The sequence below is a fragment of the Panicum virgatum genome, chromosome 1N (assembly GCF_016808335.1).
Source record: "Panicum virgatum strain AP13 chromosome 1N, P.virgatum_v5, whole genome shotgun sequence".
NCBI lineage: Eukaryota > Viridiplantae > Streptophyta > Magnoliopsida > Poales > Poaceae > Panicum > Panicum virgatum.
The window spans coordinates 47,767,250-47,828,197 of NC_053145.1; the positions used below are offsets into that span (position 1 = coordinate 47,767,250).

At 45.6% G+C, this 60,948-nt stretch overlaps 6 protein-coding genes and 1 long non-coding RNA gene across 9 annotated transcripts; 6 read left to right on the forward strand and 1 right to left on the reverse strand.

Moving 5' to 3' along the window:
* Window positions 1–8,477: 8,477 nt before the first annotated feature.
* On the forward strand, window positions 8,478–12,036 carry LOC120656248. Of its 2 annotated transcripts, none has more exons than XR_005667851.1 (4): window positions 8,478–9,195; window positions 9,291–9,357; window positions 10,046–11,143; window positions 11,330–12,036. It is a non-coding gene; the product is annotated as an uncharacterized LOC120656248 (long non-coding RNA). The 2 variants fall into 2 exon arrangements; XR_005667850.1 differs by having other exon boundaries at window positions 8,491–9,195; window positions 10,046–10,131; window positions 11,058–12,036.
* A 414-nt stretch (window positions 12,037–12,450) lies between these two features.
* LOC120656245 (ras-related protein Rab-2-B-like) lies at window positions 12,451–15,662 on the forward strand. The gene is made up of 6 exons (XM_039934282.1): window positions 12,451–12,767; window positions 12,964–13,103; window positions 13,846–13,928; window positions 14,007–14,211; window positions 14,301–14,369; window positions 15,308–15,662. The coding sequence occupies exons 1-6, from the start codon at window positions 12,722–12,724 to the stop codon at window positions 15,395–15,397; spliced, it is 633 nt and encodes a 210-aa protein (XP_039790216.1). The 5' UTR covers window positions 12,451–12,721; the 3' UTR covers window positions 15,398–15,662.
* Window positions 15,663–15,916: 254 nt separating this feature from the next.
* Window positions 15,917–18,865, reverse strand: LOC120656246 (small nuclear ribonucleoprotein SmD1a). The gene is made up of 4 exons (XM_039934283.1): window positions 18,706–18,865; window positions 18,512–18,588; window positions 16,357–16,548; window positions 15,917–16,270 (listed from the first exon to the last, which is right to left on the reverse strand). The coding sequence occupies exons 1-4, from the start codon at window positions 18,717–18,719 to the stop codon at window positions 16,209–16,211; spliced, it is 345 nt and encodes a 114-aa protein (XP_039790217.1). The 5' UTR covers window positions 18,720–18,865; the 3' UTR covers window positions 15,917–16,208.
* A 15,180-nt stretch (window positions 18,866–34,045) lies between these two features.
* Window positions 34,046–39,925, forward strand: LOC120656249. 2 transcript variants are annotated; one of them, XM_039934284.1, is made up of 4 exons: window positions 34,046–34,323; window positions 34,522–34,665; window positions 35,603–35,771; window positions 36,645–39,925. In XM_039934284.1, the coding sequence occupies exons 2-4, from the start codon at window positions 34,552–34,554 to the stop codon at window positions 39,686–39,688; spliced, it is 3,327 nt and encodes a 1,108-aa protein (XP_039790218.1). In that variant the 5' UTR covers window positions 34,046–34,323; window positions 34,522–34,551; the 3' UTR covers window positions 39,689–39,925. The 2 variants fall into 2 exon arrangements, with proteins under 2 accessions (XP_039790218.1, XP_039790219.1); XM_039934285.1 differs by having other exon boundaries at window positions 35,615–35,771.
* Window positions 39,926–40,137: 212 nt separating this feature from the next.
* Window positions 40,138–43,263, forward strand: LOC120656250 (protein FLUORESCENT IN BLUE LIGHT, chloroplastic-like). Its single transcript, XM_039934287.1, has 5 exons — window positions 40,138–40,356; window positions 40,443–40,579; window positions 41,193–41,352; window positions 41,455–41,772; window positions 42,881–43,263. Exons 1-5 carry the CDS (start codon window positions 40,254–40,256, stop codon window positions 43,084–43,086), a joined length of 924 nt encoding a protein of 307 aa, XP_039790221.1. The 5' UTR covers window positions 40,138–40,253; the 3' UTR covers window positions 43,087–43,263.
* A 348-nt stretch (window positions 43,264–43,611) lies between these two features.
* Window positions 43,612–44,579, forward strand: LOC120656251 (glycine-rich protein 3 short isoform-like). Its single transcript, XM_039934288.1, has 2 exons — window positions 43,612–43,909; window positions 44,038–44,579. The coding sequence occupies exons 1-2, from the start codon at window positions 43,825–43,827 to the stop codon at window positions 44,217–44,219; spliced, it is 267 nt and encodes an 88-aa protein (XP_039790222.1). The 5' UTR covers window positions 43,612–43,824; the 3' UTR covers window positions 44,220–44,579.
* A 10,738-nt stretch (window positions 44,580–55,317) lies between these two features.
* On the forward strand, window positions 55,318–56,041 carry LOC120656252 (glycine-rich cell wall structural protein-like). The gene is made up of 2 exons (XM_039934289.1): window positions 55,318–55,481; window positions 55,591–56,041. The coding sequence occupies exons 1-2, from the start codon at window positions 55,397–55,399 to the stop codon at window positions 55,818–55,820; spliced, it is 315 nt and encodes a 104-aa protein (XP_039790223.1). The 5' UTR covers window positions 55,318–55,396; the 3' UTR covers window positions 55,821–56,041.
* The last annotated feature ends 4,907 nt before the right edge of the window (window positions 56,042–60,948 follow it).

Sequence of the window (60,948 nt, forward strand, 5' to 3'; positions counted from 1 at the left end):
TAGAGATAAGAAATTTTGTTCCATAATTTTTGGAATCATAATTTTTTAACTGAATTAACAAATGAAAGCCTATTTTAAAAGAGAAATAAAAAGAAACAAAAATAAACATAAGATTTAGTGGGAATGAGGGAAAACGGACCCTTTTGTCCCGGGTGGATGACTAAAGGTAGGCCACGGGTTGGGAATTTTCCCGGCCCGCCCAAAATCACCTTTTGTCCTGGGTGAAGCCACGACCCGGGACAAAAGGCCCTTTTGTCTTGGGTGGTGGCTTCACCCGGGACAAAAAGCCCCCACTCTATATATCTCCCTTTCCTCCGCCTTCCTCCAACACTTGGTCAGTTCTTGATCTCCGCCTCGCTCGTGCCACCGCTGTCCCCTGCGCCGACCGCCACCTGCTTGCCGCCGTCGTTGTCCCGGAGCGCCGCCGTCCCCCGCCACCAGAGGACGCGCCGACCGAGCTCTGCTGCCCCACTGCGCCTTCAGTCCCGAGCTCCGCCATCCCCGAGCGCCGCCCCGAGCTCCGCCTCCCCGAGCGCCGCCCCGAGCTCCGCTGTCCCCGAGCGCCGCCCCGAGCCCCCACCCCGAGCACCGACGTCGTCCCTCCTCCCCGCTCGCGCCCTCGTCCACCGCCGCGCCGCTTGCGCTGTCGTCGTCCTCGACCTCCGCCTCGCCCGTGCGCCGCCCCGAGCTCGCCGTCCCGACCTCGCCCCGAGCTGCACTAGGTGAAAACGGCGCCGACCGTGGGACGCCGCCACCCCGGCCCCCAAACCCTAAATTTTGTGCAAATTTTAGTGAATTAGGTGTTAATTTTATTTATTATATATTAAGTAGAATTGAATTATTAGAATTAGGTGCAAATTTTGTGCAAATATTATTAGAATTCAATTTTGCACATATTATTAGAATTCAATTATAGATATATTAGTAGAATTCAATTATGGAAATATTATTAGAATTCAATTTTGGATATATTATTAGAATTTAATTATGGAAATATTATTAGAATTCAATTTTGGATATATTATTAGAATTCAATTTTGGATATATTATTAGAATTCAATTTTGGATATATTATTAGAATTCAATTTTAATGTATCATGTATTTATTATTTAATGTATCATGTATTTATTATTTAATTATTTCATTTATATTACTTCTCGAGCTTGCAAACTCGCGCTAACACACAAACGTTTCCGATAGTTTCCAATCGTTACCAATCCCGACCGAATCGTTTCCGATAGTTTCCGATCGTTACCGATACTGACCGAATTGTTTCCGATAGTTTCCGATCGTTACCGATACCGACCGAATCGTTTCCGATCGTTTCTGATAGTTTCCGATTGTTACCGATCTAAATATGTGGATTATTTAGAGAATTTTCTTAAGGGTTTTATTTGTATTCATATTTTAGTTACGATGGACCTGCGACACACAGACGCGGAAGACGAACAGTTCCTGTTGAATATGATTGCCGAAGGTCAAGGAGATGCCCCTGAACAAGCTGATGATGGCAGCAATACCGACATATATTTGAATATGTCCAGTGATGGAATTGAGGATGACGCTGCTGGTGAACAAAGTGCTAATGTACATATCACAGCTATAGTTACTTGTATTAAAAATCATATTTTCATCTGAATCTATATCAATACTATGAATGTTTTTTTATAGCCGTCTAGATCATCGTCGCAGCAGAAAAAGACGAAGCGAGGCCCGACAAAAAAACTGAAAGGGCGGTTCATTATAACGGAAGTGTGTCCAGATGGCGAACCGATCGCTCCAGCAGTTGCTGCCAAAAAATTCATAAGACAATCCGGATGTATTGTCAGGAACCACATCCCGATCAGCTTCAGGCTATGGAAAGTTTCCAATCCAAGCGAGGAACGGGATGCGGTACCCGAAAGAGAAAAAGAATGGTGTTGGCGGGAGCTTAAGAAAAACTTCACGGTTCCAGCTGAATCCGAAGAGATATGCAAGCGCTGGACCCTGAGAAAGATGGTTGAACAGCTGCAATCATTCAAGAAAACTTTGACGAAGAAATATATCAAGACCGGGACCACGCCCGTGTTTACCGGCGAGCTCGAAAAGCTCAGGGGTCACTGGGATGCATTTGTGCAATACAAGTCTTCAGAGCTTGGGCTTCAGAAGGTGTAGAAGGCCAAAGACAACGCCTCGAAGAAAGTGTACCATCACACTCTAGGCCAAGGAGGCTACAAGCTTGCAATACCCAAATGGGAGAAGATGGAGCAGGATCTGCTTGACAGAGGCATCCAACCTGCTACCATGAACTGGCCTGAAAGGTCAAGGACCTGGTTTTATGGTCATGGGGGAAGCTTGGACCCATTGACTGGGGCCTGCATCTATGGGCCAAACATCCAGCTAGCAGCCCAGAGACTACAAGAGGCCATACAAGCAGCGGTCGAGGGAACATTCCAGCCGGATAGAGAGATGGACGAGCTGACTTACGCCCTTGGGAATCCAGAGCATCCGGGCCGCACAAGAGGCAAAGGCGTGGTTCTGTGGAAGTATGGGTTCAGGGATTACATTGAATCATATAGAAGCCGGCAAAGAAGAAAGAATGATGAGCGGGAGCACTTGTGAAGGCTAGAGGAACGGCTCATGTCACACGATCAAAGACTGGAGGAAGAGGTTCAACACCAAGTGTCCATAGCAATGAGCCAGCAACAGCAAGCGCAACCGGTGCCTCCAGAGCCTAATGTTGCAGCCGATCATCTGTCTCAGCGGAAAAGCAGCTGCGCTTCCACAGACGTCGCCATCGAGCCAACGGGGATCCAGGCCACAGTTGAAGCGATGGCCCCGCAGTGATTTCCAGTGGATGAGATCACCCAGCGGACACCTTGTGACATGCAGACTGACATTAAGAACTTAATGTTCACTGTTGCGTACGGTACCGCCATGCCAACCCAACCAGCCAATGTGTACCATGGGCAGTAAATTCTGGCAGGATATACAAGAGTTGGCGTGGAGCAGGTGTGCCAGGGTTGGGAGACGCTCGAGCTTGATATTCCTGGAGGTGATGGGGAGAGGACACTAGCAGAAGCCATTCATGGCTACATCCTATGGGATAAGCGCTACATTGTCCTAAAGTCGGATGATCGAACACCAAGACCGGCATCTCAGCATGCCTCTCCAAAGCCTTCATATTCGCAAAACTCCCCAAGGGCAGCACTATCTCGGCAAGGTTCACCGGCACATTCTCCATCACCATCATCTCATGCGCCGATGAACACTCAAGCGTCACCGTCGCCTCCATGGTCACCCCCTCCGCCGCCGGCAAAGAAGCAGAAACAGCCGCCGGCAAAGAAGGTAGCTGCACCAGCTAAGGAGCCTCCAAAGAAGAAGGAAAAAAAGAAGAAAACCAAGGAGGCTCCTATTAAACCCTGAGACATGAGCCTTGAAGAATGCTATCGGATAACTCAAGAAAGAGTTAAAGAGCACTTCAAGCCGAAGCCGAAGCCGGAGCCCGAGAAAGTGATAAATCTAGGAGATTTGAAATTTTTTAAGGGATTGTGCGAAGCAAATAAGAGAAAATTCATTCCGCGAGATCCCCCTTCTGACTACGACCGCACAATTATCAAAACTACTGAGAAAAAAAGAGACAATCAAAGTCGTCGTCGTCCGACGTTCCACAGCTCGGAGCCCAAAAGAAACAATCAATAGAGCCTCTCGTAGTGGGACAGACGACGCAACAACAAGACTTTGTTACATTTTTTAAAGAAGCAAACCTGACGGCGGCTCAGATTGCAGGGGGAGAAGATATTCCAAAGGCCGATGTGGTCGTCAAATGGACGTATGAGCTGGGCAAATCTCTTGTACCCCCCGAAGTAGTGTCCGTGCTTCCAACACAAATGTATAAGCTGCACCAGCACTACATGCGTGCGATGGCCAATTGCATCTTCATGCAGTGTGCAAAGATTAAAGATGACGATTTCTTAGGGGGGAAGCCATTATATGGATAAACTGGGAAGAAGTTTACCAACTATTCTATCAGGAGGACCTCGACATCTCTATGATCGGCTTGTGGGTTCTGTAAGTATTTTACTCTCCTTACGTATTGTTTTGCATGATCTCAACATACTGATCCCTTGATTTATTCGGTATCATGTAGAATGGAGATACAAACTTGCAGGAGAAAAGGATACTCTCATCTCGGCTTCATCGACCCAATTACTTGTAATTGGAGGCTTCTACGCGACAATTCTGATGAGATATTCCAAAATTTGTTCAAGTACATAAGCGTTCATCACATCAAGCAAGTGATATTGTTTCCTTACAACTTTGCGTGAGTGATTCCTTCCGTCTAACTCTTTCTATTCTGTAATCGAATTGTTTAAACCTTAACTACCAAGAACTGCCTCCATATAATCTTGCAGTGAACACTGCGTCCTAATTGTCATAATTCCCGAGAAGAGCCTACTCGTGGTTATGGACTCATTGAGGAGAAATCCAAAACAATACAAAGATCTTCTTAACATGATGAAAAAGTAATTCTACCACTACTCCGTCGATGACCGATAATTTGAATCACTTTGTTACTTGACTATAATTGTTCTAATCATGCACAGGGTTTGGAAACAAGTCGCTAAAAATCATCCAGGTAAATTGGACAAGGAATTGAAGATCAAGACAGATTTTGCAGAACGCACTTGGATGATTCGTTGCACGTTTTATTAGTTTTATTATATATTCATGTAAATACCTGATAATTTCTTCTCTCTTAAAGTGTATGAGGCAGAAACAAGGCACTAATTTATGCGCATACTATGTATGCGAGAACATCTACGGTCCCTTGGCAGATTGGGAGGAGGAAGTAAGTAAAAAACTTGTTAATATTTGAACTCGTATTTTAATTAGTCGAAATTAATTATCCCCCTTTTTCATAGGTTGAGGAGATGCGCGATAAACTCATACCGGAGGAAAAGATTATGGCGATTCAAGAATAATTGTCCGAATTTATTGTTGAGCAAGTCCTCGATCCAAAAGACGAATTCTACTATGATGGACAATCTCACATTGACAATCGCAGCAAATATGATAATATGCGCATATATATATAATTAAGAACAAATATACCTATGTAAATATATATGTGTGTATGTATTATATTTCTATTTATGAGTATGTATTATATATTTAATTCCTTCAATAATATATATGTGTATATATATATATGTTTATATATGGAAACTATCTAGGACAAATATTATATAAATAACTATATATATATATATATGTATATATTAGTGGAGATTTTACACACTGAATTCCAATACATAAGTTTAATTGAAATGTAAAAGTATAATTGAAATAGAAAAAGAATTGAGAAAAAAGAAACAGGAAAAAATGGACCTTTTGTCCCGATTGGTAACACCAACCGGGACAAAAGGGTGCCGGAACAAAATACCAACCAGAACAAAAAGGTAATTTTTGTTCCGGTTGCCAGACCCGGGACGGCCTGGCGTTTCTGGTTGGAAAATCGGGACAACATGGGTTTTCCAACCGAGACAAATCAGTGTTTCCGTAGTAGTGGACTTTTTCTAACACAGCTCCAAGAAGTCCCCAAGCTGTAGTTTGAATATAATTTCAAAAATATAATGCGAGGACTCGATCGTTAATTCGTATCGATATTTCACTATATCCAAGAAGTTTTCACAAGCTGACCGCACCGTATTTATCCGATCCAGAAATCTAACCCAGGAAATCCTTAGAGAACCAAAGGGCACGCATCCACCCGGCTAAGATCCAGATCGAGATCCACATTGACCACATACTTTGAAGAAACAACATGCTATATTCATCACACCAACAACAGCACACATGTAGCGTTGACCGTGTACACAACATGTACACATTCTGTTCTTCAGTATGCTGGTATGTATTAACATTCCAATTATAATCCCACAAGATGTGTAATACTCCCTCCATATTTCAAAATTTAGATCGTTTGACTTTTCTAAATTCATAGAGTTTACTATGCACCTAGACATACATTATATCCAAGCATGTAGCAAATACTATGGATATAAAATAGCCAAAAACAATCTACATCTTGAAACGGAGGGAATAATAACTAATAAGCGCATTGTGATGAGGATAGATGCAGTTAATAGAGATACATCACCAACTCAAGCCGTGGTACCACCATTCTATAACTCAAGGCTGCAAGAAGTATGTTATCATTTTGAGCTTTTGTAGGCTGTAAAATGTTTTTGCCTTGTCATACACACTCTGTTGTTCTACGGCATGTCATTTAGGACATCGACACAATCTAGAAGGTGATACTTTGCTTAAAATATGACATTTCAAATAGATACAATTAAATATTTTGAAAGGTGAAAGTCCTTTTTATGGTGACTCCTTTATTTAAGGCAATGGAATTAATTCTCCCAAGCAGATCTTTATAACACTGTCAATTGTAATGGACATGCTAGCCATCTTAATATATATCAAGAGCTAACGATGATGGTCAGGCAAACGGGATGTACAAACGTATCTGCAGTTTATAATATACTAGCATATCGACCCGTGCTCTCGCGGGCTAACTAGAGATTTTAAAATAAATCATATAACTAATAACTATAATTATCTATCTCACGCACTCCCATCTATTAAATATTCTAACACATACTATAAAATATATATTTATCATAATATAGTTGCAATAGATTTTATGGCATCACACCTCCATGTGTGATATATACATTTAATTAAACTATTTATTTATGAATTAGTGTTTTTATCTCTTTCATCTTACATGAATACACACCTTGACACTTATCATGGGTAGTATTTTATATAAATAATAATATAATAACAATAGAAATAGTATTTTAGAATTTCATATTGATATACTTTTATATTTTTATTATAGTTATGCAATTTAGATTTATATTTAGGGGTTAATTAACTTTTAAAAATGACATAGTTGAATAATTTATATACAAATTTAAGGGTCATTTTGCATTATTGTTTTAATGGCATAGGTGGGTAATCTACATGAAGATTAGGGGGTTACTTTAGATTTTTCCTTTTATAATGGCAGAGGTGGGTAATTTAGATACATGTTTAGGGGTTACTTTAATTTACTTTTATAATGGTAGAAGTGGGTAATTTATTAGAAAATAAAATAGACCCAATGACTATTATAATTAGATTAGTCAGATGGATGACTAAATGTTTCTAATTTTTGTGAGAATTTCTATGACTTCTCTATTTTTTTAGAGTATTCACCTAGGATCCTAGGTGGCTTCACGTGGAGACTTCAAAGGAGCCTCTAATTAGTAATATATACTATTATTGTCTGCTTATTGTGACCAGTATATATGCACGGAGATGAGCCAACTAATGCCGCCAGCGATCAAACTTGCGTGCTGTTGCTGTCACCGTAGTCACATTGTACACCGCCAGAGATCAAGATAAGTTGGCCCACTAGGCCGGCGGCTACTTTTAGTTGAATAAATGGGAGCCATATCATATATTTACTACATAGATCTACTCATATGGAGTCCAACAAAATGAGATTTTTATTTTATAATTTTTGTATGATTTACTATGATGTTTAAAGATTCAGCTAAAATAAACATAAAAGAAAAATAGGAAACCATTGAGGGGGGTTTTAAAGAGCCGAGGGAGCAACTATATCCGGTTTTCTAGTTGAGGGAGAAAAACAGATTTTTGCGATAGTTGGAGGAGATAAAGAGAGTTTTTTCCTAAGATAAAATAAGAGAATAAAAGAGTTTGGATCAAATCTTAGGTGAGCCGTGTGGGCCCCCGATCCATCACCTATATCCGCCAAGCTTCAAATATTTTCTTGCATTTCCAAACTTAACTTGTTATCTTTAGCCCTTAAGTCTTGTATGCTTTTATTTCACAACAGTTATCTATACACGTGTGAAATGGGATTATAACTTGTAAGAAGTATGAGCATCTATTTAAAAGAAGTTTTTCGCAGTTCCATAAAATGGGTTCCACACTTCCCCTGCATCGGGTTTCTTAAAACCTGCTGCCTCTTCACGCGTTCCCCGCACTTTCCGTGCCGCGTGGCGTCTAGAGACCCATTGCATTTCCACTCCCACCTCTATGCCGTACTGCCTAGGCTTTATTCTTCCCCTTGTTTTTTTTTAAAAAAGACTGCAGCCCCTGTCTAAGGCTGACCACAGCGGAGGGAGCAAGAGCAAATTTACTCCCTCCTTATTTTACACACCCTCTCTGTCTACAGTGCCAAACAGTGCATCTACAGTGCCAAACAGTACATCTAAAATGTCAAATAGTGTATTTACTTCTTCATTTGCTCCTTCCACTGTGGACGGTGTAACATCTCCTCTCGCATCCATGACGAAGGGCGCCGCTGGCCAACCGAATCCTCGCCGGCCCTTCGCCCCTCCCTCAAGGACGAAGTTCCCGCAGTGACTGCCGCTGACATGTGGGCCCGGCCCACATGTCAGCGGCAGTCACTGCACGTGCACTGCACGGGATCTCAGTCCCTCCCTCAGTCCCTCCAGCACTCCCTCCCTGGCTCCCTGGCCCCCAACCAACCAGGCGGGCAGACGGCAGCCAGCACTGCGTGCCCCGCCGGCTCACTGTGGCCCGCCGCATCCTGCCTCGCCGGCTCCGCCTCTTCCCTCGCCGGCCATGGCCACCGCAGCTCGCGAGCGTCGTTGCCGCCCGCCCTGCGCGGCTGCTCCTTCCGTCTCGGCATCTCCCGTTGTTTTCCTCCGTCCGCGCCCCGCCGCAGTGTGGCAGCGTCAGTCCGTCCGCTGCATGGCGCGGCGGCCGGACTCCTCCTACTCGCCGCTGCGGCGCTGCCCCTCTCTCCCTATCAGACCCTTGCTCCCTGCCTAGGCATCTCCTCCGCGCTGCGGGCCGCAACCCCCATGTTCGGCACCCACTCCTCCGCCGCGACGCCGAGGCGCGAGCCGCAGGCGGATCGAGCCGCAGACTCCATCCACGGCCGTTCCCCTCCGGGTTCATCGGCACCTCCGCGCAGCTCCTCCTTCCCTCCCTCCTCCTCCGTCGGAACCCGAGCTGCGGCTCAGGGACGCCACAGCTGCTGGGGTCTGGTGGGGCCCGCCGAGCTGGCGCACAGAGCCAAAGCCGGTCTCGACATCTCCGTCAGGCTGCTCAAGCCCATCAAGGAGCAGTTCCCCATCCTATCCTACGCTAATGTCTACCAGGTTAACTTCCTGCTTGAGATTGCGTTTCAATCACACATCTCCCCACCCCCCTTGTTCCAGATCGAATGACATTTTCTTCTCTCATGGTGTTGCAGCTTGCAGGAGTTCATGGCCGTTGAGGTCACTGGCGGCCCTGAGGTCCTCTTCCACCCAGGGAGGCAGGTAAGACAGATTCATTCTTCTTGATAAAGTATAGCAATTCAGATCAAAAGATCATGGAAGGTCATAGGCACAGAGTGGAATCAATGAGTTCGTCTCCACCTTTGGGGAACAACGGAATTATTACTTAGCAAAAACAGTATGCAACAGAATAAACTATAGCCCCTGCTACGGTGTGCATTGATACAGTGATATAAACATGTCAACATCCAGATCTATCTAGCAAAGAAGTATAGAAATAATTTTTTTTCCTATTCTGAAAGCATTTACACCTCTTATGATCTGAGTGAATACGACAGAAGATGGTGAAATATTATTACTTGTATCCCTCTCTGCATTGAATCGCATCACGAAATATTATCTTTTACTATGTATTGAGGTACACTATGGGATGATTTCAATTGCCACTTTCATATTGGACCTTATTTAATCTTGACTTTTTTTTTACCATATTACTGGCTGGAAAGTTTGTCCTCCCTTATGGCAGGCTCAAACTTTTCGAGCATAGACTAAACAGTTTGTTGCCCTTTATCTAAAGGCATAAGCTGGTTAGTCATCCTCATCCCCACTGAATGAAGATGAGCTTACTTCCCTATGCATGCAGATTTAGTCAAAACCATGTACAGAGATTTAGAGGAATCTTGTTAGTTTTGGACCTTGAGGTATTTCAGCTGAGCACATCTAATCGCAGGTTTCAGAGGTTATGGGCGACAGGGAGGCGCACATGGGTGCGATGCAACACAAGTTTCATCTCTGTGCCATATAATGGCAACACAGGTCTGTTTCTGGACTTGGTAGGTTAATTCGATCTGAAATACTAATCAATTGGTTACACATACAATATCTAGCTGAGTTAGTCTAACCTTCTTAATTGTTAAAACATTCATGCTGGGAAGGCAGAGCATTGCAATGGTAGGTAAACATCTGTGTTACCCGGACACCCGTGTCTTAATTTTTTTGCCGAGTCGGATACCCCGCACCCGTGTCGGATTCCAAGTGTTATTTGCCGTGTCCCCGAAAATTCTAACGAATCGGACACCCGCACCCGTGTCCATGTAACACTGGTAAACATGAATCCAGCTATACTCCGTTCAGTGCAGACAGTACAGATTTGATGTAAATGGTTTTGTTTGATGTTTGTTTATATGACATAAAACTAAACTCCTTAAGATAGCAAGCAAACCGGAGGGAAGGACTACCCAGGTTTAGGATGTACACTTGGTTAGTTAGTGCTAAAGGTCGATAAACCAAACTCGCAAGTGTATAAGTCTTCAAGTGCTTATCGCTATCGACACAATAGGTAATTTTGAGTCTTTGAGTGCTTATCAGATTGAGGTGAAGACTGAAATTCATGTATAAGTCTAGCGGTTTGGAGTTAGAGAGATCGGAGTAGTGGTTCATTCAGAATTTATAGTGTGCTCCTAAAAGCAATTTGTTTTACCTTGCATTGACTTTTACTGAATTATTTTTACATAGGCAAGAAAAAGAGGAATTTGGTGTATAATGAAAATGTAGATTGGGATTAACTGACTTCTTGAAAGCAGAGTAATATGTCAATGTATTTTCTATGTTAAAGTTGTGGATCTCATGAAAGATGGTCCTGAGAGCGCTATGCTAGGGACCTTGTGTAGAGATAGAATCTAACACCACGATACTGAAAGATGGTCGCATAGTTCCATGATTTACCCACTTTGATTCTCCAGGAACTCAATGTCAAACTTTACGATGCTGATGCGAGTTTGGTTTTTGCTTTGCTTACATATCATATGGCCACACAAGCCTACACCAGGTAAACTTGTGCAACAGAAGGTTTTTTCTCGTAGCATGGTATGAACTCTGAGGTTGAAAATTACAAATAGCATGGAATAGTTTTGAAAAGGCAGGTTTCCTTCTAGCCATATAAGTGTATGACCTGGTGCTGCTTATACCAAAAATTGATCATGTAGGTTGGACTAAGCTATGATTTGCTTTCTAGGGCAGGAGAAGCCAATTCATGAATCGCTGCTTGCTATACTTCAAACATATATATCATTTCTGCACAGTCAGCTTGAAGTTCAGCTATTTCAGAACTGTAGATATTCAAGTGAGCTTAAATTACCTCTATATTTCTTTCAAGACTTTGCAAGGTACAATTTCTCATTAAACAAAGTCCGACAACGCACCTCCACTACCTGTAGCGAGTTCGATAGAATGTCCAGCCCCCAGCATGCATGCTAAGTTGCACATAGAACTTTTTTATGCATACCATACGTTGTTATTTTCTTTGCCCCTTAATAAATATAAGAGACATGGATGATAGATCCTGCTTCATAGATCGCAGTGAATAGTGCCTTTTGTTTTGTAGGTACATAACCGTCAAATTGTTGTTATCATGAAATGATTTTTCCTCTCTGTACAAGCTATGCCTAGAGGAAGGTCATTTTTTTCCATAATATGGAATCACAGCAGCTGTACAAAGAGCACGCGATTAGGGAGACAGCAGCTGTCCTTTTCCAAGAGCCTGATGTGGTTGATCCAAATAAAGAGAATAATCTATTTTGTTGTGCTGTTCTAAAGCTTCTTTCATGTAATTTCAATTCTCCAGATCCAACATTTGATTGTGACAAGAACTGAAACTCTGAGCTTTTGTTCCTAAAAATTCAGTATGCCATGATCTGAAATACTTAACTTCAGTTTATGCAATTGAGCAATTCTATGCAATGAAAATTTACAACTTCGAGACGAATACCAAGACCTAAAACTTGGAGCTTCCATTCTGCAACTATGTACAATTTCGTGATCTGAACTAAATTTTGGTAGTACCACAATGTGCCTGTAATTAAAATCAGTCCTCATTTCTACTTATCTAAAATGTAAAAGTCAGGGTGTGTCTATGAATGAATATTAGGTGCAGATGTACCTGTATGGTGAAAAAACATATGAGAATTAATATGTTTAGTGATTGTGATCCTATTCAATGTGAGACACGTAACTAACTGTTTCAGCATTCACAATTATTCATTTGGTTCATGATAGGGCGCGCAACGCGCGCGGATTGTTCTAGTATCGGAACGAGTTCCTTGGCCACGAAGGCTGGTAGGCAAACCGCACCCCCGTTTGAGCACGCGCCCATCCAGCGAGGCGCACCCCGTTGGAATCCTGGCTGGCCTCCGAGGCCAGGGATCGCGTCGGTTACGTTTCGCTGCCCCCCTTCCCCGTTGGAACCGTTCGGCCTTCACAGCCCCGCACCCCCGGCAAGAGTCCCCAACGCAGCAGGGGCGAACCGAATCGAATCCTCCGGAACTCGCCGCCGCTTCTCCTCGCATCGCAGCCCGGGTGCCCCGCTAGCGTCTCCGCCGCCGGGACCGACCGATCCGATCGAGCGAGGATGTCGTACGCCTACCTCTTCAAGTACATCATCATCGGCGACACAGGTCCGTCGCGCTCGCCGTTCCCGCTCCCGAACCCCCCGCTGCTCCTCCGATCCCCGCGCGGTCCGCGCCCGGGGGAGATTGGGTGGGATCCGCGCGGCCGGGGGATCTGCTGCTCGGGTGCCGCGCTGGCCGCCGGTGCCGGTGGATACGCGCGGCGGTGATTTGACGGGTCGGGTCGGTTGTTTGTGCTTTGCAGGCGTGGGGAAGTCGTGCCTGCTGCTGCAGTTCACGGACAAGCGCTTCCAGCCCGTGCACGACCTCACCATCGGCGTCGAGTTCGGCGCCCGCATGATCACCATCGACAACAAGCCCATCAAGCTCCAGATTTGGGACACGGTCCGTCCTGTGCTCCTCTGGCCTCTCGTCCCTCCCGTTTCGTTTTCTAACATCATTTGTGCCGTTTTGTGCCGTGCGAGCAGCTTCAAATTTCTAGCTGTAGGAATACCGACATAATTTAGAGGCAAGCTAGTTGAGTATTGACCATTGAAGGTTGTCATGTTCCTCTTGCAGCTTGCTGTAGACCTGATAATATTGCAATTTTAGAATCACATATATAGACTGCGGCAGTTCTGCAACATCCAGCCACTTTGTGCTAAATTGGTTTTATCCTTACCTAGTTTACAGCCTCTAGCCTATATCAGAACATTTGTATTGGACATCATTTATTTAAGAATGGAGGGATCGAGGGAGTGGAGATTGTACTTGTATAATTTTTTATTCTATGTTATTGCAATGCAATCTCTAGCATAGTACCTTTAGTAAAATGTTCTGATGGTCCGGTTGATATATTTTCAAGAACTGACTCTTGTGACTACAACATGTTTAAAGTCCCTCTGTATATTCCCACATAATTTGGATTTTCAGATCATGTTTATCTTTGTGACCAGTTGGTTTGCTGATTATGATGTATTGATGTCATCATGTTGGCTTTGCTTATTTGCATGACATGATTTTGTGGTGGCGACTGCAACACAGTTTATGCTTGGAAGTGCCTGTTTCTGGAGTTCAGTCTACCTTTCTTGTTGAGTTTGATTTCATGAAGCACGATAATCTCATTTGTTTATTTGTGAAATGACAGGCTGGCCAAGAATCATTCAGATCCATTACTAGATCGTATTACAGAGGGGCTGCTGGTGCCCTTTTGGTTTATGATATCACCAGGTACTTGTGGTTTTTGGGTTACTTATTTCTGCACATATGACCACCGGTGATGCTTACATTTGACTCACACGACTTTAGGAGGGAGACCTTCAATCACCTCGCAAGCTGGCTAGAAGATGCAAGACAGCATGCAAATGCCAACATGACAGTTATGCTGATTGGAAACAAATGTGATCTGTCTCATAGGCGTGCTGTCAGCTACGAAGAAGGTGAACAGTTTGCCAAGGAACATGGTCTGGTTTTTATGGAGGCGTCTGCGAAAACTGCACAGAATGTCGAGGAGGTAATCTTTTATGCCCTAGACAATTTAACTAGGATTGCCCAGTTCATGTTTTTGTCTGACCGTTTTAACATCTTTTTTTTCTGATGTAGGCATTCATTAAGACAGCTGGAACTATATACAAGAAAATCCAAGATGGCATATTTGATGTATCAAACGAGGTCAGTTCTTAGCTGCTTGCTTTCCTTTAGCGTTTCTTCAAGGTTGGGCTAACCATAGATTACTGAGATTTGCAAGTTTAAAGTGCTGTAATGATTGACTTTTAATGTGATATTGGTCTTAAATCTTGCTGCTATGAATTATTTTTGCTAGCTTGCCACTAGAAAATTGCAAATGCCACCAGAACTGTGATTTGATTTAAGTAGCTTTGCAAAATAATGAATGTGGCAATTTTGCAAATGCCCCTAAACCCTTTCATCTGTGACAGTACAAGTCTACAGAAATGTTGAAATCTTTGTACAAATATGCTGGAGACTGAAAATATTTGTGGGGTACCTGATGCATTTGTTTACTACGTAGTTCTTTTGTGTAGGATTTCCAGAATTCAGAAACATTTTATGATGCAAGAAACATCTTACAACTCATCAAATTAAAACCTATTCTATTATCAGTAGGAAGTGTTGCTGGGCAATTCTAGATTTCAAGAATCATCATAGCATTAGCTTATGATTCGAGATCTTAAAAGTTGTACTAATATGTGGTTTCATATAATATTGAGTTCCTACACGAAAAGAATACTAAGTTGTACTAATATTTTTTTTTGAAAGAATAAGTTGTACTAATAAATTGTACTAATATGTGTCAATATGTAATAATAGGCCTCCTTTAAGTTTCGTATTGATGATGTTCAAGAAAAAGAGGTTTTGTAGTGATGATAGTGTTGATGTGATCTCGATTTTAGAGTACTAACATTTATTAAATACATGAACCAAGAATTTGAATATTCTTTTCGTGTCTTTTGGGTAGGAGAAATTTCCTATCACTAATGTGAATGTCAGGATGCAGGCTGGCACACCTTAGTATTCTCTTTATTTTTATTGTTTGGACACTGCGATCTTGTATATTTTGCATTATATAATGCCTTGTCTAATTGCTGCAGTCCAATGGAATCAAAGTTGGCTACGCTGTCCCCAACTCGTCTGGAGGTGCTGCTGGCTCGTCCTCGCAGGCAGGTGGCTGCTGCAGCTGAGGTTGTGGCGACAGGTCATACCATTGCTCAAGATTCTCCCTGCAAATATCTTTGATGTAGCCTATAGCTGGCACCGGATGATTTGTACTTTCAGCAATCCGTAAACAAACCTTAAACCAGTGTTAGCTGTCGTTTACACTGTGCAATCTTTCTGTAAAGCCAAACATGCACGATGTCTACCATTTAGTGTCTGCTGTAACAAAATTGAAATCGGTTTATGGTATTCATTTGTTCAAAAATGTAAATATGCTTATCTGGCCTATCATGTTGTTTTATCTTGGCTGATCTCTGGTATGTAATCTGGTCGCGGTAATGCTAATGCCGTAAGCCTTAGGATACATCTGTCTAGACAATTTGGTAAATCGCACCCAGATTGCATCACTGGAATCCTACTATGATTACTTAAGAAAAAACAATTTACCCGCAGAACACTGCATGAGTGATTCCGCATTTCCTTCAGAACACCTGCAGCTAATAGAGGTAACCGTGGCCATTATTCAAAAGTCAACGATACCGATATTGGAAAGAATCGAAGCCGTCTAGCTTACTTTTACCTATTACTCCAGTGGCAGTGATCAGAAAAGGTTGCATGTTAGACTTCACATGAATTTAGTCATCACGCACAGGAATTCAGGGGAATAGCATATGGCACAGTAGTTACATGTAACATCTAACATCAACTCAATCCACAGCAAGAACAGACAGCACCAACGCCACTGCCTTAACAAAAGTGATACTCCGTACAAACAGATACGAAAGCAGATTACATTGCAAAGATGTCTGCAATGCAATTTCCAAATGGGCAGCAAGCTCAACGTCCCCGACCCCGACCGCGCCCACGACCACGGCCACGCCCACGTCCCAAAGGCTTCCCTGGTTTCACATGAATGTTGGATCAGACACTGTTGCTGGCAGTAATCAAGTCTAAAGGATTCAAGGGAAGAAAAATGATTGCTGACCTGAAGTTGGCTTCTTAGGTTTGACCCTTGGTGTTTCCTCAACCAGCAAAGTCTCCAGGTTTAAGCTGTCAGGAAGGATATAATAGCGGATGTTGTTTCCTCTCACACTGAGGTGATCAAGGGTAACAGGATTTTTCCCTTTCAGTGTGAGCTTCACAGTCTTCAGATGAGTATTCATGCTGATATCAACACCTACAAAGTGATCAGAAATTTAGAACACACCACCCAATGATCTTATTTCTAGCTCAGTCTCAGGAGAGGATGACAGAGAACATTAATGCAATGTTAAACAAATAATTACAATAACATGGCTGTAAGGCCAATAAAGACTGTTAGTGTTGTTTGCTGCCAAAATCCTACTGAAAGGTCTAATTTTCATGTGGATTTGGACACCATTTAAACACAAATAAATCCCACAATGGAATTTCCTAAACTGTTTCTAGAAAGTAATAATACATTCAACAACAGCCAGATAGCAAACTTCAAAGTTCTACCCAATTGAGGTTTTTCAGTAGGGACACACCAATTCTACCAAAGAAGAAAAGTCCAAAATTTTTCGAGTTCATTTGAGGGCTCAGGGCTGAATTCAGCGATACATTCTTAAATCACAAATGAATGACAACATGTTTACTTTCAGGTGCTAAATACTGGATAGTGTAGTAAGTTCAAAACATCACGAAAACAACTTACTACCTAAGTTTAGTTGCTCGTATATTGTGTCAGAATTGATCGGCATGATGCAATTAAAAGAAAGGCTGACAACTTGTGAAAACATTACATTATGACCATGAACAATTAATCCTAGCATTAGCGCAGGATATCAACACGGTCTCCTTTATGGCAAATAATAATATCTATAAAATATCCTTTTAAATAGAAAATTTTCCATGACAAATAGTCTGGCTGATTTTGGCTGGTGGAAAAGCCAGCTGATTTTGGCTGATTTCAGCTGATTCAATAGTATTCTATGAGAATATGCTGGAATAAGCCGAAAGCAAAGAAGCCTTACAATCTATATGATTTTTAGCTATTTGATGGTACAAGCTAAAATGTCTTTGACTTAGGACAAACCTAAATGGACTTATATTTAGAATCAGTGGTCCTACAGTGTAGATAGCATTGATTTCTTGAAAGATTCATTAAGACGAGGACAGTAAAAATTACTCTCTAAGATTCAAATAAGTGCACTACTACACACTCAATAAGCCAGCATAACATGAAAAATGAAAGTTGAAACCTAAATTTAAGCACACCTATTATTAGAAAGAAAAAAATGGTCTTTGAAGCCAAAAATAGATGCTTGGTTCACCAACTATTTTCGACCATCTCCCATAGAAGGACAGGTTTGTTTTAGGTTTAATTTTGCAGAGCCTTTCATTTTTCTTTCAACCTCATTTGGTTCTTCAGATCAAAACCACCTAAAAAGTTGTCCTATCTCTGCATAACTTATCTTTCAACCTCATTTGATTCTTAAGATCAAAACCACCTTAAAAGTTATCCTATCTCCGAATAACTTATGAAAACAGGAGCAGGCTTTCTCGGACTAGAAGAATAAGAGAAACATTATCCAATATAATGAGGCATTAGAAAACATGAGATCAACAAAAATTGATCAACACTTCCCATCAGACTTAGGTTGCATTTGACATTGTCTTCCATTTCGGCATTGGGCTTTTAAGACTGAAGTGACATCAGCAATTTACAATATCTTATGAACAGAAGAGCAACATTACTCAGTGAAATCAAGCTTTAGCAACATTGCAACCAACTGAAACTAATCAACACTTCCCACTAGACTTTCCAACCCTCAATATTGTTAAAAACTAGCAGCAATCAGCATGGACTACAGCAACATGACAAACCAGTGTGCGTTACACAAAATGCTAACAAGTTATTTCAAATAACAAAACCAGAACGGCTATGAACGGAAATCATCCGAATATAGAGATGACTAAAATCCACATTCTATTTGGACCAGGCAGCAACCGGAAAACAGTAAAAGATCAACCAGGCTCTGCTAGGCACATGGTCCTGATTTGCGTCATAAGCACAATACTGAGCCTATAATTTTCTAAAGCCCACACACCTAAAGATGCCCCCGTTAAAAAGAAAAAAAAACTAGTTCTCGCAGCAGTAAAATTGCAGGACGTCATACCGGTGATGGTTCCGTGGACGACGGTGCCATTCTTGAGCTCGATGGTCACCGTCTCGTTGTTCAGCTTCATCAGGAACCTACGAAAGCGCAATCCCCGCCCAAATCCGCACCGATTCGTGCGAGATTGCACCAAACAGATCAGCGAAGTGAAGCGAATCGAGGGAAAAGAGAACCAACAGAGGATGCTGGCTTACCTGACAAGCTTCATCTTGGAGGCGCTTGGTGGGGGACGACGGGGCGGAGGTAAAAGCTAGGGTTTTTGCGGGGGGAGCTGCTGCCTCGAGCTGATTCGGAGCGGGGGAGGAGACATAAAACCCCTTCCCGATCTGCGGTGAGGGTGCGAGATGGGCTTCAATGGGCCGTGTTTGTTCCTATGATGGGCTTTCATGGGCTTCAACAACCTATTTCGGGCCGGCTACGAATTGGACCCTCAATAACTTCTGGCCGTTCTGGGTGGCCTGGGACAGACGACAGACTACTGAACAAGAGTCTAATCTGAAGTTACCTGCTTCTGTTTGTGAAACTCTCCTTGTCTCTGTAACATACAATCTTTCACATGTTCTTAAACTCATGGAACATAATAGTTCCTTAATTGTTATCGTCATTCATCCATATCCACTTAGGAGCTGATCCATTCAGATGGCATCAGGACCGAAGTGTTTCAGTTTACAGTACATGAATTGTGGTTCGAGTGAAGCTTCCACGAAGTCATAGAAAATGCCAAAATCAGAGCCCAACTGCATTCCCTTAGCTTCAGATTTTGGGCTGAGAAACGTAACTGGAAAAAAGCTACTTTTCAATCACTTTCATAGCAGATAATCATTTTGGTTCACACTGCCCGGCATTTTTGCATCCCCGACTTTCTGTTGGAAGATCACGTGGCGATGAGGTCGTCACCATAGAACACGGAGGGAAGCAAGTTATGAATGTGCTGGAATAACTACAGTTTCACCGCCATGTGTCCTGTCCATAATAACTCGATGACATGAGATGATCTCCAGGTAGCAGCAAGAAGCACAAGCACCCACCATTATCCCAGGAAGATCTCCTCCCATTAGTGCCAGCAAGGCAAGTAAGCAACCCCCCAGCATCTCAAACCTGCAAAGCTGCCATTGTTGCATATGTCAGGCCGGCCCGAGATGACAAAGGTCATGTTTAGTTCTTTACATGTAAACGCAAAAAAGCCGTAAACGCATTAAAGTGAAAAGAAATCTTGTTAATTTGAAATACTAAATAAAGTCTATTTACAAATTTTTTTGCATGGTTGGGCTGTAAATCGCGAGACGAATCTAATGAGCCTACTTAATCCATGATTTGCAACAGTGATGCTACAGTAACCATCCGCTAATTATTAATTAAACATGGATTAATTAGCATCATTAGATTCGTCTCGCGATTTGCAACCCATCTATGCAAAAAGTTTTGCAAATAGACTTCATTTAGTACTTCAAATGCCTTGTTTACATCTTTACACATTTTTGCAAAATGAACTAAACACACCCAAACTGTAAAAGAGGGTGAAGTTGATGGAGTGCTTTATGATGCATGGTTGGTCTTGATACGATCCTACTATTCATTGTTCAAGATTTTTTGTGGTTCTTGTATTCACTATTCAGACGACAGCATGCTGCACCTGAAAATACATAAAGTTCCATGATGCATCTTGATTGCCTCCTGATAGCAAAAAAACGTCCATAACGCAACTCTCACTACAAATCAAGGGTTTCAGACAGTTAATGTGTAAGCATTCTACTATTTGATTATTTCCATGAACATGGCAAAGTTAGGTCTGCATATTTTCTTGCTGAAAATTAAAGTGATAATTGGGTGAGTTTTTTTTTCCACCAAGGAGAGCAAAACGAGCTTACATACTGGACCTGAACAAAAGATGGTAGCAGCGCAAGAAGATGATGTGCGATAACAGCCTCACTAGCTGATTAGAAAGTGTGACTGGGCAGTATCCACATGACACTTTACCTAATTGGTAGTTCTCATCCTAAGGACGGAATTAGCCTCAAAACAGTGGAAACTCAGTTGTGCCTTGTCATATGAAAATGGAAAATAGAGCCAATCATCTTAGATGGTTAGTGTGGAAATCCACTCCATGTTTGACGCTAACCATCTAAGATGTGTCTTGTTAATACGTCCATTTCTTTCAATGGTAGAGATGTGCACAAGAAACAAAAGAACTCCAAAGAGAGTCTAATGTCTAAATATGTGATCATTGAAGAATACAACTGATCCGGATCATACACCCATACAATACAACTGATCCGGATCATACACCAATGGATTGATACAGTACAATCGATATAGATCACTCACCGATGGATCACTCGATTGTCGAATCCTTAATTAATGATTGTTCCTAAAAAAATTCTCATAACTGTAATTATGTTTGACATGCTAATTAAAGTGACATAACATCAGGAAAGGCAACTTTAATACGCTCTATACGATAAAATACTATAAAAAATAAAAAAGAAGGAGGTCTAGGAGAGAAGACAATTGTAAAGGCACTCGTTCCAAGTTAGCTATAGTTATCTCATATCATTTTGTGGCATAGAGGACAAAACTAGAGAGGAGATATCATGACGGGCTGCGGCGCCACATGACCTCTATGTCTTGGTTTTTTCCTACTATGGAGTCGGATTTTGTATATCTAATTGTTTTAAGTCTATCTATTTGTTCATTGATATGAATTATCTTGCAGATATGGTAGATACGACGACATGTGTAACATGAGCATGCTAGATCTTACCTATAAAATTGATACATATTAAATCTTTACCTATGTAACGGACCAAAGGATTGTTTCCTTGGTCCGTTTTGGTCTTGGGCTGCATCTTCTTTTTTTTTGGTGGGCCGAACTCGGTGGCGGCCTCTCCTCACCTAATCGGAACCCGAACAAATCAATCTGAATCCCAACTGGAATCCCGGCAATCAATACAGGTCATTACACAGAGTGAAAAGGCATATATTATATTATTACCCGTAGCAACACACGGGCACTATGCTAATATATTCTAATAAAACCTAAGAAATTCATGTACATAGATAGCAATGTTTTTTTTAAAGATATAATTAAAATTTTATTTTGCTATTTGTTGGAGCGCCACACAAGATATGATTTGTGAGGACGGTGGTGAAGCCAAACAATGATCTCGAGTGCATCGGGACATTTGGCTTCTTTTTTCCTTTGTAGCTAGCTGAAGCATTTTCATAGCTATCAAGTTATATGAATTTTCACCTGTGGTGTGAAAGAACTCAAAATTGTTTGTAATGTGCCAGAAAACATAGAACATATATAGAAGGCAACACAATTTTATGAAAATTATCTGATTTGTTTTGCCCTCACGTCACACCCGCACTCCTTCCCCAATTCATTTTTGGCTGGCACGTGAGGTGCATGCCCCTCCTTGTCGCTTCCATCCCCGCAGTCCAGAGTCCACAAAGCCGACGGCGCAATTCCTCCCTCCCTGCGGGCTGCGCCGGAACGCGATTCCAAGTCGGGCGCGGCGGCGCTCCCTTCTCCTCCATAAGTAGGGGAGGAGAGCACCCCCAGTCGGCATTCGCTGCTCTTCTACACCTCCGCCTCCGCTTGTCTGCCTCCGGCGATCTGTCTGTCCGTGCCAAGTCGCGGAGGGAGCAGGCCGCCGCGGGACAGCGACCGTTTCCGAACGGAGGCGGCGGCCGGGGCCTGCGCGCGGGCGACGGCGAGATGGCCCAAGAGCTGGCCGTCCGCGGCGAGGAGTACTCCGCGCCCGCGAGGAAGGGCGTCCTGGTGGTGAGACGCGGCGCGTTCGCCGTCAGAAGGAAGGTCTTTGCGGTTGGCAAGATGTCCGTCCCGGCGCGGCGGTTGCTCCGGAAACGGCTGGAATCCGAGCTCGACGCCGTCCGCGACGCCCTCAGGAAGGCGGAGGTCGTGTCCTATGGCGCCGGCGCAACCGGCGCAGCTGCACCCGCCGGCAAGGATGGCCCGCTCATGACCGCCAAGGCTCCGGTGGGGGAGGATGGCGGCAGGGCGGCGAAGAGGAGAAAGGTGGCTTCTTCTGCGGAGCAGGGCGCGGGGAGGCCGAAGCGGATGAGGCATGATGATAGTAGGGAGCGGCTGGCCGGCCGCCTGGCCTTGCTGGCGGCGGCGCTGCCAGATCACGTCGTCGCGTTCCTGCTGAACCAGCGCGTTGGGGACGCCGATTCCCGTGGCGACGGCGGCGGGATCAAGAAGGACGCGCAGTCCATGAAAGGCGGTGCCCTGTTCCAGCTGAAGATGTTGCTGAACAAGTTCGCGCCGGAGAGCACGCCGGAGAATCGCGGAGCACCGATGGTCGCCTCCGGCGGCAGCTGCCTGTCGCGGCATCAAGGAGTCGGTGGCAAGACGGCCACGGTGCAGGAGGAGGAGGAGGTGGTGGTGGGCGTGGACATCTGTGGCGGCGTCTCTCGCATTGCGATCCGGGACATCGCTGAGGAGTACGGCGAGCTCGTGGAAGACATCGGAGTTAAGCTCCTGTCGCCGCTCCAGCGCAAGTACGTCGATCTCGCCGAGCAGGGAGAGTACGTTGACATCTGCGGCGACGCCTCGCCTGTCGTGTTCCCCACCAAGGCCGGCGATAGCAGCAGCAGCCCAAGCTTAAGCAGCAGTGACTCCGATGCATCATCGAGTGATTCCGACTCGAGCAGCAGCTCGGACAGCGACTACAAGAGTGATCCTGACAAGACCGTCGTCAACAGCCGATCTCCGCCGCCGGCAATTGTCCCCAAGGAGAAACACACCTGTGCACAGCCCCCGGTGCCTGCGCCGGAGGCGGTGCACGCTGCAGAGCCAGGTGATGTCCAGGACCAGTGCGCGCCACCCGTGCCTACGGTGCTCCAGATCACCAGGAGCCCACCGGCACCCGCGGTTCTTCTTCCCAAGGTGAATGACACCTACGCGCAGCCACCGGAGCCGGCGCCAGAGACGGCGCAGATCGCCCGGCAAGGGGAGCTCCAGGACCAGTGCGCGCCGCCCGCGCCGACGGGACACCCGGTCACCAGCAGCACACCACGGCCGGCGGCGGCCGTTCCCAATGAGAACGACACCTATAAGAAGCCACCGGAGCCGGCACCTGAGGCTGTCTGGATCGCAGAGCTGGAGGAGCTCCAGGACCAGCGCGTGACGCCCGCGGCGACGGGGCACCCGATCACCGGTGACGCACCTCCGTCGGCGGTTCTTCCCGAGGAGAATGGCACCTCTTCTCAGCCACCTGAGTTGGCGCCGGTGGCCGCGCGGATTGCAGAGCCAGAGGAGATCCATGGCGCGGGCGCCGCGCCCGCGCCGACCAACGACCTCAGTGACCTGGTCACCATGGCGAAGGAGAAGGCAGAGCGGCGGCGGCAGTTGGCGAAGGAGCACGCCAAGGCGAAGGCCCGCCAGATGCTTCTCGAGGTGGAGAAGGCGGCGCTACCGGACCAGCGCGTCCACCCGCGGGACATGGAGCTGCTGGGCATCGCCGCGTTCGAGTACGTGGCGAGCACCGTGCAGGGTCAGGGTGCGCGCACGGCGCCGCCCCGGGTGAACGACGGCGGCGACCTCCGTGTCTCACCCGGTGGCCCCAGCGTTCTGCAGCAGTTGGGGGTCTTCCTGAAGGCCGACGATGGCAGCGAGGACGAGGAGCAGCAGCAGCAGCAGTTCGCTTCTCATGGCGACGACATGGAGGTAGAGGATGGGGAGATTCGCTAGGAACGTAGGCACCATGCATGCATCGATGCAGCACTGTATCGTTGGCTTTGTATACCTCTGATTCCCTAACCTTGGAATCATCAACCCTTAGTATAGCATGCATTCTCAAGGGCTAGGAGTTTTTGCAGAATTTTGGTTAACAGGCAGGATAACATGTTTTTCAATTTACTTGTTATGACTTATGAGTTATTTGTTTTTACAAAATCTCCCATTTGGGATTGAATCATCTTGAAAATTGGGTTTCTTTTGGAAGAAAAGGTTGATTCCATTTTGAAATAGAATCCACACTCCTCGGGCGTACTAATTAGTGAGAATGTGTGAATGTGTAATCATGTTTAACTGACAGGAACAAATTCAGACAGCTAATACAGTATACAGTGAGTTGCCTTTTCTATGGAAATACAATGACTGGAGCACTGAAGTGAGACCAGGTAATAATGGAGTCTCATGTGCTTCCACTTGGACAAGGATACAGTATCTTGGTGTAATCATATATAACGTTAATTTGCCCTGCTGTTGGGTGACGGTTTCTTATGTTTTGTTGCATATTGTCACCAGGTTCGTTCCGCAGTGTAAGATTTGAATACCAACGTCATTCGTTGTATTCGCTTGACTTGTCAGTCAACCACTCTCATACAAAATTAGCACCAGCCACCAGCTACCAGCCAGTCAGCAGTACTGTTCTCTCATAGCAAATCAGCACCAGCCATCAGCCACAGCCAAGCGAACACAGCGATTGATGCTATTATTTCTTCTTCCTTTTTTAACCACCCTCTCCGGTCAAAAATACTTCACATTTTGGACAACTATACAGTCTGCAGCAGGCTCACTAGACCATTCATGCATTCTTTACATAACAAGTCGCAAATGCTTGGTTTCTAGTCCTAACAAACGAATTGAAAATAATCAATTGTCAACATATTCTTTTCTAATGAACACATGGATTTGACTTATCTCTATTTCTATGTCAGATGCTTGTTGAGATGCGTATAGTTCTACAAGGATTTGGAGACAAAGTTCGTTCCCGCATTTGTACCCACAGCTAGACCTCTGAATTCAGCTTCTTTTGTTCAGGACATCTGTGAGCAACCAATACTGTTGTCTTCATTACTATCTTGGGAATTCATTACCAGCCTACAAGGGAAACAGAACTTTGTAATAATTGGTGGAGTTCTAAGACACTGCTTCTTCCACACCTGATCACATCAAGTCCATAGTGAAAACTTCCCACTCCACTTATGCTCTCTAAATTTTACTACTAAATCTCCAGATGTGAATTGTTCATCTGAAATATGTGTGCTAATTTTCCTTTTATTTACGTTCAGCCCTTGAGCTGAGAAAGATGTAAGAATTTGGATATGTGTGGTCGCATAGGCTGGAAATGGTTTTTCCCTTTCTAAAAAAAGATATGAATTGTTCGGGCATTGTTCCCTTCTGACACCAAAACCTACCTTGCCAAACCGAGTACTCCAATAAAAGCAAACCCAACAATGGATCAGTGGAAATTGGATACGAAAACTGTGCGATAGTGGGAGCTCAATTAATATTTGAAAACACAATCAAAAGTAGATAGTGAAAACATGTGACACACAAATGTATAAGAAAACATGTGATACATAAATGTATAAGTAATGTGACTAATAAATGACAATGCAAAGAGTACAAGGTATGTATCGAGAGGAGCCGCAATCAATTCCCACATGTAATGTTGTAGATGCAGCAATCTTTTCTAACTTATTATTCAGACTAAACTATTCTAGCTTCTAGATACACAAACACGCAACTACACACTCATTATCAAATACTAGTAAGGTGGCCCGCGCAGCACACACGGTGAAAATCATATCCATTTTCACCGTCGGTCCTATAAACAGGCTAGTGGTAAAACCCTATATATGCCCCACTGTGCCCAACTACTATGGGGCCGACGGTGAAAACGTGAAAACCATTTTCACCGTCGGCCCGTGGCTAGGGCCGGCAGTGAAAATTATCCACCTTATAATCCCTCTCCCTCCACCTCCTACCTGAGTTCTCCATTTGTTCCCACCATTTTTGCAGCCATTTCTCACCATGTTGTTCAAAATTTCAGCCCTCTTTTCAAGTATTGGTATCAACTACTTGGTTTGAGGTTAGTAACTAGCGACCCATTCAATTCTTTGCTTGTTTCATTGACTAGATTTCGAATTTCTAGTTTGAATTTGATGAAGGGGCTTTGTTCATGGTAGAAGCAAAATCCATGTCAAAATGCAGTAGGAGGCTAGTGAAAATTTGAAGCATGGACATCACCCCACTTGTTTTATGATTGGTAGCTAGCAATCCATTCAATTCTTTGCTTGTTTCAATGGCTAGATTTTGAATTTGATTGATAGGCTTTGTCCATGGTACTAGAAGTAAAATTTATATAATGCATAAGGAGGCTAATAAATTATGATGAATGGACATTATCTTGTTTTAAGGTGGTCACCTAGATGCACATGCAATTCATATCTTGTTTCATTGTATTGATTTTGATATGAACTTTACATTAATGTATCATTTACAGATGGATCGAGGATGGATGTATTGTTCGAAGCCTCCTGATCCTAAGTTTGTGAATGGTGTTGATTCTTTTGTGAAGACTGCCCAGACATATTGCATCAATAACTTACAAGTTCATGATCATGTCTCCTGCCCATGTGTTGATTGCCGCAATCAGAAACAAATTCACAACATCGAGCAAATCCATTGTCATCTGTTGGTTAGGGGTTTTATGGCAAACTATAAGATTTGGAAAGCACAGAGAAGATGGGGAGAACATACATCATGAAGCTTCACGGCATGATACCGTCCAGGAAATCGTGCATGAGAATATCACTGAAAGAGTCCATGAAAGAGTCGAGGAAACCGTCAATGAACTCGGCAATGATACGCTGGCTGATGATGAAGTAAGTGACGATCTAGATCAGATGATACGTGATGGGGAGCCAGAATTTTTGGATCCAAGAAATCTGAAGAGGTTGGAGCAGATGAGAAAAGGACGCAAAGACACCGCTCTATCAAGGTTCTAGTGTGACTAAATTAGAAGCTGACATGTTGCTGCTAAAGCTGAAATAAAGTAATGGTATGACGGACAAGGATTTCGACGATTTGCTAAGTGTTCTGCAAAAGCTTCTCCCAAACACACGAACACACTAGATCGTGCGGCGCGAGAAAGAGCTCGATGCAGCTCTCTCTGCGTGGAGCGGTCGCCAAAAAGTATGTTGACGCAAATCTTGGTCAACACACGAACGCACTAGATCGTGCGGCGCGAGAAAGAGCTCGATGCAACTCTCTCTGCGTGGAGCGGTCAGACCGGTCTAAGGGACCGGTCAGACCGGTCGCTGGTGAGAATCGGCAACGGCCGACGAACACGAACCCGGGAGGGACTCGTCAGGGTAAGCGCACGTAGGGTTGTTCTAGGATCGGCAGGCCACCTAGAACGCCTTCAAATGTCGCGGAGACGAGGGAAGAACAGCAGATGGGGTTGGAAAAGCTAGGGTTTGGAGAAGAAGATAAAAAGTAGAGTTTGTATTGATTTTGTTCGATTGGATTCTCTAATCGGTCGTGACCCTTTATATTTATAGGGTGGGGTGGATTTATCCCGCAAGAAATCCTGTTTACAGATCTAAATCTATAAAAATCTCTAGTTGTACTCGGACTCTACCTGGACCGGTCAGACCGGTCATCCCCTGCGGGACAGGCCACAGTGTCTTGACCGGTCAGACCGCTCGGTCATACCGGTCAGACCGGTTGGTGCCAATTTTGGTTGTCAACATATGCCCCCCTGTTTTTTTGGTAAAGCTTGCTTACCAAAAAATATTCTTGTAAGCCAAAATTGTCTAAGGGCAATGATTAACACTACATCGGACATGTTTTGCTCAAGTCAATGTTGAAACAACTTGTTTGGGCCGCCACACCTTCTTCATTGTCGCTGACGTCTTTGGCACGGTCTCCACTTGTTGTCCCATTGCCTCCTTCTTACGCATACGTTGCAGCCTTCGCTTCTGAGTATGAGACAAACCTGAGGGACACCACCTCGGCTGTAAATACTTTGAATCTTGCTCTTTGCTCTTCCCATTCTCTTTGCTGCAATCAACATCTTGCTTGACCGGATTATTGCTAGCAACAATCGGTCTTTGTAATAATGCATGATTTGGATACATAGGAGGATATTGAATATAATATAATTGCATATGCATCCTACTATAATCCATAGGTGTATAAAAGTAAGGATACCGACAATACCATGGAGCAATCGGTCCACTAGATGAAGTATAATTACTTTGACTCGATTGCTCTTGATGTCTTGACGATGATCCCGTATCCTTGACTTTGCTTGGTGGCCTCTTCTGTCTCTGAGCACTCCCTTCCTTCTCATATTTGGCCAAGAGTTCTTTAAAACTCGGCCTTGTCTTAATTTTGGAGGAGTTCCCAGATTTACTGGGCACACCGGTCAGACCGGTCCCATGACCGGTCAGACCGGTCGAACCGGTTAGACCGCCGCTGTGGCCGGTCAGACCGGTCGACTTGTTGTCGGTCTTCTTCTTGTCTTGCCCCCTGAGTGTTTTTGCACCTTGAGGGATCTCCTGTATCAGCTTCTTTTCAGGTCTTTCATCACCAATAACTACATTCTTCCCCTTGGTTGATTCGGCTTGACTCGGCTGAACTAGCACTTCAGGATTTTTCAATTCCAACACATGCACTGGGAAAGGATTCTGATCAACCTGCATATTAGGAGTAACCAATCGTCCTTCATTAATGGCCGATTGAATTTGTCTACGTAACACATTGCAATCATTAGTAGCATGTGAAAAAGTATTATGAAACTTGCAATATGCTCGCCGCTTCAACTCTTCAGGCGGCGGTAGAGTATGTGACATCTTAACTTATCCAATCATATATAACTCATCAAATATTCTCTCGCACTTGGATACATCAAAAGTAAATCGTTCATCTTGCCGATTTTTCTGAATCGGCTTAAGAGCAGAACAAGTAAATGGTTTATTTTGAGATGGCCAAGCAAACTCAGCAGCATACACATCATTAGACTCATCGTCCGAACAATTTGAATTGCATTCTAAAGTATGCACACTAGAACGATGATGTCTATGAGACTCTTGAGGCTCTTTGCTTCGGCTTTCTATAGCCAAAGCTCTTTGATGCACTTGAGTAACGGTAAAGAAATCATAGCCCTCTAATCTTTCTTTGATGTGAGAGCGCAAGCCATTAAAAGCCAAATCAGCTAAATCCTTTTCTGCAATATTCACACTAAAGCATCGGTTTTTTGTATCGCGGAATCGTCTTATATAATCATTGACAGATTCATCACGCGATTGTCTAACCGATGTTAAGTGAGACAATTTAAGCTCATAATGCCCACAGAAAAAGTGCTCATGGAACTTCTGCTCTAATTGTTCCCATGAGCCAATAGAATTAGGTGCCAAAGATGAAAACCATGAGAAAGCGGTTCCAGTTAGAGATAAAGAAAATAAACGCACTTTCAACTTGTTTATTGAACCAGCTTCTCCTAATTGGGCAAGATACTGACTAATATGCTCAAATGTACTCCTAGTATCTTCCCCACTGAATTTAACAAACTCAGGCAACCTAAAACCAGCAGGGTATGCAACCGAATCAAACGAAGTAGGATACGACTTTTGGTATGTGCGGGTTTTGCTTCTAACATCCACTCCAAAACTTTCTCTAAGCAGATTAGCCAAATCATTCTTATAATCAGTAAGCATTTTATCAAAATTACTTGAAGAATTTGGCTGTGTGGATGTAGATACCTCTCGCTGGTTTGAAACAAACTGACTGGATGGACCGGTCGGACCGGTTGGGGGGAACCGGTCTGACCGGACTGATATACCGGTCTCTGCCGGTTTTGCCAACGCTGCACATATCGGTCGAACATCTCGTCGGAGATAGGACCGGGGTGTGGCACTGAATTCCTGGAGATTTCTGGTGGTGTGTACTGAACAATCTCGTTCGTTCGGCTAATGTTGGCCGAACCAGGAATACTCATAATAGGATCAGTGTATGTGGGTGTAACAGTTTGACCACTGAAATAATTTATCGGCATCCCATATTGAGGTTGACTCGTAGGAGATGCTGCCGATGGTTGAGGAACATAAAATTCAGAAGTAGAAACAGATGGAGGCTCATCGACTGATTCTGGTTTCTTACCAGCCGATTCCCTTTCCTTAGAGCTAAGCCAATTAACCCAATAAACATCACGCTCAGCTAACAATTTCTGAATTTGTTCCATAGTAACACCAGAAGGTGGAGCAGTTGCAGCTGGTGTTACCTCAGTAGATGCATCCGAGGAGGTAGAAGTGAAGTCGATCTCTTTGATCTTGGTGACTTTGCCACATCGACCGACCTTGATGCTCGTAAGCGCCGCTTGTAGATCTTCTTCATCACGCTTCTTCTTGCGCTCCTCCAGCAGCAAACGAACGTCCTCCGGAAGATGCTCATATGAAGGGATGATGTTCTCCTTGTCGATTTCTGTGTTGGAGCTCATCTTCTTTGGAGTAGATTAGATCGGTTCTATTAACCAAGATCTTTCTTCCCCAACGGAGTCGCCAAAAAGTATGTTGACGCAAATCTCGGTCAACACACGAACGCACTAGATCGTGCGGCGTGAGAAAGAGCTCGATGCAGCTCTCTCTGCGTGGAGCGGTCGCCAAAAAGTATGTTGACGCAAATCTCGGTCAACACACGAACGCACTAGATCGTGCGGCGCGAGAAAGAGCTCGATGCAGCTCTCTCTGCGTGGAGCGGTCAGACCGGTCTAAGGGACTGGTCAGACCGGTCGCCGGTGAGAATCGGCAACGGCCGACGAACGCAAACCCGGGAGGGACCCCGTTAGGGTAGGCACACGTAGGGTTGTTCTAGGATCGGCAGGCCACCTAGAACGCCTTCAAACGTCACGGAGACGAGGGAAGAACAACAGATGGGGTTGAAAAAGCTAGGGTTTGGAGAAGAAAATAAAAAGTAGAGTTTGTATTGATTTTGTTTGATTGGATTCTCTAATCGGCCGTGACCCTTTATATTTATAGCGTGGGGTGGACTTATCCCGCAAGAAATTCTATTTACAGATCTAAATCTATAAAAATCTCTAGTTGTACTCGGACTCTACCTGGACCGGTCAGACCGGTCGGCCCCTGCCGGACAGGCCACAGTGTCTTGACCGGTCAGACCGCTCGGTCATACCGGTCAGACCAGATGGTGCCAATTTTGGCTGTCAACACCATGTGAATTGTATAAAACTATTGAAATGCGATATAATTTTGGTAATGATGCTTGAATAGGCAGCGGAAAATAATTATCACCACCGGTTCATAATAGAGACTGTCGGTGGTAACCGTATTTTCATCGTCGGTTCGTAACACGTGCCAACAGTGATAACCTATTTGCACTATCGGCCCTGTTACGGACCGGTGGTCGCCGGTTCATATTTTCGCCGCCAATATTTCACCGCAGGCACCTAAACTGGCAGTGAAAATAGATTTAGGGCCGGCGGTGAAAATAATTATGTAGTAGTGAATTCAAACTTCACACATAATGTTGCATAATTCTTTCTAAATTATTATTTTGATCAAACTATTTTAGATATGCAATGTCGCACTTATTATCAACTGACAAGATTATTATCAAAGGAAGACGCCTCTCAATCTCTTCGTAATAAGTACATGATATCCGCCAGCCTGGTTTGTGCCCCTTCTACTATGCATCTATTCCCCTAGGGAATTCTCCAATGCCTCTAGTAGAAGACAATCATACATCAATAGGGAGGAAGCAGCCCGCCGCCAGCCCCTCTCACCCAACCTCACTACTGCCTGAGATGGTTGCCGGAAGCTTCGTGGCCGCACGGACAGCGGCGACTAGGAGCTCCTCATCTTCCTCCTCCCCCCTCCCCCCCTATTTTCTCTGGATCTAGATTGGTTTTGTGGAAGCGGCTCCCCGTGGTGGGGGCGCGATGGCTCGCAGGGCGGCCCACCATGGCGGAGGCCTGGTGGCTGGCGGCCTGTGGCACGGGGTGCCTTTCCGGTCGTGCTACAGCGGTGGCGGCCGGGCGGCGTGGGCGTAGTGGAGGCTCCCCGTAGTGGGGGTCTCGCTGCTTATGGCGCAACTCCCAGTGGTGGGGTTCGGTGGCCGGCGGCCGGCCGCATGTCTCGGGGGCCGTAGAGGTCCGACGACGGTGGGCGGGGTCCTCCCCTCTGTGTTGTCGGCAAGCCCATGCCTGTAATGGTGGAGGTAGAGGTGGCCCGTGATTCTGACGGCACACAGTGACGACGGCGTGTACGGAACAGACGTCTATTGGACTGAGCTCCAGGTGGACATTTTTCGCATGGTCGCCGTTGTGGGTGGCTTGCCTTCGGTTGCCATCTTCCCGTTGGGGTTCTGCTGGGCGCCCTTTGGGTATGCTAGTGTAGTTGCTGGGATCGCTGATTGTTGTGCTCTTTTTTCTTGGTTCGCAGGTTCTCAGGCGAAAGCCTAACTTGATCCTTGACTGCCGGTGACGACGGTGGTATGGGCATCATTATCCTTCTTGAAGGTGTTACCGTGAGTATCTTAACCTTTACGGACAGGTCCTGGTGAAAATCAAAGACCTCACAAACCGATTCGGGGGGGGGGGGGCATATTTTTGTCGCTGTCCTCTTGAGACGTTATTTTGGAGCCCTTAATGGTGACACCTTGGTTAGCTTGGAGCATTGGCGGTGCCTGATCTATTTGCACAGTAGAGATCGACTCACCACGGTTTCTAGATCACTGGGTGACCGGATGCCACATGACCATCGACGATCCTTGCATCAAGAGTTTCTAAGAACACAATTCATGTGAGATTTTATTACTACACAAAACAAGGTTGAAGGAAGGACGTAGCCTTAGTCTTTCATGCTTTCTTTCTTGCCTTTTGTGTTCCTCGATTATAGGGTTGGAGGGTAAGTACTCATGTAAGCTTCTTGTTTTATGACTAGATGTATTTTTTATGGTCGGAGATATTCACGGATATTCACAGGTGAATATTCGAAACCAAATCATTTCCTTAATTAAGAAAATATCAATAGCGAGGAAAAGAAATGTAGGACAACTATTTAGAGAAAACACTATCTACGCATTATTGGAGATTTATATTGTGTATTGAAAATGTTGAACGGAGAATATATCTGAAAGTTGTTGAACCCCACCGTGCCAGTGCTGTTGCTGCTGCTGCTGAGGCGAAGAGTCCACTGGGCCGCGGGCCGCCGCGGCCCAATCTTGCGAACGACCCTGACAAGTTCTTTTTCCAAGTCGTCAGTCGTCACCAAGGTACAAAATAGCCTGCTAATAGCTCGCTATTGTCCGCTATTAGCTTTTTAAGAGATCTCCCGCTACGCGATATAATATTTGTCCGCTATGTCCGCTATATGGGTTTTTTTTATAGGATTTAGTGATAATAAATGTCCGCTACTTCCGCTAAAGATGTAGCCAAAAGAAATAAAGAATCAATATAACTAGGGTGGACCATAGATAAAGCATCACGGAATCATAGACGTGTTGAGTTTATTTTAGAATGTTAGACCAATGATGCTTCTAATTTTATATGTATTATGGACGTATGGCTATGAAAAATTTGCTGAAATTGGTTGTATTACTGATGTTATTGGCAACGTTATGCATATTTTTTTTTACAAATCACTAAATGGATAGTTTTGCTATAGCTTTCGCTATAATTCTCTTAGTTTTTTTGAAGAGCTTCCGCTAAACGTCCTATCCCGCGATTTTATACCTTGGTCGTCACCCTTTTCCTTCCCCTTCTCTTCTCCCCTCTCGGCTCGCTTCCCAGTTCCCCCACACGGCCTGACGCTTCTTCTTCAGCTACCGCCGTGGTGTCGCAGCAGTCACCCGCGCCCTGCGGCCCTGCCCCCATGAGATAGCCGCTGCCTCAACCTAACTCTTCTGCCACCGCGGCGACCCATTCCCTGCCGCCGCCGCCGCCCCGAAGTCTCCGATTGGCGTGCGATTTCAACTGTCCACTGCCTGCGGGGAGATCCGTCCGGCTTGGATCGATTAGCCTATTCATCTGCTGGTAATTAGCAGCCCTGCTCTGCTTGGATGCCTGGCTCTTAGAGTCGGCTATCTCCTGCACGATCTTTTCCGCGTCGTGATCAGTCAAATCCGAATCTGTTCCGCCCGATCTTTTTTTCTTTTCTTGCCGTGATTTGTTAAATCCGATTTTTTGGCGACGAAATTCACGCTGCAAGGTTCTTCTTGGTTGATTGCGCAGGGAAGAGAGGGTTTATTCGCGCTAGCAGCCATGTTGGAGAAGATCGGGTTGCCGCCGAAGCCGTCGATGCGAGGCGCCAGCTGGGTGGTGGACGCATCCCACTGCCAGGGTTGTTCTGTCCAGTTCTCCTTATTCACTAGGAAGGTGATCTCACGTTTCCTTTTCCTTCTTGTCCCTTGCGGCGATGGTTTCAATAAGAGAATGAGGAGAATGCTATCACCTCAATCCTGTTTCGTTAGTGGAAGAGCATCATGGTTGGGGTAATGATTTGTTTCGTGGGGATTTAATGATGTTTTGGTTCGCTTATGCTACTTGGTTTAGATCACTTTCTCCTCGAGCAGCAAAACTAACGATGTCTAGGAATACAGAGCAGATCCATTCAATAAAATTTTTGATTAATATAACCAACTGCTGGCAGATAATGGCCTTGATGCTCCCGTTTCATCACAGAAGGCCTTGACCCTACCTGTACCAGAACCATGACCTTGCCACTCCAGACTTTATCCTCGTGCTCAGACACTCATGACTTATCCCTTGCGAGTCTCAAATTGATTGCTGCTGGCCATGGACAATCACAATTTTACTAGAGCTCAATTTATTTTTTTTCTTGAAGGCCCCGTTGTGTATGGGAATCAAGATATGTTGATTAAATGTGATGTTGTTATCCGTGCTGATATATATAGTTTTGGTTTGAATCTGGAGTGTGAGAGAGTCTAGTGCTAAGGTAAAACTAAGTGCACTGGTGGTAATGTATTAGATGCTAAACTGTAATCATTGTGTTTGGTTCATATTATCCATTTTTTTCCTTTGTCATTTACTGCTTGTAAATATGGTGTATCATGAAGTTATGAAGCATGATTCAACTGCTCATCACTTGTTTGTTTCAATAAATCAAATTCTTGTATTCACCATTTTCATTGTGCTTCTGAATTACCATTCAATTATCACTTTTTTCAATAAATTAAATTCTTGCATTCACCATTTTCATGCTGCTTCTGAATTTACCATTCAATTACAAGGTGAACTTTTATTGTAAGGTCTCAGCAGGAGTTGTGTTAACTTTTATGTATTTGATACGTAGCACCATTGCCAGAGATGTGGGGGCTTGTTCTGCAGCAGCTGCACCCAGCAGAGGATGGTTTTACGTGGACAGGGTGACTCACCTGTTAGAATTTGTGATCCTTGCAAAAAGCTTGAGGAAGCATCACGCTATGAGTTAAGATATGGACACAAAAACAGAGCTCAAAAAGGTTTGTTTTCTTTTGCTGGCCCTTTCTACAGTTATTTCTGTGAGGAACTACAATTTGGGTTATACTTGATACTCTGAAATATATCACAATACAATACTGTATATATGGAAAATTGTAATAAATCAGAAACAATGAACGCCTTGTTGATTAATAGTCTTACTATCACCATGGAATCCATTTAAGATGCAATTTACATGTAAATTTGACTATCATCATAATATAAAGCACATTTTGAACATTTCGGCGCTCGCACAAGCTTTGAGCTGCAAATCTATACTATTTGAAAAATTGATTTTGCTCTATGGGAAGTATATCCATACGGTCAGAAGCACAGAAGCTTATGGACACTAGATCCTAACAATGTTGCTTGCAGCCTCTCAATAGTGAAGAATTAAACACTTCTAACATGTTCTGTGTTAGGGAAAATGTTTTATTTTATTCTATGATTTATATTTTGGTAGCTAAAACTACAAGTGCCTAACAACCTAACCAGTTGCGGTCAAATAATTTTGGTCTTTGACCTGATATATATGCAATTCTTTGTAGATCCACATATGTAAAGTTGTACTTTTTTCATAGTTTAGTACCATATGCAGCATTTTTCTAATAATTATATTGCACATGCAAATTTTTCAAAATACAATCTATGGGAGCTAACATCTCCAGTGGAGTTATGCATAAAAATAGTGGGTTATGCATGCATGAGACTGATCTATGATAAATGGTGCACAATCAAAATCCAGAAAACTTGTTGGTCTTGCGATGCTACAGACTTTGCATTTTTGGCTTCCAACTGTAGGTGTCATCTATGATTACTATTTTTTTGGATAAATATTTAACTTAAAAGAAATCTTGTCTACACTATTTCCACAGCTACCACAAAAGCAGCTTCAAAACCAGAGGATGAAATTCTAAGTGAAATTCTTGGAGGTGATGGATTGCAGACTCAGTATTCTCACAAAGCATCTCTGGATTCTGAACTTGGGAGAACCGCAAGCAGTGCCAGTGCCTCCAGTTCCAGTTCCAGAAGAACTTCTACTAATTTCAGTATGGATGCAAATGTAGATGATAGCCTTTGTGCTGAAGCACACAACTATGAACTCAACAACACTGCATCTATTTTTACCCCGGAGGAGTTGCGCCAACAAGCTGTTGAAGAGAAGAAAAGGTACAAAACTCTGAAATCAGAAGGTAAACCAGAGGAAGCATTGCGGGCTTTCAAGCATGGTAAAGAACTTGAGAGGCAAGCTGCAGCACTGGAATTAGAATTGAGAAGGAGCAGGAGAATGGCTACAAAAACTCCTAATGTAGCTACTGTCGGTAGTGCCCCGACGACTGATATTTCTGAAGAGCCCGAAACAAAAAGGTCTTCAGCTGGTAAAAGGGTTAAGAAAGAAAATGATCTTGCTTCTGAGCTCAGAGAACTAGGCTGGTCAGATGCAGACCTTCGTGATGAAACAAAGACAGCCCCTGTGAGTGTGGAAGGAGAGCTGTCGCAGCTTCTTAGAGAGGTGGCCCCTAAATCATCGGATGGCAAGAAAACTGGTGGTATTGATAAATCTCAGGTTAATGCTCTGAAGAGGCAAGCCTTACTGCTGAAGCGAGAGGGTAGGCTGGCTGAAGCAAAGGAAGAGCTGAAGAAGGCTAAGATTTTGGAAAAGCAACTAGAGGAACAGGAGATTCTGGGTGAAACAGAAGACTCTGATGATGATTTGGCTGCAATTATTAGGAACATGGACGATGATAAGCATGATGACATATTGATGGATGATCCAAAATTCCCTGCTTTCAACTTTGAAAAAATTCTAGGTGTCTCTAATGATCTTGCCATTGATAGCCAATTTGATGTTACAGATGATGACATGAATGATCCAGATATGGCTGCTGCCCTAAAATCATTTGGCTGGAGTGAGGATGACGACAAAGAATTGGAAAACCAGGAACCTGTTTCTTCGTCAAATCAAGAGGCAATAAAGGAGCAAGTGCTTGCTCTGAAAAGAGAGGCTGTCGCAAACAGAAGGTCTGGTAATGTTGCAGAAGCCATGTCGTTGCTTAAAAAGGCAAAGTTACTTGAAAAAGATCTGGAAACTGAAGAGGCAGACTCGAAGGTTCCTTCTCCAGAAGGACAGAAAACTGCGAATGCAGAAGATGTCACTTTTGCTGGGTCAAATGCTCGACCTGTATCAGCGCCAAAAAGTAAGCTTGCAATCCAGAGAGAACTATTGGCTCTGAAAAAGAAGGCACTAGCTTTGAGGAGGGAAGGGAAGGTGGATGAGTCTGAGGAAGAGCTGAAGAAAGGTAGTATTCTTGAGAAGCAGCTTGAAGAGCTTGAGAATTCTTCCAAACCACCTGTAGCCAAGGAAACCAGGAGCTTTGCATCTAACCCCCCATACAAGGTTGAACCCCCAAGTCTCAATCTTGCTGATGAAAGATTTGAACCTGAGGTTACAGACAATGACATGCAGGATCCAGCGTTGCTATCTGTGCTGAAAAATATGGGATGGGAAGATGTTGATACTGATTCTGCGAAAACAACTGGCAAACCATCAATTTCTTCACATGTGGTTCCACAGAAGTTATCGAAAACTAAGGGTCAGCTTCAGAAGGAACTGCTTGGTATAAAAAGGAAGGCTCTTGCTCTCAGACGGGAAGGGAAAAACATTGAAGCTGAGGAGGAACTTGAGAAGGCGAAGGTCTTGGAGCAGCAACTGGCTGAGATTGAAGAATCGAGTAGCTTGACTGCTAGTCAGCAAGGTGTTTCTACTGCTGGGCATCAGATTACTGAAAGTAAATATGGTGTTCAGCATCTCCCTAGTGTTGATGCAACTGTACCCCCATCTTCAGTAAGAAAAGTAATGAAGGGGGATGATATCATGCCAGGGCTTGCATATGAACCTGGTACGTCAGTGGATACTCTAGGTGGTTCTCCAAGCAAACCGCAGACTGAGACAACTGGTTCTAAACAAGGCAATGTGGCAAAAGAAATTAATAGCGGAACTTCTTCAGCCTTGCCGCCGCCAGCTTTTACTGATCCTTTGGGATTTGAAAAAGGGTCGGATTCACCTTCTGAAGTACTTGATCATAAAGATCCTCAGAAAACTCATGGAGATGATACTCTAAAAGATGAGATCTTACTTCATAAGAGAAGAGCAGTTGCCTTTAAGAGAGAAGGGAAGATGACAGAAGCTAAAGAAGAATTGAAACTGGCAAAACTATTAGAAAAACGCCTTGAAGGTGCTCAACAAGATAGTGTGGATGGTGGTTATGAATCAACTACTGCTGTGCTACAGAGCAACATGGTCGAACAACCCGCTAGCTCCAGCAACCACACTGATGCTGTGGCATCTGCCCCTCCTGCACAAGCAAGCAAGTCGACGCAACCTCAGAAAGCATTGTCCAGCCGAGACCGTCTCAAAATCCAACGTGAATCCCTTGCTCACAAGCGCAATGCCCTGAAGTTGCGGAGAGAAGGAAAGACTTCAGAAGCAGATGCAGAATTTGAACTGGCCAAGGAGCTTGAGAGCCAACTGGAAGAGTCAGACAACCAAGGTTCAAGCTCTGGAGGCAGGTCGGGTGAACCAAATGACGCTATCGTGGAGGATCTTCTTGATCCTCAGATCATGTCCGCCTTAAAATCCATTGGGTGGAGCGACATGGATTTATCCATGCAGTCTTCTAGTTCGCAGCCTCCAAAACACACGCAGTCTTCTAACGCGCAATCTCCAAAGAAAATGGAAGCGAAGCCAGCCGTCGCAGCGACCAGCAAGCCTCAGAGTGAGAGGAGCCAGCTGGAAGAAGAGATCAAGGCCGAGAAACTGAAGGCACTCAACTTGAAGCGGGAAGGGAAGCAGGCAGAGGCCCTGGAGGCCCTTCGCTCTTCAAAGCGACTGGAGAAGAAGTTGGCCTCGCTTAGCTAACCTTATCTTACCCTTCCTGATTGATTGTGTTCATCGTCAATTGTATGATTTCGTTACCTGATGTCCCAGCTACAACTTAGAAGCTTATGTCTTGTGAGCTATTATGAGCACAGAACTTCAAGGCCCTTTTCTTGTTGTATAAATAAATTCTGATGGGCGACGATTCTTTTCACGAATTGGTGTATACAATCATGCAGCTAAGATTAAAAAAATAGCTCACTCTGTTGATGTAACGAACTGAAACTTTTTTTTTGGTTTTTTGAATAAATACGCTTTTTAGTGTGTGTGTTTTTTATATGTACAAATGGTCATGAAAAAAATTATCCAGGCACACAAAAAGAACTTAACAAACAAATGCCTATGGGCACCAAGACCCCACAGGCCCAGTCAAAACCTGCGTGCGGCCCGTCCCATCCATTCCCCTCCCCTCCCCCCCCCCCCCACCCCACCCCACCACCTCACGCGCGCAGCACGTGAGGCTGACCGCCGTTACCCGACGCGACCGCGTCCCACTCCCAAACCCCGCCGACGCCGACGCCGACGCTGCCCGAGCCAGACGGCGGCGATGCAGGTGGGAATCGGCCACCGCGCCGCCAACGTGGGCTTCCCGTCACGCTCCATCTTTCGGGGTGGCTTCCTTCTCCCCTGCCGCGGCCGCTTCTTCTCTGGTAAGCCGGTAAACCCCCGAGGCCCCCAGGTTGTATCCACCTTCGCGGCGTCGATTCACTCTCGTTCGCTGTTCATGCGAGAATAGAAGGCACGGCGGCGGCGCCACTCCGCGTCGACCCCTTGCCCCAGTCGCGGACCCATGGCGGTGGTGGTTTCGCTCACCTCCAGGCCGTGGATGGAGAGGCGCCGCAGCTGCCGCGCGTTCTCCTTCTCGATCATGAGGTGCGTACTTTTAACCTCTCGATTGCTGCAATGAGAAGCGAATCGATCGAAACATGAACCAACTACACGGCTGGCTATTTGCGTTTCGCGTGCTGCGGGGTAACAGTAAATTTGTTCCACATGGTGCACTGCGTATGCGTCTTCGAGGTGACAAGCTGACATTCCAATTGAAAAATAAAAAAACATGTGGATGTGGCTCTGTATATAATCTTAGATTAGATAGAATCTCCAGTTCCAGTCATTTGTATTTTGGTTGTTCCTCGGTAATCTGTATGATCCTTTTGCCGGCCGCCTATAACTAGTCTTGTGAATCAGTGATGCAGCAATAGCTGCATCTGAATCGAGCAGAAATTTTCCTGCACACCTGTGAGGAAGTGAGGCTTCATGTGGAGTTCAATCTGGCAGTCTATGGGCACAACCTACATGATTTTCTGCAGTACATTTGAAAAACTGAAGAGAGAGGGTGAAGAGAGGGGAGGGGTTCTGCATTTGCATTTCACCGGTGGAGCATATTCCGTCCCACCTTCGCTTTAGTGTGCTGTTCTGTTCTGTATCAGTTGTGTGTTGATATTGACCCTGCATTTTATCTCTGAACTAAAATTTACCCCTGCAGAAAATGGGTTGTCCTGACCTTCTAAAAGCTGCTCTACTTTCGACCATGTCATTACTTGCTGTACCACTTGAGGCATCAGCCGAGACATGTCAGCCACCTAATTCTTTTGCCAATATGCCAATTTTTATTGTTGTGGCTCTAATTGGAGCTGCTGTTGGTGGTAAGACAATCGGACCTACGTGCTCGCTAGCATAATTGATGAAGAGGCATGTTTCTTAGTATGATTATATTTTTTTTTTGCTCTGTGTTTTTTGACATGTAGGATTGTTAGCACGCCGAAGAAAAGAAGAATTGAAGCGACTGAATAATCAACTTCGCCAGATCAATACGGCACTTAGAAGGCAGGCACAGATTGAGTCATTTGCGCCTGGCCTTACTTATGCACCTGTTGGGAGAACAACAGAAACTGATGTTGTTGTTGACCCAAGGAAGCAGCAGCTGGTCACAAACCTGAGAAATGGAAAGAATTACATGAGGAATCAAGAACTTGATAAAGCAGTAGCGGAGTTCAGGACAGCTCTGGAGCTTGCAGAGAGCATTGGAGATCGTTTCGAGCAAAAGAAAGCTGCACGAGGATTAGGTTCTTTTCTCCTTGATAACCTCTGTTATTTATGTTTTTGTTATCAAGTGGATGAAAAGTACAAAGTGGTATTACCTCGCTGATCTTTAAAAAAAATTCTGCTTATGCTTTCCTACTGCCTAGTTGACTGATACGATACCAGCTCTGCTGTCCTCAGTTTGGCATCAAGCATTAGCTAAGTAGTGGATACCAATTTATTAGAACTTCTGAAAATGACTGGATGTTTGCTGCTGTTTCATGCTGTCCCTGTATCTTAGTTTTCCTTCGACAAATGTAATGTACTGTCGTTCCCTGTTTGAAATTTAAATGATTCCTTTAGTTAATCTTCTAGGAGAATTATTGCCAGATAAAGATCTTATGTAGCTACATAAAGAAGAATTATCTGCCATCCTTGCTTTATAACTTGAGATTTGCATATCTAACATAAGCTGAAGCAAACTGACAACATGCTGAATGTTATTGTTCAGCATAAGGTTAAGTTTATTTATTATGGAAATTTTAATTTTTCTTCCGACCTTCTGGTCCGAGATGCCTCCAATGAACAAAAATTCTGTGATTTGTTGAGGTTGCATTAGTTTATAGTAGCGTTTTGTTTGGGTCAACCTTGTTTGTTGCTTCAGTGAAAATTTCTAGTTTATGGTCTGGCCACGCAAAGCGTCATAGTTGATTCTTCTTCAGTTATCTGCACACCGAATACATACTTTAGAGTTTAGATTTCTATTTTGATGTGTGCTTAGTGCTTACTGCTTAGTAACTTTGGAGATTTGCATGTAGGACATTACCTGAACCAAATTCTGTTATGACAAGTAGTGGAGACTGACTCTATGTTAGTGCTCCAGATAAGATAAATTTGATTTTGTCTCAAACCTCTGGTTGAGTCCTCTCTAATGAACAAACTTATGTGATATGCTCTGACTGTATTAGCACATAGTGGTGGTTTAATTTTTTCAACAGACAGAATGTTTTGTCGAACTTCTTTATCACCCCCTAGAAGAATTCCAGTTTCAAGCCTCAGTCACTTGCACAGGCAGGCACAAAGCATCGGTAGGCTGTTTCTTAAATCTGTGACTTGAGAGGTTCCTCACTGGGTACATGGCTCTTTGGTCAGGTGCGTCGCTGCAAAGGCAGGGAAAATACAGGGAAGCAATGAGGCAGTACGCCAGGGTCCTGGAGCTGTCCAGGGAGACCGGCGAGGACTCCGGCTGCACCGAGGCGTATGGCGCCATAGCCGACTGCTACGCGGAGCTGGGGGACCTGGAGCGAGCGGCCAAGGTGTACGACAAGTACATATCGCGGCTGCAGCCCGGCGAGTAAAGCAGCCCTCACTAAAACTCTGCAGATGAGACGGTGCGCCGAGCAAAACTTTTTACCAGCAGAAAAGGATCCTGAAGGAGGTTGCCGGTTATGTTGGATTTCATTATTTTTTTTGCGACCATGCCTGAACATGTTTTTCGTTAAAAAGTGGATTTCATTATCTTACAAAACTTGGTGTAAAATGTGTCGCCGTACCGAAAGAGGTTGCCATGGAAATGTATGTATCAGTATCATGCGTCGTGGATGAGGGAAAAGAAACGGTGGATGAGGGAAAAGAAACGGGACGTTTCTGGGTCAGAGTACCGAGGTGGGCAACCAGGCAGACGACGTCACGTGCTGATGTCGTGGCGCAGCAGCGGTCGCCCACGACCCTCCAGCCGATCGCTCCGGTGGACACATGCACGCTGCTAGAGCAGCGCGCGTAGGCGCAAAGCACTGGGGGCGAGCGAGGGTGGTGACCGGCCTCGACCCTGCCCGGCCGTTCGCCGCCGCCGTAGCAGAATAAAGAGAGCGCACGCACATCAACCGCCTCCGTCGTCGTCGTCTCGTACCGGCGCCCACGTAGACGTCCTTATCTGCGCCGCCGTGCTCCGCCTCCGCGTGCTCGCGGCCGGTATAAATTAATGCCACCTGAACGGCTGAACCTGCTACCTTATCGCCATCCTCCTCTTCGTTACGTTCGATCTCCTCACCGCAAAGCAGCTGCGACGCCCGATCGACGGCGACACACAGCTAGCCATGGCGTCGTCCAAGGCCCTCCTGCTCGCGCTCCTCGCGGCGGCCGCCGTGCTCGCCGCCGCGGCGGACCAACGAGCCCGCACGCGTGCGCCAGATTCTCGACCGTCGTCTTTGTTTTCCTTCAATTCTCTTCTCACACACGATCGAGATGACGCTGATGTCTTTTTTTTCTTCTTTTCCTGTTTTGTTATTTACCCACACCACACCAAGCAGATGACAGCAAGGAGGAGATGGCAAACGGCGGCGCCGGCGTGGAGCACTGGCACGGCGGCGGCGGATCATCAGGTGATGAGCACAGCCACGGCTGCGAGCACGGCTGCTGCCGCCGCGTATACCACGGCGGCTGCCAGAAATGCTGCCCGCCGCCCGCTGCCCGGCCGGAGGTGGAGAACTAGCAAGACCTGCATGCGGCGTGCCCGGCGTGACGCCGAGCAGGATCATATCGGAGATGCCCAGCGAGGGTGTTCTTCAAGTTCAAACTAGCTAGTTACCCAACACGGGTGTAGCTTATTATTAGCTTGGTAGTGCGTGGTATGGTAGTGCGTGGTAGCATCCTTACGAGTGAATAACGTGCAACGTGCACGAGGATAGGCCCTTGTATGGACGTACGTACACATGTACGCCTTCCTCCTCCTCCTGCTGCTGCTGCTTCGGAATAATTATGTGTGTTTGTGCTGTGCCTGTACTGGTACTGCCGTAGCAAGAGGTATGTAGAACATGGTGTGCTTGAACTTGAAATCCAACCGAAGTTGCTGCAAGTATAGCATCCTCTGAGATAACAGCATGGCGTATTTGTAATTTTCAAACACAGTATAGGTGCTGACGCTCATGTACGCTGAACGTTTGTGCGAGAGGCAAAGTTAAAAGATATTAAAGTTAATATAATTAAATACAATATAGACGCAGATGCTCATCCTAAAACGTAAAAGCAAAGGGTTTGCTCTTTGAACTGGTGAGCATGATAATAATTAAGCAACTTTAATTTATTGCTGGTGCACTCTAGGTTTAACTATAGATTGGTCTAGATTTATCTAGGTTTATATAGATAAATCTATAGCTCAGTCAAACATGATCCAATAATCATAAAATTTTTACTACATCTGAATCATATAATGATTAGCCCACCATAAAATTTTCATCGTAATTTGATGATGGAGACTATAACTATAAATTAATTACAGAAAATCATATATTTAAAACTATAGAAAAAATTTGTACTAAAATATATCATATAATATGTTCAATATGTAGATCTACTTACGTGGAGTACAACAAAATTGGATTTTCCCTTTTATGATTTTTTTGTGATTTACTGTGATTTTTCAAAGATTTAGTCAAAATAAAAAATAAAAGAAAAATAGAAAAACCGCTGCTACCTAACCCTCAAACCGCTCAGGGAGGTTATGTGAACGGTTTTGTGAGTCTGAGGAGGCTGGACGGACGGTTTTGTGGTCCAGGGGGAAAAGCAGATTCGGCTTAAAAGTTGAAGGAGGCAAAAATGATTTTTTCCTAGGCCATCTGACTATCTCGGCCCAGCCCAGTAATTCGAATGACACTACTGGATAGGTGTGCTGGCCCATGTGGGCCTGAACCAGTGGGTACAACGTTAAGGAAAAGTCCTTTTTACATCCCTCAACTATAGATGGAATCAGCTTTTCCTCCCATGACAACAAAATTGTTCGACCGAACTCTCTAATCTCATGATACCAGACAGGGGACCTCCTAAAGTCGTTTTTGACCTGGTTTCATCCGACGTGGCGCCAACTAAGGGTAGGAATGTGGAAATGGTTATCTGAATTTTTTGCATCCGTATCCGTATCCGCACCTAATATGGATATCCGTATTCGTATCCAATTGTAATGTGGTACTAAAGTGGATATATTCGAATTCGTTTTTCCTTATTTTTCTCTATCCGATTCCACATCCGTATTCAACAATATCCGCAACATCCGTATTCGAATAAGAATGAGCACATAAGAAACTATTAAAAAATTATATATATAACTAATGACAAGTGGTATATTAATTTTAGTATTAATAATAATGTATTTAGTGGAACTATATTTAAGAGTGATCATGAATAAATGACATGTGCTACTAGGTTTAATATTACCGATGATATATAAAGACTAGTCAGGTTGGCGCGCTACGCGCGCCTATACCAAAAACGTGGACCTAAAATATTAATAGAAAGATATTATCCGTTACTATATTCGAAGCAACATCGTATCGATGTATTGAGTTAGATCTAAAAATTACAGTAAAGCGGCATAGTAGTTTTGTGTCTGAGAGCGCGCCAATCTCAAGCATTGTAGTATAGAGGTACATGTAATTTTTCCTTAGGATTTTTTTTTGTGTCAATAGCTATAGTTTAATTACTTTAGTAGGAAAAAGTAAAATTAGAAATGAATGAACAATTTAATTATAATTTGTGGGTTTACGGAGGGAAATCAAAACCCAAGAAGTAGTACAACTACCACATGTAAATATAGTATACAAAGTTTAGTTATTATTTTTGTATGTAGGAAGTAGTTAAATATATTTTATATTGTCAAATAATGGAAGGAAAATATTTTTTTAAGATAAAGAGACTAACTTAATAGAATTGTGGGCCTCACGTGAGTCCCGCCTGAATAGTACATGAGTCCCACGTGGGTCCCGCCTGAATAATACGTGGGTCCCACGTGGGTCCCGCCTGAATAGTACGTGGGTCCCACGTGGGGCCACGACTCATGAGCTTGCGCCGATTCTTGGCCCTTTAGTATATGTACTTAATTATGTTTAATTAATTTCAATTTAATTAACTATATTTTGATATGGATAATCATATTGATTTTAATTTACTTTGGTTTATCCACTTATTGATAAAATTATAAATATATTTTATTCTATTTATTCTTTATAACTATTGATATTTCCATTAAAATATTTATTCATTTGCATTTTATATCTTTATATTATTAACTATTTAAATATTTATGGATATATATGTTTTGATGAGATGTCTTTTTCTTAACTACAACGGTTACATACTTTAATTCTTATTGTATAATGACTTAGCGATACCTTCGAAATATGTTTATAATGAATAAAACAAACGAATATAACTATGTTCCAAATCAAGTAAATATCCAAATCCGTATCCGAATTCGAGACATCCGTTTTGCATAGTATCCGATAACATCCGAATCCGTATCCGTATCCGAGTTAAAATATGGTAAAAAGTGCTATCCGGATCCGATTCCATGCGTATCCGATCCGATTCCATCCTTAGCGCCAGCTGGACTACACATCGGCTGTCTCGCGTGGCGGTGGCCCACTCGTCAGGTTGTTTGTTGGATAAGCAGTCCACCGCCGCTGGACTGACGAGTGGGCCGTCGCTACATGAGACAGCCGACGTGTAGTCCAACTGGCGCCACGTCGGACGAAACTGGGTCGAAAATGGCTTTAGGAGGTCTCGTGCCCTGTATCGTGAGATTAGGGAGTCCGGTCGGATGGTTTTGTTGTCCAGAGAGGACAAGCGGATTCCGCCTATAGTTGAGAGAGAGGCAAAAGGACTTTTTCCTAACGTTAATACGCACTGAAGCAATGCATGTGCGACTCAACTCAAGGACGTTGTTGCAGCGATATGATGTTTGTAGAGTTGTCCATCACATGAAGATCGAGGTCGAGGATCTCGATCATCGGTTCTCGCACATCGATCACGAACCGTCATCACACCGGCCGGGGATGAAAAGCCTCCAAAGGCATCCACATACATTTTCCAACTACATGTACTCAGGTACTCCGAATCCGAGCACACGTATCATTGAACGCTAGCTTCGTACCTCATCCTCCAACAAATCGCCACTGTTAGAATCCGGACGTCCAATCAGAATCTTTTCATCAGACATCAGACAGTCTGTCGCAACATTGACAAATAATAATTGTGACATAAAAAAAATCAATGCTTGCAACATCATAAAAATATGCTCATGACTCTGATATCCAAAAATTCCCACCACAATATTGATATCATGTTTCATACAACATTGATTGTGTAATATAAAGAAATAATTAATTCTTGCAACATGCCGAGAAGCCTCCAATTTTTCTACGCATCAGACGTTTAGCATTATGACTGACCAATTCAGCAGAAGATATCTTATCCAGATCAGATCAGGGAGCTCGCTAGATCGCTCGAGATGTATTTAATTGGACATATATTCATCCTATCCACGAAGCGGTTTGCCTGCCATGCGTGTCCGACATCTAACAGGCCGGATCGAGCCCACAATATAAAACAATCTTGCCGTGTTAATGCACACGAACATGCATGAGTCAAACTTGGCAAGCATGTCTTCCACAGAGCAAGATTATTTTTCAATCCCCATACGTGGATGCTGGATCGGACAGGCAGATCAACAGATCATGCACGTTCCTGTTGGCTGTTGCCCTTATGAAGGGCGAAGGCGTACGTTAATGCGAGCTACCAACCCCGTAACGACCGATTTTTATTTCCAGTATTACAAAACTGTTTCGATTTATAGAAAAATATAAAAGTTGTTATTTGAACTTGTTTTATGATCGTGTTTTACCGAATTTGTATATTTGTTCATTCATTAAATAAAATAAAGAAAAAACTCGACTGTTACGCTTTTGTTTTTTTCTATATTGCCATATTTCTATCATTTCGAACATTTTCATCCTACATGTACGGCTGTTTCCTCTTACAAGAAGGATTATTTGTGATATTTTCTGAGCGATTATTTGTGAAAAGAAGATGTTCATTGTTATTTGAGAAATTGGTGTTTTTACCTCTAATTTGCAGTGCAATTGTGATTATACTCTTATTTTCCGTAACTTTATGATTTTACCCTTTCTATTCACAAGTCAACACAATGTTGCCTCTATTCAGCGCGATTTTGCCCCTATTTTGATTGTTGACTAGGGGCAAAATCGTGTTGTGTAACACCCTAAGTTAAATTTCAATATTTAATAATAAAATTAATTGGCTTTATTTAATTTTCTAGGATTTAATTTGCTTAATTTTCTCTAGGTTTAAACTTGTTGTTGCATTCATGCTGGTGCATGGTTTTATTTTGTTTGATTGTATAGGAGTTTGAATTCAAATAGATTTGAGTTTGGTTAAAAATAGAATAGGGAAGGAAATAGAAGAGAAAAAGGAACAGCCCAACAGCCAACCCAACCCAGCCCAAGCCTCCTTTCCCGCGGCCCACTCCTTCCTCTGTCTCCTGGCCCGCTTCCCTCGTGCCCCGGCCCAACACCACCGCTCCAGCCCAGCAAGCCAGCGCCCCGCAGCCCGTCGCCCCTCGCGCTCACCCAGCACCACACGCGCGTCCCCGACGCCCACTCCCAACCGGCCCGCCTCCCTTCCTCTCTCTCACTAACACCTCGACGCCGCACGTCAGCGCCCGCTCGCCCAGCACGCTCGCCCGCTCGCGCGTCGCCGCCCCGACCCGCCGGTCCCACCTGCCAGCGCCCACGCCTTCGCTGACAGGGATGGCCCGCCGGTCAGCTCTGTCTCTCCCGCGCCCACGCCACGCGACACCGGCCTCTCCGCAATCCCGCCGAGTTTCTCGCCGTGATCCGTTTCCGCGTGACCCGCACGCCGAGGCTCGCCTTGCCCTTCTTAACCGCAGGCCGCACCCTTGGACTTTCCCAAACTCCACCACCGCTGCCTCAAACCCTACCAACCACCTCCGCCATCGCCTTGGCTCGAAGCGACCCCTGCTCCGCCGTGGACCGCCCGCCCCGCTGCACCTCCACCCTCGCCAAGCATCCTAGAAGCTTCGCCTTGCCGCCAGGACGCTCCTCGAGCCCTCCATCCTCGACCACACCCCTTGCAGCGCCGGAATCACGCCAGGAACCGCCGCGCAGGTGAGCTCGGAGCTCGCCGCAATTACTCGCCGCCGGTGCCACTCCGGTCCTGTTAACCCCTCTGCCAGCCTCGCAGACTCGCCAGGAGTCGATCCGCGGAGCCCAGACTCCGGAGCTCCACCTGCAACAGCCTCCCCCTCGTGCTCCGCCCATGAGACACCACCGGACTTCGACACCGGCGCCACTGCACTGCGTCCCTGCCCGACACGAACCCTCGGTGAGCACTAGTAGCGCCCATCCTACCTACTGCACTAGATCCTAGGGTCCGTGGGCCATCCCGGAGGCCGAAACGATGCTCGACGCCGTTCCGCCGCCGCATGTGGTGCAGGTCCGCCGTGGCGGACCCGCTGCAACACCACCCCGCCTCGCGTGGGCCTTGCTTAGGCTCGCTTTGTTCTTGCACACACCCACATCCCTGGTTGCACCCCAAACCCGAGCCCAGAACCGGGTGCACGGGCTCGCGACGGTGAGCGCCACCGAGCAGGACCGCCCCCACCGCTGCGCACCCCGCTCCGGCCATCCCCGACCCGCGCACAAGGCCCTAGTGGATCACGCATGATGCGTTGGTCCTCCCAGGCCAAAGCCCCGCTCGTATTGACCCCCGGATGGCCGATTTCGGCCAACTCCGGCGATCCCCCGCCGCGGGAACTCGACTCCGGCGACCAGCGCCGCCGCCCTACGCGCGCAGCACACCCGAGCCGCCCGATCTGTTTTGGACGCACACGATTAGAACGCCATACCCCTTTGATCTGAACCGCATGATCGTGATCCAACGGATCAGATCTGCCCATACCGGTTCGGCCTGGCAATTTTTCTAAAGAGCCCCTGAGTTTTACTAGATTCAACCCGCAGTTCTTGGTAGTTCAAAAACAATTAGAATTTGGTCCTGTTTTTATCACTTAGACCCCTGCGTTTTCCCCTTTTAGAAACCGCGGTCCAGACATGCTGTTTTTGCACGTTAGACCCTAGAACTAAGGTTTAATTATGTTTAGGTCCCCGGTTTTTGAAGAAAACCCCCAGAAACTCTGTTTTTCTTACAGTTAAGCCCCTGGACCTTGCTTTAGCTCTAGTTTTCGCGTTCTAGCTCCGTTTTAGGCGTTCTTTATGTCCACACGATCATTGTAACGCGTAGAATAGTTCTAGCCTAGTTTTGTTTACTGTTTTTATGTATTGTTGTACTGTTTCTTAATATGTGCTATTGTTTGCTTGTATGTTTATGTTGTGTATTGTTTTTGGCCATGTGAACGTGAGTAGACGTTGATCCATCTGAGGAGCCCCCGTACCAGTACCGGAGCAGTCACCACCTTCTGATCACTTTGAGCAGCAGGAGCAGTTTGAGGAAGACAAGTATAACATGAACAACATCTATCATTTTAAATACATTTTCATACTGCATTTTTAATTCTGTATGCCTATAAGGATTTTCCTAGCCACTTTATTATCTTATATATATATTACCTTGGGTTGCATTTTGGTTAGTTGTACTAGGTGCCGCGCTATAACACACTTGGTCCTTTTTAATTAATTTGATTAATGGTTTATGCAACTTAATTCTGAGAGTGGCCCTCTGTGTTGGCTTGAGTGGCTCACGTCTCGTTAAAATTGGTTTTGTTAGAAACATGGTTTAGAGGGCCAGCACGGTGCTTAGTGCTTGGTTGGCCACTCTCCATAAGGACCGGTTCATAGAGCGACAACCTGGGACAACAGCGCTACCACAAGACTGGAATGGGACGGTCTTGGTTTACTAATTAGGTCTTTTTGGTTTCGAGTAACTTACCTGCGGGGCAAAAGGTGGTAAGCCTCAGTGGTCCCTGCTCCTCCGGCTTGGTCTGTGCTTGGGGCTGTGCTCCTGTGCTTGTACCCCCGGAGGTGGGCCCCATCGTCGCCGATCTAACTCTTCGCGGTTACGCCTTACCAACGAGATTCTTTGTAACGGCCTCGTAGTGTGCTTGCTAGCCATCTCACCTAAGGAAGTGTGATGAACAACTAGCGTAGCTCACGACTTGTGGGTAAAGATGTGCAACCTCTGCAGAGTGTAAAACTGGTATACTAGCCGTGCTCACGGTCATGAGCGGCCCAGATCCTCCTTTTGATTAGTGGGGTTATCTTCCTTTGGTTAGGAGGGTTTCCCCGGGTGGCTTGGTTTGGTATGGTTCTCAGTAGTAACATGATTAATTTTGATTAATTACTATGTAACTGGGTTTATGATAATTCATCAACTTGTAGTAATTAGCTTTAATAAAATTTTGCCAAGACTTAAAAGCTAATGCAGTCGAGTCAGCCAACCTTAGAGCCTCATAGGTTGTGTTATACTTGTTGAGTACAAGTTGTGTACTCACCATTGCCTACTCTACTCTTTTTCCTCTTGGGGACACTCTACTGCTGCTCAGTTCCTGCCGACGCGAGGGAATTCACTCAGCGCTACCAGGAGTACGAGGACTTCTAGGCGTTCGTCTCCCAGTCGACGTCCCTGTGGCGCCCAGCTTCCGAGAGACTTCGTATATGTATTCTATGCTTCCGCCGTATCAGACATTTTATCTGTCGTGGTGCTGCAGACCACAGCTGGGTGGCGGAAGGCACCCGCCCTAGCCCAGAGGGTGTGTACTCGCGGGTTAGCTAGTCCCAAATGGATCTCACTCAAGAACACGATGAACACAGCAAGATTTAGAGTGGTTCGGGCCACCGAAGCGTAATACCCTACGTCCACTGTGTGTTGTATTGCTTGCGCTCTCTAGCTGAGTCTTGAGAGAGTCTGAGCCTCTGTGTTCTAGCGGGTGTGCTCTCCCTTTTATATGTCCAAGGGGAGCACGTACACTGAGCGGGGCCCCGACATGTGGACCCGGCGATGTATTATAAACTACACTTTGGCCTTCAATGCCTCAGATCCGGAGATCTTGTCGTCGGCTTCCGTGCGTAGCTTCTGACCAGGGATGGTCTTGAGCTGTCTTGTCAGAGTAGAGTCTAGCCTCTGCAGCCGCGCGTCGAGGTCATGATGAAGCGCCGAACTACTGACTCAGTCTACTGTAGCAGCGTGCACTATTGCTTCAGTCAGTAGCTGGTCATCATGACTCGTCACCCATGCGCGCGGCGCTGAGTCCTTAATGCTTGTCTTGGTAACTGTCAAGCCGCCTCGGCAACTGGCGATCCACAGTGTGGACTGACAAAAGCTGCCTCGTGCCCAGCGGCAGCAGAGCACGCCTCAACCACTCGCACTTAATGCGGGTGGGTGAGGGAGCTTCCAGCGGAAGGCTTGTGTCTGCGCCCGTGTCTGCGTGACACGTGGCGGCTCCGGACCCCTCCCGAGCAGCTAGCTGAGCCGAGAGCTCACGGGGGTCCGGATAGACACGTGGAGGTCCCAGACCCATCTGCGGGAGTCCGGATGGCACGTGGAGGTCCCGGACCCATGTGCGGGGGTCCGGGTCCGCGGCCATAGGTACTGAGCATTTCCACCTCTGGGACACGTGGTGACACCAGACCCGTCCCCGAGCGGGAAGCGGGTCCGGGACCGTTGGTCTGGTGAGATGGAGTCGAACCCCAGGGGTCTGGCTGCTCAGCTCCTTAGGGCGTAGTTACGGATAACTACGCGAGTCTTGGCACAGTAGGAGTGGGTACCCCAGTTGCAGGGTACCGACATTATCATTAAAGTAATAAATAACATTCGTAATCGCTTTATTATATCTTTTTACGTGATATGTGCTGTGATATATTATTCATTCTGTTGTATATACGTGTGACTCGATCCTGGCACGTATATGATTGCTCGGTTTATGTCCTTTTATAAACCGGGTGTTACACGTTGACTTGTGAACAGTAAGGCAAAATCACAAAGCTAAGGAAAATGAGGGTACAATCACAATTGCAATATAAACTAAGGGCAAGAACACAAATGGCCCTTCTTATTTTATTTCTTTACTGCTGTTTTCTCATATAGCACCAAGGGCTTCTCCAGAATGATTGTTCCGTTCTTCCTCTACTATATATTTATAAGAATCCATTTGTGCAAGCTACTTCCATTGCGATCTAGGATAGTTTTGCATTGCCTATATATGTTCGATATGTTCTTAATTATTAGTACTATGAAAATTCCCATCCACGCCGGTTGGCCCGTGTTTCAGTGAAATTGGAGCTGGGCTCATAATATATACGAGCCAACAGCGATGAGTCCCCATAAATGATGTTATCCACCATTGAGAATAACTCCAAAAATATTCGTAATGGCTCTTATTGTGAAAAAAATGAAAACATATTATGGCAGGCATAGATTTAGCCTATGTCAATCATGGAGCACTAGTGAAGAAACTAGAAAAGAAGCACAAGGTAAGGTAATATACAAATTCATGATAAAATTAGGATTACAAAATATAGTACGCAGGGCCGGGGTTGAAGACTCTTAATAAAGGCTCCACAAACAATGCTAGGAAAACTTATTATATCGGTTTGTATCTAAATGTGCTCTACAATAAATTTCTAGTGTGCATGCTCCAATTTCCTAGCTAGTTCCATTTCCCATCACCTACACATGACAAATATAGGAAAATAAACACCCTCTACTCCTCTAGGAACAAGACAAATAAATAAGTAAATATAGCAAGCATGAGCACAATAAACACAACACACACAAAAAAATGTCCCATGGTATCAGTGGTTAGTAGGACGATGCATGGAGACCGGGACATGTAGGTAAGAACCTTTAAATCTCCATACAAAACACTTGACGCCACTCTAGACCAAGTCAAATGGTCCTGAAGCAAGAGTCGTAAAGGATCCAAGTTTACCTATATAAGTCGTCAATATTCCAAGGTGTCAGGAAGCACTAAGAATATAGTTGGATTACTCGTTGATCCCTCCTCTAGGTCTTCACTGACCTAGCAACACACTCTCTAAACCTAAAATAGCGCAATCTTGTGCTAATAACTGGCTTAGTGGCTTGGATGAATACTTTTAGTGCTTGAGTGGCTTGGATAAGTATACGAGAGTAAACATGGTAGTCCTATTGATGACTATATAGTAGTTACTTAACACTAAAAAAAGAATATGCCCAAACTGCGGCCATATATATTTACACATGAGCTCTTATTAAGTTATCATACTATATATTGGCCATGTTTAGTTCTCAAACATTTTTCTACAGCATTCATCACATCGAATCTTCGGACACATGCATGAAACATTAAATGCAGTTGAAAAAATAACTAATTACACAATTTAACTGTAAATGACAAGACGGATTCTAATTAGTTCATGATTGAATATAAATTGGCAAATAACAATGAAAGTGTTAAAGTACCAAAATCCAAAAAAAATCGCAAAATAGACATGGCCTACACAAATACTATTGCACAGCTAGTCGCCGGCCATCCCATGGGTCAAACTTGGCATGCTGCATGCATCCATGTTTAATTTCCTGAGAGTGAGAGAGAGAGTTTTCAACGGGCAGTCGGGCAGATCCCTGCAGCAACACAACTACACAAGGACGATCCGAGGCATCGTTAATGCCGTTCATCTGCCAACTGCAAACGCCTGCCTCATTGAAGCATGCATCCATGGGACCAAACATTGCCTGCAATGTGGCCCTATCCTCTCCTCCTGCCTATAATACGCTTGGTCTGCATGCATAGCTTTTCATCACACACTCGGACCTGAGCTGATCCACCACTACAGCCTGCAGTTGCAGATCGAGAGAAGCAAAACCATGGCGTCGTCCAAGGCGCTCCTAGTGCTTGCGCTCCTGCTCGCTGCTGCCTTCCTTGTCGCCTCAGCTAATAACGAGCACACCCGTGAGTCCATGCACTCTAATGAATCTCCAACAAGTAGCTAGCTAGCTTTCATTTGAAGCGTCAAGCGAGATTATTCAAAGCTGATCGGTTCACAATCTTTTCTGTGCAGAGCCAAAGGAGGAGGAGAACAAGCAGGCCGGCGTGCAGGACTACCACGGCGGCGGCTGGCGCGGGGGAGGCTACCCTGGCCACGGCGGCGGCTACCCTGGCCGCGGCGGCGGGTACTGCCAGTGGGGGTGCTGCAACCGCGGCTACTACGGCGGCTGCCGCTGCTGCTCACGCCCCGACGAGATCCCGGAGCCCATGTACCGCCCGGAGTTCGTCGAGGTCCACGACTGAATAATGAAGAAGCTGCACGGCCTCGTTGCCATGTACTAGTCGATCGGTAAAAGTATGGGTTGAACAATAAAGGCATGCATATATATATGTATGCAATTGTGCGTGTGAATGTATGTCCGTGTGTGGTGGTTGGAGTCGATATGCAGTAGAATGTAACTCTCATGCATGTATAGTAGTGCATGCCGCCTTCGAATAAAAATAAGAGAGTCGTTGTTGCTATAGTCAAGTGACTTTTGGGGTTTTTTTTCTAATCTCGATCAGTTATGTGCTCCCCTCCTAATCTTAGAGAATTGTTGAAATCAATGAAATGCTCGATCAGACACGTTACTGTTTGAAAGGAGAGCATGCATGTCGATCTCTCCCCGATGATAAGCTAACACTGCTAAAAAAACGAGCATTCGTCCAACACGTTAGTACCGGTCATATTTTTGGCTGGTACGTGCGGCGTTAGTACCGGTCAGAAGGCACAGTGCCATAGAAACTCATTTACTATCGGTTTGCAGTCTTAGCCGATACTAAATGGCGGCATAGAGGTCCCCTGAAAACTATTTAGTACCGGTTGGTACCTTCGACCCGTACTAAAAATGACATTATCTCCATTTAGTACCGGTCGGAGACCGGAGCCGGAACTAAATCTCTCTGCCACCAGCACCGTCCTTAAATCCACCACCACTCACGCCACATCTTATCTCTATCTCCATTCTCCTGCTAAGTCCTCTCATCCTCTCTCTCTCTCCTCACTCTACTGCAAAAAAGATTTGTAGGGGCGGTTGAAATAGCATTTTTAGGGGCGGACGTCGCACCCGCCCCTGCTTTTCGCTGCTAAAAATAGCAGTTTGCAGGGGCGGATACATTACCCGCCCCTAAAAATGCATTTTCAAGGGCGGACCACAGGACGACCCGCCCCTAGAGATGGATTTGAAGGGGCGGACCACAGGACCACCCGCCCCTAGAGATGGATTAAAAAATTATAAAAAAAAACAACCGGCCACCGCGCCGCTCGCTCCTGCGGGCCACATGCCTCTTCCGCCGGCCGCTCGCTCCCGCGGGCTTCCGCCGGCCACTCGCTCCCAGGCGGCCACTGCGCCGCTCGCTCCCAGGCGGCACGCCGTTCCCGCCGCGCCAGCCGCCGCCCAGTCCCGCAGAGGCGTCGCGCGAAGACCAAGCTTGGCCGGCGGCCATGGCCTGCAGGGAAGGGGAAGGGAGGAGATGGGGGAGAAAGGGGTTGCTGTTTGGTTGCTGACTTGTTGTGTGGTGGGAGAGAAGAGATAAGAGGGAGAGAGGGCCAGCGCTCCCGCAGGGAAGGGGAGGGGGTGGGCCCATCAATCCCCGTCTCACTTAGTCCAGCCAATCGTTTGATAACATATGATCGCACCATATGCTGTGTCCCTGCCTTCATTTCTAGGGGCGGGTGGAGGGATGATCCGCCTGAAGCGTCCCCTCATAAGAGAAGACTTAAAAATGATACAATATCGGTCCCAGGAGACTGATAACACTTTTATTACATCAGATGGTACGTCACCGTACAACTCTACGCGGAAATGGGCAGTGAAGCGCCACTATCGCGAGGATAACAACCAATACCCACACTACGATATTAACTATGAAAAGGGGGTCATCAAAGTCTTGCGCCATACAGAACTTCCTGCGGGTGACCCTATCCACAGGCAAGGTTGGGTGCAGGACGGAACCTCTACTTGACGTCTTCATGAACGAAGTCTGGGTCTTCCCCTGTAAAAATTAAGAATGGGGTGAGCACAAACGTACTCAGCAAGTCCAACCACACCCACTGAGGGAATATAAGCAGAATATAATGCACAGGATAAACCAAGGATAAGGCAAGGGTTCATTTTGCGGAAAGCTAATTTTTATGCAGGGGTTCATTTGAAAGAAAGGATTTTCAAAGCAAATTTTTCTTGTACTGAGTAAAACGTAATGTTGACCCACACATGATCCAAGTTTTAAGCGGCTACCAGACTCCTCATTCGCCGTAGCACACGTCACGACTGCCGGACACTTTTCCAAGAACAACTCACGCTAACCTATCCCAAAAAAAACACTAGTTGTGTGACCACACCGTAACTCGCCTAGTACCGTGGGCACGACTATTCGAATAGATTTTAACTCTGCAGAGGTGTGCAACTTTACCCACAAGCGGGGTACCGCAACTCGATCACCTTAGTGTCGGTGCAGATCCCAACAAAACCATTACCCACCTTAGCTAGACCTGACTAGCCATCACGGGATCCACCAAGGGGTCATTGACCTATCACAGAGGTTTTAACCGGGGCATAAGTCACACAGACTAAACTCATCTTTCGAAATTCCACATTTCTCCCTTCCCACACACGCACACATTTTCTTTATAAAACAAGTTGTATTGTGTATAAGGTCCTAAGCGTTCTTGCAGCGATTAACGTCCAAACAAATCACATTTAGACATTAATCAAGGTGGTCAAGGAATGGTTATAACAAATCAAGGGGTGACTATCCAACCATGTTTTCAGTAGGCAAAACATATGCAATTTTATAAAATAGGCCAATAGGTTGTGTTTATAAAAACTAGATCAAAATATGCATCAAAGGATGGGATTGAACTTGCCGTCTTCAAAGCCTTCCGGGAAGTCCTGACCGAGGCACTGTCCTTCGGGTTCGGGGTCGCGGAACTGGTCCTCGTTTGCTTGCTCACAGTACTGCTTGTCGATGGGTTCTCCCTCGTTCACACCGTGATCTACGACGCGTACAAACAAACACATAATCAAGAAAAAGAAATAAAAGTTTTATCGTTGAGCTCGAATCGGAAACAATTGCGATATGAAGATAGGAGTAATATTTCTGGACGGTTTCCTAATGGCATGGCCAAAACTATAATAGGAATGGCGTGGTAAAGTTTCAAGTCGATCGGAGATTGTTTGGCGCATGAAATGATAGGTTACAAAGAGGTTTAGGGGTTAAACAAGGAGTCAGGGACCTGTTTGTAAATAGTGAAAGGACCTGATTAGAATTCTGGGGAATGTTTGGGTTATTCTGGAAAAGGGTAGGGTTTTATTTATAAATAAGTTTATATAGTGGAGGGTTTATATGTAAATATAATAAAGGATAGGGCTTAATTTGCAAAAGGCCAAAGGGTGGATGGGTTCTTAAACAAATAGAATACAGGGGAGGGGTTTTTGGGCATATTTGCCCTCCTCTCTTTCCTCCCGACCGAAGAACAGTGGAGGGAGGGGCGGCTCGCCGGCGGCGGCCTGGGCCGGCGGGTCGGGGCGCGAGGGCGGCTCTGGAGTGAGGGAAAAGAGAGAGGGAGGAGAGAGGATCCGATCCCGGCCGTGGCTTGGGCCGGGGTGGTCCGAGGCGGCCCGGTCACGAGGGTGGGCGGCGGTGAGCGGCGGCGGCCGTGGTGGCGCCGCTGCGGAGCTCGGTGGCGGCCAAGGGGAAGGGGGAAAGTGAGAGGGGGCCAAGAGGGTCCTATCCCTACCTTGCCTCGAGCTGGGGCGTGGCGAGAATATGGGGCGACAAGGGCGGGCGACGGCGGACACGGCGGCTCTGGGTGGCGGCGCAGCAAGGCCGGAGAGGAGGGGCACGGGGGCGGCGTGGCTCGTGGTGGTGGTTGTGGAGCTCGGGGGCCTCTTTATAGCCGAGGAAAGGCGGTGGGGAGGGCTGAGCGCGTCGGGTGGCCGCCTGGCCGGCGGAGCAGCTCGCAGCCATTAATGGCGTTCGAAGCGGCGCTAGCGGCAAGGCGGGACATGACATGTCGGGCAGTGGCATGCAGCGGAGAGGCGGCGCGACTGGCGAGGCGGCCACAGGATGATCGGATGGGTCGAGCAGGGGTGGTCGGCGTGGCGCGTAGCGGGTGGCGGTTGCTGCGTTCGCCGGCATTCGGCGCGGCGAGCAGTGCCACGCGTGGTGCGCGTGGGCACGCACAGGAGAGGCCGGCGGCAAAGGCGGGCACGCACGTGGAGCGCGTGGAGGTAGCTGGGAGCGGGACGAGCAGGAGCGCGCGCGCGGGCGGGCAGCGTGGCACGGACGCGCGCGCGGGCGAGCCGGCGTTGTGGTGTGCGCGGCTCGGTGCGCCACGGTGCGGCGAGCGTGTGTGGGCGCGCATGGGGCGCAGGCGCGTACTGCGCGCGGGGAGTGAGCGGCGGCGAGCTGTTGCGGCTGCGCGCGGGAGGGCGAGGTCGGGGAACCGGGGCCGGGCGTGTGCGGGCCGAGCGGCGCTCAGGAGCGTGCGGGAGGAGAGGGGGAGGGAGGGAGAAGGAAGGGAGGAGGAGAAAGAAAAAGAAAGGAAAAAAAGCGAAAATGGAAAAAGGGAAAAGAAAAGAAAAAGAAAAAGAGAGGAAGAGAAAGAGAGAGAGCGCGATCGTGCTCCGGCGGCGATTGCGGCCCCGGTCGGAGACACACAGCGGTCGCGTGCGCACGCAGAACGAGGGCCACAGAGAAATGGGTCAGGGATTGGAAATCAGATGGCGGGACAGAGAAAGTATTCCGGGAATTAGGGTTCAGGGTAGAAGATTTTTGAGCTCAACGATGAAAGACTTCGAAAATTATATTTATCGCGTGATTTAACTGGGTGAATTTTCCGGGACGTTACAAACCTACCCCACTTAAAATGAATCTCATCCTCGAGATTCGGCTAGCACCTAAACAGATGGGGAAATTCTTTCTTCAGAGCATCTTCACGTTCCCATGTAGCTTCTTCCACTCCGTGTCTGCTCCACTAGACTCTGCAAATCCGTACTTCGGAGTTTCTCGTCCTCCTGGTGACGGTGTCCAAAATCTTGACAGACATTTCCTGGTATCGAAGGTCTGTTTGTAGATCTATCTCTTCTTCTGGCACATGCTCTTTCTCCGGTACTCTTAAACATCTCCTTAGCTGGGACACATGGAACACCGGGTGTATATCCGACATTCCTTCTGGTAACTCCAATCGGTATGCTATAGCTCTGACTTTCTCCAGAACTCGGTATGGTCCTATGTACCGAGGGGCCAACTTTCCATGTACTTGAAATCTTCGAGTTCCCCGAATAGGTGAAACTTTAAGGTAGACGAACTCTCCCGGGTGGAAGCTTATTTCTTGTCTCTTCTTGTCTGCGTAGCTTTTCTGTCGAGATTGGGCGACATTCAGCTTTTC

Coding starts and splice junctions, on each gene's coding strand:
- LOC120656252 (XM_039934289.1), top strand. CDS start 55,397: ATGGCGTCGTCCAAGGCGCTCCTAGTGCTTGCGCTCCTGCTCGCTGCT. Junction 55,482..55,590: donor AGCTAATAACGAGCACACCC/GTGAGTCCATGC, acceptor TTTTCTGTGCAG/AGCCAAAGGAGGAGGAGAAC.
- LOC120656250 (XM_039934287.1), top strand. CDS start 40,254: ATGCAGGTGGGAATCGGCCACCGCGCCGCCAACGTGGGCTTCCCGTCA. Junction 40,357..40,442: donor CCGCGGCCGCTTCTTCTCTG/GTAAGCCGGTAA, acceptor ATGCGAGAATAG/AAGGCACGGCGGCGGCGCCA. Junction 41,353..41,454: donor AATTGGAGCTGCTGTTGGTG/GTAAGACAATCG, acceptor TTTGACATGTAG/GATTGTTAGCACGCCGAAGA.
- LOC120656246 (XM_039934283.1), bottom strand. Junction 16,549..18,511: donor CGTCCACGGAACCATCACCG/GTATGACGTCCT, acceptor ATCACTTTGTAG/GTGTTGATATCAGCATGAAT. Junction 16,271..16,356: donor ACCTAAGAAGCCAACTTCAG/GTCAGCAATCAT, acceptor ATGTGAAACCAG/GGAAGCCTTTGGGACGTGGG.
- LOC120656249 (XM_039934284.1), top strand. CDS start 34,552: ATGTTGGAGAAGATCGGGTTGCCGCCGAAGCCGTCGATGCGAGGCGCC. Junction 34,666..35,602: donor TCTCCTTATTCACTAGGAAG/GTGATCTCACGT, acceptor TTTGATACGTAG/CACCATTGCCAGAGATGTGG. Junction 35,772..36,644: donor CAAAAACAGAGCTCAAAAAG/GTTTGTTTTCTT, acceptor CTATTTCCACAG/CTACCACAAAAGCAGCTTCA.
- LOC120656251 (XM_039934288.1), top strand. CDS start 43,825: ATGGCGTCGTCCAAGGCCCTCCTGCTCGCGCTCCTCGCGGCGGCCGCC. Junction 43,910..44,037: donor GGACCAACGAGCCCGCACGC/GTGCGCCAGATT, acceptor CACACCAAGCAG/ATGACAGCAAGGAGGAGATG.
- LOC120656245 (XM_039934282.1), top strand. CDS start 12,722: ATGTCGTACGCCTACCTCTTCAAGTACATCATCATCGGCGACACAG. Junction 12,768..12,963: donor CATCATCATCGGCGACACAG/GTCCGTCGCGCT, acceptor TGTGCTTTGCAG/GCGTGGGGAAGTCGTGCCTG. Junction 13,929..14,006: donor TTGGTTTATGATATCACCAG/GTACTTGTGGTT, acceptor ACACGACTTTAG/GAGGGAGACCTTCAATCACC.